Source organism: Ursus americanus, chromosome 21 (genome assembly GCF_024610735.1).
Source record: "Ursus americanus isolate L20-20 chromosome 21, mUrsAme1.1.p, whole genome shotgun sequence".
Taxonomy (NCBI): Eukaryota; Metazoa; Chordata; class Mammalia; order Carnivora; family Ursidae; genus Ursus; species Ursus americanus.
The window spans coordinates 36037986-36098933 of record NC_142147.1 but is presented as its reverse complement, the minus strand read 5'-3'; the positions used below and the strand labels follow the sequence as shown (position 1 = coordinate 36098933).

Genomic DNA, 60948 nt, shown 5'->3' with positions numbered 1-60948 from the left:
TCTGTATGGTATTTATTAAGGATTAAGAGTACGTTTTGATGTTGTTACTGTAAGTATCAGTCGACCCTGGTTGTCCTTGATTATTTAAGGGGCAGCACGGTGCTTGGAGGGGCCCCTGACTCAGAGCCCCAGTGCAGCAGGCCATGTGCTCAAGGCTTGGCAGCTGCTGGGCGAGTATCACCCCTGCCTGAATGGCTTCCTCTCCAGGCAGCCCGTGGTCATCTCGTAGGGGTGAAACGCGTGCGTCTCCTCATTTAGCTCTGGTGTCACTAGCCGGGGGGTGGGGGGAGGGACGATAGTGACCCCAGGCCATGCATCTTCCTTCCAAGGAATCTGAACTTCGCCTGGGAGCGGCAGGGGTTCACGTGGATGCCCCTCCCCCTGGTCTGGCCCAGGTGTCACCACCCCAGGCAGCCGGTTTGGGGCGAGAGGGTTACTTTTCCGTGTCAGTTTGGCCAGGCTGTGGTGGCCGGCTCTTTGGTCACATACCACTCCAGCCATTGCCGTGAGATATTTTTAGGTGTGCTTAACATTTCATAGTCATTGGCTTTGGATCGTGCAGTTTGCCTTGGTAACGTGGGTGAGCCTCAGCCAATCAGTTGAAGGCTCGAGAGACAGCCCTGGGATGCCTGGGAAGGAAGGAGTTCCAGGTCGGCGCACTCCGGAGCCGCCAGCCCCTGCAGTCGCGTGAGCCGGCCTCTTAGAACAAGGCTGTGTCCCTCCCTCCGCTCATAACTGGGGGCGGGGGTGGTGGTTACAGCTGCAGCCTCATTTCACGGACGCGGGGCCTCCACTGCTGCTCCTCTGCGACTGCCGCCGTCCCTGCTTCGCGGTCTCTACGAACAGTCCTGGGGCTCCTCCTCGGGCAGCTGGGAAATGCTCCGGGTCCCGGGGCGGGAAGGGAAGGCCCTTTACTGTTCACCTTGGCAGATGGGGTCTTGGTTCAGGCTGCCCAGGGTGGGACCGTTGTCGCCCAGGACGTGGTCGTGAACAACAGGCTGTGTGGGTTTCCAGAAGTGGCCTAAGGCTTCGCACCTGGCCACGCGGGGGGAGCACGCTACCAGGCGCAGCACGCCACAAAACGCCGCAAAGCCCCCTCCTGACGACTGCGGAGACGGGGCCTCCGAGTGACCAGGAGCCCCCGTCTTCCTCACCCGTGGGCTGGGGCACAACTATGGAGGCAGCCACGGTTCATACAAATCACTGCGATTTAATAAATAGCGAGGTGTTTCAGCGCGGTCTGCTCCCAGCCCGTCGCAGAGCCCGGGGGAGAGACGGGGACGGACGCAGGCCCGGGCTTTCCAAGCAGCAGAGCCCAGTGAGGGGCCGGCCGCACGGTGTCCTAAAAGCACCCCTCTGCCGCGGGGCTGGGGGAAGGGCCACGGTCACGTAAAAATATAGATTTACGGATTTTACACAGGTGGGGTCCACTAGATGTCTTCTGGGGGAGTCTGGGCTTTCTTGGCTCTGGCAAAGAATCTTTCACATAGTTTGAGGAGCTCTGAGAAAATGAACACGGAGGAGGCCAATCCAGTTAAAAGCAACAAATCTGCAAGAAGGTCAAAGGAAGAAAGGAGTCAGCACAGGTTGAACCCCACTGGCCTCCCGCTGGACTCCGCCCGGCACGGGGGCTGTGCCCGGCCGGGCCCCTGGGGGGCTGCCAGCCAGCGTGCGGGAACCTCGGCCCGGAGCTGCCTTCCCCCCGTTTGTCTTCAGTCACTGAGACCCCAGAGGTGAGTGGGGAGGACCCAGGGATTGAGGGCCAGACCCTTCCCTTCCCGGGAGCAGATCTCCTCAACCCAGCGTCCTAAATGCTGCCGAGCCAGCCCCACCAGGCCGCCCGCTCTTTCCGGGTGGTTCCGGGCTGGGGCGGGGGGGTGTTAACCACCTCAGCTAGAACAGGACCCTCACCCTCCTCCCACCCGTCCTGAGGGCAGATGCCCCGACCCCTGCATCGGGCGCCCGGGGCGGCCCACCCTGACTCATACCCTGGGGTCAGGGGAAGCTCTGGGGATTGACCCACTGGAATCTTACTGTCAGAACCTTCCCTGGCACCCTGTTGCCAACATTTCAGTACAAACATGGTGCCCAACCAACCATAGGCAGGGCATTGCCTTTAGATCTGGGAAAGCTGCCTGGATCCCCTGTAGAGAGGAACAGCCATTAACGTTTTTACTTCTTGTCTGTGGCTGTAGGGCATGCAGCGGGGACCCACGTGGACCCTGCCACTAGATGTGGGGGAGGAAAGAGTGGACAGTCCCATCTGGCTCAGACCTGTGCCCTGACCTGGGGATGTGCCCCATCCCTGGCCTCCCCACCCCACGCTCACCCTGGGGGGCTCCCACCCCACAAGGGGCCCGGGTCCCTGGTGCTCTTCAGGAGACCTCCTCCCCCTGGCCTTCCCTTCTTCCCACTTCCGCTGACGGTCATCTCAGCCTGAGGCAAAGGAGGCCCGGATTCTACACAGGGCAGGTGTGCTCTGTGTTCAGGACAGCCGTGGGCATTGTCATGTCTCTCTCAGCGAGAACTACTAGGTGGCTTGCTCCCTGTCCTGAGGTAAGTGGGTGTCCACGGCCACTGGGGGCAGACTGAGGCCAGACTGTTCCCCACCACGGTGCAGCCCCGGGCCTTGCTGGACGTGCTGTGTGTGCCCTGAGCCGCCGGCCTTGGGACAAAGAGGCCAGGAGGCCGTGTCCCCTCCTGCCCTTGGTGGCCCTCCTGACGGAGGTGTGGCTTCCTCTGGTTCCCCGTGTGCTCATGCCCCAACACCTCGCCCTCCCCCCCAGTGCCCACCATAGTGTGCAGGCAGAAGGGGGGGCAGGTGCCGGCCCCCACTGCCCCTCCTCACGTCCCCTCCCACTCACCGAGCGCGCCCAGGTTCTCCGTCTGGAAGACCTTCTGCAGGGGTGGGACGTAGATCACAGCCAGCTGCCCCAGAATTGACCCCAGCACCGAGTACAGGAACATGGGGTTCCGGAGAAAACCGATCTCAAATATCAACTTTGTCTGCAGGAGGAGAACACGTGTCAGCTGCGGCACGTCCCCGGCTCAGCGCTGCTTCCAGAGGCACCGAGGGCCTCGGGCCCTGGCCACAGCCCTTCTCGCTGAGAACAGGATGGGGTCCCGCAGGGAGAGGCGGAGAAGGCAGCCCGGGGCTCACCTGAGAGCGGCAGGTCAAGGCGTTGAAAAGGTCGAAGAACACAAAGCAGGTGAAGGTCATGGTCGTGGTGCGTGGGGTGCTGGCCTTGTCCGCGGGGATCTGGAACAACGGGCACGGGCTGAGCGGGTACCTAGAACTCGCCCTGCACCTAGAGCCGCAGGGAGCAGGAACTCCAGCCGGGGCCGGAATCGCCCGCGGACAGCAGCCTTACTGGGAACCGACCAGAACCTTCCCTCGGTCCGGAGGAGCTGGTCTAACAGGGAACACGTGGCTGATGACCACCTCCGCCCCAACCGCAGCTGGAGAGGCCAGCAGCCCTTCCTCAGGAATTTCGGCTGCCCCCCCCCCACACCCGAGCAGAAACCTTGCACAGCTAAAGGGACTGTCCCTTCCTCCAGCAGGTGACATTGCCTCCTGGAAGGTGACGGTGCTACAGCCGCGTCCACTGAGCAGAACATCCTTGCCTCCAGGAAGGCAGGGGACGGAGACCCACCGCGGCTCCGGCAGAGGCCACCCCCTCCCCCGCTGCGGCGCTGGGCTTGGGCCTGGAGCCACAGGGGAGACGGACTCACATCCTCACCTGAGCTTCCCCCTGCCTGGGGAGCTGGAGGTGAACCCTTCCTGCCTGGGCTTGTCTGCCGGACCAGGGTTCTCCCCAGACTCCCCTGGGGGGGCAGGAGTTAGAGCCCGACTCTGGAGTCCTGGGGGGGGGTGTCCAAGAATCTGGATTTCGTATAAGGTCCCGGAGGGGCGGAGGCTGGGGTGGAGACCCTGCGCTGAGGGCCGCTGTGTGAGCCCAGGAGGGCCTGGGTCCCCTTCCCCACCAGGTGGAGCACACAGGCTGGATGGAGGGAGGGATCCTCACCTTCCCTGGCACGTGAGAATCTGGGAAAGAGCAAGGCTGCTCCTCTGGGGGTGAGGCTAGAGAAAAACTGAGACGCTGTGGGGCCCAGTGTCCCACCCCCTTTGCTGCACATGGCGCCTGCCTGGTCCTCCAGCCTGAGCACTGCATGTGGACACAGGGGCCACCAAAAGGGGACCCAGAAGTTTCTGCAAATAATCCCCTCCAGGGAATAAGAACTTCCTTTCAGTAGATTTCAGACTGTTCCCCGGTGACAACAGCCAGCAGCGTCAGGCCCCCTTTAGAATAAAATCTCATTTCTTTTCCACACCTAGGAGGCTTCCTGTCCTTCCGCCCCATTCCCCCTCTGCCACGTCAGCTCCTGGCCCCCCGTACGTGTACACGTGTCTCCCCGTCCGAGCCTGAGCACCAGGACCCTGACCGTCCACACCCGCGGCCCCGAGTCTCCCACCCCCGGCTGAGTGAATACCGGCTGAGCGAGCGCGCGCGGACCAGGCTCACCTCTTTCCAGAAGATAAACAGGGTCCCGCTGATGATGACGGCCGCCGACAGGAGGATCTTCAGGATGAGGGCTCTACCGAGGATGGTGTCCTTGACGTTCCGCGGTGGCTGCTGGAGGGTGTCTCTGTCCACCGGTTCTACGCCCAAGCTGCTCGGAACACGACATGGGGCACCCTGACGTAAGCCCCTGGGAAGGGTCACTTCAGACAGCCGGGCAGCGGTGGGACAAGCACCTCTGACGCGGGTGCTGACCTGCCAGGCTCAGGTCAGCTCCGCGGGCACCACCAGGGGAGGACAAGCACCCCCAGGCTTTCCCCGCGAGCTGGGGCTTACGGGGACTTCTCTGTCTGCGCTGGAAGCCTCCCCTCCCATCCCCTGCCCCCTCCCTAACCGCCCAGCGCCTTCCACGGTGCACCCCCCCCCCCCAGCCTGAGCCTCACGGGCAGCCATGCCCTCCCCCATCCCTGAGCACAGTGAAGGAAGACCTCCCCCAGGGCCGGGCCCACCACCGTCCTGGAACCACCCCGGGTCCCCCCTCATGCTCAGGTAACTTCCCTCACAAGGGGACCCCCAGCGGGCTGGAGAAATGGGATCCACGCCCTGCCCACCACAGAGCCCCCCATTGACTGAGGGACACCGGCCTCCGGCAGACTGTGAAGCAGCAGGACTGGGGCTAGACGAGCAGAAGGCAGTATGGGGGGCACTGAGGAAACGGGCTGGGGGGGCCCACTTCACTCCTGGCCCCACTCCCAGCATATTAAATAGGTACCCTCCCGCTGGGCAAAGTAGGACTCTGGCCCCTGGCAGCTGTAACTGGTGATACTGAAGTAATAACACGTACTATGTACCAAATACGTAACGATCAGATGGAACAGTATGTGCTGTGTGCCCGAACACACCGGGACGCCTCCCCTGCTCACGGGGGTCTGTCTCCCCGACTCCAAAGGCCATTCTTTCTCCTGCACCGTTCAGCTAGCCTAACACTCCCTTCTCACCCATCCATCCAGCAAGTAACTCACTGACCAGCTACTGTGTGTCAAGCACCGTGCTAGGAGCTGGGGTTGCTACAGGGAACAGAACCACAAACCTTGCCCAAGGGGAGATGGAGCATAATCAGATAAACAGGGACATGTGCGTGTATTTTCTCCTCTGGGGAAAAATAAAGCAGGGTAAGGTGAATGAGCGCCAAGAGGCTGCTGTTAGAGTCATCAGGGAGGACTTCTTGGAGGTGGTGACCTGAAGAGAGGGACTGAGCCATGAAAGCTGCCCAGGGAGAGCATCCCTCACCGACCCTGGCTGCCCACGCGGGCGCTTCCTCCCCTGCCCGGGGCATGCCGCGGGCTGTCTTCCTCCCCACGCACCACTCTCAGGCTTTCTCGGACTCCTGGGGACAGTGACTGTTTGCACCCGCCCTCTGTGCCGGGGCCCGAGGCTGCGGCGGGGGGCAGCCCGCGGAGTCTGGTGGAAGTGGCGCAGTCCCCAGCCAGCCCGGCGCCTCACCTCTGTGCCGGCGGCCCGTCCATGATGATGTTGACCCACAGGATCTGCATGGCGTTGAGGGGGCTGGGCAGGTTGCACACGGTGGACAGAGTGATGAGGCTCAAGGCGGAGATGCTCCTGCGGGGCACACACACGGCACGGTCGGCGGTGCCCGCCGGACGCACGCGCAGCCCGACGGCGCTGGGAGCCGCTGGCCGTGACTTACGTGCTCAGCTGAAACCGGACAAAGTTTTTGATGTTATGAAAAATCCCCTTGCCTTCCTCCACCGCGTTCCTGCAAGACAGGGGAAAGTGTTCATGCACAAAGAGGGGCCGCTGGAAAGGTGCGGGCACCTCCGTTAGCCGCTAAAGGAAGCGATGGTGTCACCAGAGATGGCCTCGTGCTGGGGCGCCCCCTCCTGTTTCCCCTCGCGGCTCAAGGACACGCGTGCGGAGGAGGATATGTCCTGACCGGCACCCTCAGGTGCGGGGGACTGGACCGCAAGCCACCATCCCCCTTCTGCCCCAAACCTGAAGATGACTCTCCCGCCCGAGCCCGGGACTCCAGCAGCACCCGCCTCGGTGATTCACCCACCGGAGGCACAGCGAAGCCAATCGAACCTGCTAGTTAGACCCTGGGGCACGGCCAGCAGGGGGAGTGAGGAAGCTGAGATCATCATCTGTGGTATTTTTAGAAAACTCTGCAGAAGTCCTTTAAAAAACCTGATCTAGAGTCACGAATGCAGAAAACTGCCTCATCCTTTTTTCTACTAAAATTTTTTGCAAAAGAACTGAAATTACAGAATTACTTATTAACTGCATCTTATGGCCTCCCCCCCCCCCCAAGGAAAAGCGCCAGGCATTTCTGCCATTAAAACACCACCTACGGAGCAACTTACATGATGGCGGAGAAGTCATCGTCCACCAGGATCATGTTGGCAGCCTCTTTGCTAACGTCTGTCCCCGTCTGCCCCATGGCGATCCCGATGTCCGCCGACTTCAGGGCGACCGCGTCATTCACCCCGTCCCCTGTCATGGCCACGATCGCCCCCCATTCCTGCAAAGCCTTGGGAAAGAAGAGGCAAGTGAAGGCTGCAGCCCCTCCAGAACCTTCCTTCGCCCTGGATGCTCTGCCTCTCCCACCACATGGCCAACAGCAGAGGTCCCTCTCTGGAGTCAGCTGGCTGGAGTCTGAATCCCAGCCCCCCGCCTGCACCAGCTGTGGGAACTGGGCAAGCCCGAACCTCTCAGCCTCAGCTTCTCCATCTGCAAAGTGGGGGCAGCTGTCCCCCCGTGAGAGCTACACCAGGACCGCAGGTGTGAGGCTCATATGTGTTGTCCATCTCCATTAGCAAATACAAGTCAACAACTTACCCCTGAAACCACACGGTGCCCAGTAAGTGTTAACGTTTTCTCTTAGGAACAACATGCATGGAGATTTGCTCCCTAGAACTAACCGCCCCCCGCAAATAGCATAGAGGATAAAGCAGCCCAGAGCTGCAGAGCACATCTTCAAAGCGCACACGTGGGAGGCCAAGCAGAGCAGCAGGGCCCTCCTCCCCGCACGCGCAGAAAACCACACCCACTCTCTCCTGGGCACGTGCTGTGCGGCAGGCGCTCCACCGCCTGGCCTCCTCTAATCCCCTGACGTCACGCATACTACCGCCCGTTTACAGATGGGGAAACTGAGGCCTGGAGAGAAGTAACAAGAATGATGGCAAAGAGCCCTTGGCTAACAGAGGCTAACTGCTTCCTATCTTCCCTCTGCACCACCCAGTTCCCGCTCCTGTTTTGATGTGCAGGGCAAAGGTCACCCCGTTCTCCTCCCCCCAGTCTGAGGATGGCCCACGCTCCCAGCTTGGGCCCTGGACCAACCCCCCGGAGCAGAGTCCCGCCATCGTCCTGGCCCTAACGGACAAATGAGGCGCACCGCGTACCTTTATGATTTTGAGCTTGTGCTTTGGGCTGGTCCTGAAGAAGAGAGACACCTGGATACAGAGGCACCGAAGAGCAGATTCCGTGAGCTTGGAGCTGAAACTCTCCCCCCTGCCCCCCCCACGAGACCCCCTGGGAGGACCCCACCTTCCCGATGCAGTCAGCCAGTTCTTCCTGCTCCATACCGTCCACCTCCTCCCCGGACATGGCTTTCAGCTTCCCGTTGCACAGGCCGATGCTCCTGCCTGCGGGGTGCGGAGAACCCTCACTGCCCGCTGGCTCCCAGGCCCGAGACGCGCCCGCCTCTCGCTCCACCTGCCCGACGCCACCCCCTGCCTGGGCCACACACAGTGACAAGAAGAAAAGCACGATGGCCACCATCCACTGAGCACCGGCCACATCACATGATCTCAACGCCATCCACGGAATTTAATGGCAACAGAGGCCTTGTTATCCCTGCTTTAAAGGTGAGGAAGGGAGGGAAGGGACCTCCCCGAGGTCACAGAGCTGGTGAGGAATGATGCTGGAGCCAGATGTGGTTTTGTCTGATTCTGGAGTCTCTGATCTTCTCTCGGGGCCGGTGTCTTGCGACAGAGCGAGGAGCAAACCAAGGTGTGACACCCTCCTACAGCAGTAAGTGCAGTGACACCAGGAGGGCCGCTGGCCCTCTGTGGGCGAAGAGCCGAGAGGTCCAAGTGGCTCAATGACTTGCCAAGGGCACAAGGCTTGGCAGAAGCCAGCCCGGAAGTGAACACGGGGAATGACGCTGCCCTGGAAGGGAATTAGCTCAGGGTGAAAGCCCCCGGGGCCGTGGGAGGTTGGCGGCGGACACGAAGGCTCTGACCCCTCCAGAGGACCTGCCGACATTTTAGGGCCAACCGTGTGAAGGCGGAGCGCCGGTCGTGGGAGCTCACGGTCACTGTGCGCGGCCCTGCCGAGGCTGGTGGCGGCCCCACCCCGGCCCCGCGTCCCACCGGCTGCCCGCCCCCCGCTTACCTATGGCGGAGGCGGTCTCCAGGCCATCGCCCGTTACCATCTTCACCGACACGCCCGACTGACTGAGCACCCGCACCGCCTCCTTCACGCCAGCCCTCGGGGGGTCGATGATCCCGACGAGCCCCAGGAAAGTCAGCCTCCCCAGCTCGGGCCCAGAAGCCAGGGCCAGCACTGAGGAGAGACCAAGAGCCACAGGGGGCCCACCAGGGGCCATGAGTCCCCAGACAGCAGGGCCCCTCCGCGTCCCGGTCCTCATCTGCCTGCGCGGGCCAGCAGCTCGGCCGGCCGGCCCCGGGACAGGCACGCAGACACAGCCTGACCAGTGGCAAGTAAGACTCCAGTCCGCTGGTGGCATACATCCCCACCGCACCCCAACCAGAGGGGCCAGCTGGAAGTCTGCGAGCTGGCTCTTCCGGCCTCCGCTATGGCCACCTGCCCTCTTAGGGGAGCAGCTACCGGGGAAGAAAACATGCAGGAGGGCACTACGGGTGACAGGCGCTGTCTGCTGGCTTGTCCTGGACTTGACTCCTGGGGACCAGTGCTCCCAGGGGGGGTGTCGTGAGAACTGAGCTTACTTTGTCACCTTCCCGATACTGGAGGGGCCGTGGCCCCGAGCGGCGGTGCAGGTGCCTTCCTCCCTGCCCCAGCGCTACTCTCCCCGCCCTGCTAGCTCCGGCTCCGTGGATCGGGACGCCGTCACCTTGCACGCTTGTCAGCAAGCCGCTAGCAATCTACCACATCTGTTTCCCGACGGGGAAAACCAAGGCAACTGGCACCCAGCCCAAAGCGTCTCACTTTCCCCACAGAGAGAAGACAAGGGTTCCAGAGTGTTTTTAAATACTTTCTCTGCCTGTACAGGCTGACACATGGCGCTCTGGGAAACGTGAGCTTTCATGTTCAGCTCGTCAGGGAAGGCGCTGTCCCTTGTGCAGAGAATTAGAAATGGCCAAGGAATGAAATGCCTGCCTTGATTTCAAAGAGCTTTGGGTTTTCCTGACAATAAGCACTGAGCAAGAAGACCAGTCAGGAAAATCCGTGTTTCTGGCACACCTCATTCATCTGTCTTAGAAACGTCAGGAGGGAGGCGCCAGCTTTTCTCACACACACGAGCTGCGTCTGGACTAACGGGTGTCATGTGGTGGCTGGGCTGGGGGGCTGCCTGTCTTTCATCTGCCCATTCATTCCACACTTGCTTTACTTTCATTGCACACCGCCCGACTGCCGTTGTGATCGATCCCCTTACCAAGAACCCTGCATTAACGCACTCGAAAAGTCAGTGTTATGCTCGAACTTAAAGCTCGGGGCTGGGGACCAAAGGTACTGACCACGCAGGCCAAGCGAGCCCATCCTCTTCTCCTCCTGCTGGCAGAAGGACCTCTGTTGGGGTGTCAGTGGCAGGGGGATGCCTCCGTTGTTGTACATGGTGCAGTAATTAATCACTTCTTCAAAGGCCCCCTTCATGAAGTAAATGTCTTCCTGGTCCTTGGAAAAGAGAAGAAAGTCCACTGTCAGTGGAGGCTTCGGCTTCTGGTGACCGTCACCCTGTGCACACAGAGATGCTCGCGGCGGGGCTATTTCTAGTGGACCGCTATTGCTTACCAACACGGGACAGGGTGAATTACAGGAGAGCCTCATGACAGAGTACCACATGGGCCACAGAAGGATTGAGGCTGATCTTTGATCCGCACCCGACTCTGTGAAGTCCCCTTGCTCATGTCAGTGAGAGCATCCCGTGCATTTCGTGAACCGGTCATACCCCAGGCACTGGTCGCCTTTTTGTGCAGGATCCCGCGCTAGATGTCTATTTCACGGGCAGGTACCTTTCTGTTTGGTTCACCCCTGCACGTGGCTCATAACAGGGCACCCAAACAAGCCCCTAACCGTTTTCCTGCGTATTTAAGCTCTGTCTCCTGTAGACGGTAAGCTCCGTGCAGAAGGTGCTATGCCCGTGTGGGGCACACTCTGTCCCCGGAATTAGCAGAGAGCCTGAATGCTCCTGGCGGGCAGGGAATGAGCTTGTGTGAACTGATACGGAAAGATGTCTAAGACACCACTGTAAGGGGAAAAAAGCAAATTACAAACACTATACAGCATGACCTAGTTTTAAAACTACCACTCCATGTGTTGCTATGTGCATATTTAGAACCTGGAATATTCCATCCCAGACTGTTGGGGGGGGGGTGAGGGGTCAGGAGAGAAGAGGGGCAGAATTATAAGGAGCTCCCATTTTAAAAGTCACATTTCTATAATTTATTTCAATGAGAATATATTACCATTGTCTTTGGGGAGAAAAAAAAGATTTGAAGGTATAAAAGCATATTAAATATGTGTAACCCTTTTAAGCAGAGACGATTCATACACCCATCCACTCGTGGCAAAGGCCTGGAATGAGCTGGCCAAGGCACCCACCGCCCGGAACAACAGAGAAGGAATCTTAGCACGAGCAAGATGTGACAGGTTCCAGGGAGAGTGGGAGAGAAGTAAACGGCTGGAGGAAAAAAGGTGGAAAGCAATACAAAAACCTTAAAACAAAAACAAAAACCCTTTGATTGTAGAGAATCTGAAAAGCTACAGCAGGGTAAAAAAGAAGAGGGGAAAAAGAAGTCGGCTGTCATCGCCAGCCAGGGACAGCCATGAGGAGTTCAGTGTGTGTTCCGCTGGTCCCTCAAAGGAGGCGCGCACACACATGCGTGTGTATGTGCACACGTGTGATGCGTGAGCTCACCGTTCACACCACCTGTGCTGGGTGCTGGGATGCTGCACCCCCCAACCCCCCTCAGGAGGGAAGGACTGTCCCCACCTGAAGATCTCGGCGCCAGGATGTGAAGGAAGGACCCCAAGTTAGCAAGGGGGTCGCTGTTAACGGTGGGAGCGTGCATCAAAATTCCCAGCACACACGGGTTACTGGCTCTACTCCTGATTTTCTTTTAAAAGATTTTATTTATTTGAGAGAGAGAGAGAGATTGCAAGCTGGGGGGAGGAGCAGAGGGGGACGGAAGGGGAGAGGAAAGAATCTCCAGCAGACTCCGTGCTCAGCATGGAGCCCGACACAGGACTCGATCTCATGACCCTGAGATCACGCTCTGGGCCACAACCAGGAGTCAGACACTTGACCTACCGACCCACCAGGCGCCCCGCACTCCTGATATTTCTGACTCTGAGGTTCTGAGTGCAGCCGGAGAATCTGCATTTTAAACAAATTCCCAGGCGATGCCGCTAGTCCAGGAAACCCTCTTTGAGAACTACTGTTTCAGACAAAAATCTCAGGAAAGAACCCAAGATAATCAAACATCTCATTGCTATCAACTGTATTTTCATGTATTTGAAACTTCGTAGAAGCAGCCAGGAGCTCTAAACTCTTGATGCCTGCGTTTTCCTCTCTTTGGGGTGTAGGGAGAGGGTAGGAGGGGCGGAGGGGCTCACCTCATTCTTGCGGCTACATTTTACTGCCATCCACTTCTGCTCCGAACTGAACGGAATCTCTTTTTTTCTCACGTACGCATCTTTAATATCACTTAAGTCCATCTAGGATAGTAACATGCAGGCTCCCAGTGAGTCACCTAAACCAATCTCCGTGCACAGCTCAGTCCACTTAAATTATTCATTATTCAAACCATTTCCGGCAGATGAGAAATCCAAGCACTGAGCTCACAGAGAAAGGCCTTTTGCTTTCAAATGAATGTCCCGCCCGGGAAAAAAAGGTATCGATTCTTTTGTTCAGGGACAGAACCCCTCGCCACCCCACCGCCCACCCCTTCGGTACCCGGGGGTAGCCGTTCTGCGCGTGGCACTGGGCACAGGGTGGGGCATTTCTGCCGAGTCGCAGACTCGGTCTGACCTCAGAGCCCTGCAATCAGTCGAATGCACGAAAAGGAAGGGGTCTTTCCTGGAAGGGGCTCGGGGGCCGCCAGGAAGGTGGCATTCCTGTCTCCCCAGCACCTCCATAGGGTCTGAGCCACAGGGTACCCGAGGATTCATACGGGATTGCTAGGAAGGCTGGCATGGAGAATGTTCCAGAGCCACATGGCATGTCAGTGACGGCCTGAGGACGTTTGGGGCCACTCTTTCCTGTATTACTAAGCTTCCCCATTCCTCATCTGCTCAGACACGAGCTCGAATTCTGCCACTCAGTCAGCCCCCAGGGCAAGAACTCCCAGCGCAGGGTCCCTACCTTCATGGCCAGGGCGATCAGCGCCCCTTCTGTGGGCTGTCCCATCACAGCGTTCTTTCGGATGACGGCGTTGTTGGCCACACAGCCTGCCTGGAAGGGAGGCATTTCCGAATGTCTGTCGTTAATGTTCGAAGCTGGCACCCCTTGGAGTCCTGCTGAAGACTTGACCCATTTTAGGGGCGGGGGCTAGGGTGGGGGTGAGGAACAAAATCCAGCGGAGTCCCGCTCTTCCGAAGAAACACCGGAAATACTTGCCGGCTGCTGAGTGCCAGCTGTCACAAGGCCCTCGTGAGGTGGCATCATGGGGGGCGGGGAGGCTGGGGTGATGGGGCGACCGCTAATGGGTATGGGTTTCCGCTTGGGGTGATGAAGTGTCCTGACATTAGGTGCAGCGGGGGCTGCACAACTTGGCGAATGTTCTAAAACCACTGAACTATACACTTTAAGGGGGTGAACTCCATGCTATAGGACTTAATGTCTCAATTACAAATGATAACTAAAAAAGACAGAAACAAACACACACAAAGAGTGTGGGGGTGAATCCCGGCTCCCTCCCTCACTGGCGGGGCGATCCCGGGCACTCTGGTCTCCTCTGTGAGCCCGTTAGATGACCTGTGGATGCGGACCTCGAGGGCTCCGGCGTGTGGGAGGCACGAATACGGCGAATATCTCGCCGGATCAACAACGAAAGCAGGTGCACTGTCCCACATTCGATGAGCACTTTCTCTAGGCAGGCGTCCCTTTAAAGCCTCTCCAGCGGGCAGGGAGGAGGACAGAGGCTCCAGCTCTTCTCACCTCCTATGTTTCCACCTGTTTCGGGGCCACTGGGACACCTGACCCCTGGGGCATGGCCCAGGTGTCACCGAGAACCAGCTGGCCCTTTCTTCAGAGAGGATCCCACCAGCTCCTCTTAAATGCGTATTTCCACAGTGGGGCTTTGACACTCACCTCTACTAATTTCCCCACCGAGACGTTGCTGAACTCCTTTATCACTTCCTTTGAGGGTAACAGACAGACAGTCCCTTTGCCGTTATACCCCACTCCGCTGACCTGCAGGGTGAAGCCAGAGACGTTGTCACCACATGTCAATAATACACTCCCCCCGTTGTCCCATCATCTCTTTTCTGGGGGACCCAGCCCAGGGGCAGAATCCTGCCCACGAACAAGGCTTCAAGCATGAGGATGTTCCCTGCACGTGGTGCATTCATCAGAAAACCTCACTAAGCGCCAAGCGCTAGACATTGCAGAAACCTTCCTCAATGGGACATTCAGCAACCAGGGAAAATTATGGTTAAGAAAACGAAGTGATAGCACAGAAGAGAGCTTATGTTCTAGAACGGAGGGAGGCAAACCTTCCCTTAGGGAGCCAGATAGCAGATAATATAAGCCTTGGCAGCCCACGCGATCTGCCACGACCACAGAGCTGTGTGCCTGGGGCATGAAGGGAGCCATTGCCAGACAACACGTAAACCACAGGGGGTGGCACCTTCCAGCAAAATTCTATTTACAAAACAGGCGCTAGCCCGTGGGATGTCACTGTTGACCCCTTCGTCTGGAAGTTTTGTGAAAAACCTCGAAGGATAGAAAATGGCATGTTCAGGGAGCTTACAGCTATGCCAGAGGCACGGGGGAGAGACTGAAAGACCAAAGGGACCGTCATGGTTAGTTCATCCCAGGCAGTTACGGGCGACTGTTGTTTCGGTTCTGTAGTATGTAATGAGCTTATCATTAAAAGATAACCGCAAAGAAATAAGGTTGGCTCCCTTAACTCGGTCATGCTCCTTGCTGCAAACTGTACGATAACCCATTTTTCTTTCTTCCTTATTGCTTTCTAGAAGATTCCGTGTACTTTTAGGAAGGAAAAGGGCTGTCTGGCACCGTGTACTGCAGTGTGGGGCTCACCTCAGCATGGAGCCCATCAGACGTCACCAGCTGGGTGACGGTCATCTCATTGGCAGTCAGAGTCCCTGTCTTATCCGAACAGATGACATTGCAGCAGCCTGCCACGAGACAACCCCAGTGCAGAGGGAAGAGAAACCATCACCATTCATTCTCAGGCTAATGAAATACCACAGCCGAACCACCACCCCTTCAATCCCATTTACAAGACTCCAACCCCAGAGTCCTTTACCTAAGGTCTCCACGATTGGTAACTTCTTCACGATGACGCGCTTCTTGGCCATCCGCAGCACTCCCAGGACCAGCGTCACCGTGACGACAATGGGCAGACCCTCGGGAATGGCAGCCACAGCCAGGCTGGATCAAAAGGCCAGACAGGTCACCTTGAACATATGCACTGAAGGATGACATGAATCCCAACTGGGTCGTCAACACTTTGACCCAGTGAGGCATGTCTCTGGTGTCCCCAACGTCCCTGGTCTAGTCTCTTGTTCCCAATCCCATGATGCACCTGTCTCCTTCAGCATCCATGGCTCTGAGTTCTCTTGCTGCAAAACCCTGCTCTTGGGAATGGACCTCCCCTATCAGACATCCACACTTTAGCATAAATTAGTCTCTCCGTTGCTTTGCCTCTTTAAACACTTTCGCACTTAAATTACTGTTATTTATTAAAGAGAAAGGTCTTTGGTTTCTATGAAAGGAATTTCCAGAATTAGGCAGTAAGTAGAAAATGGAATTTTTTGGTTCCGAGGGTCCTCCCTGAGTAAGGAAGGTAAGGAAGCCAGACAAGGAAATTAAGGTTGAAAAAGGTAGAGTGGCAAAGCTGTGCCTTTGACTATTGCAGCAGAGCTGTTTGGGTGTCTGTTCATTTCATCATTATCCCTCCAACTTTCTGTACCATGTGACCCCACCCTCCCACAGCCACAGCTGATTGGATCAGAAGAGAACATGTGACCCCAGCTGACCCAATGAGCTTCTCTCTCAGGAATCTGAATTGGGATAAAGTGTGTGGATCCCCTCTTGTGGGCAGTGTGCCAACATGGGATGGGATGGTAAGGAGGGGCTCTTTCTGCCTCAAATTTGGCTCCATAACATCATGGCGGACGGATTCCCTATTCCACACCCCTGAGCAGGCATGGATGAGGTAATGGGCTGGTGTGGGGCTTCCCTCTGACCTCCAGCCAGTGGGGGATGCTGAAGAGTTTTGGGGCCAGACTGGAGAGGGTGCCTCTCTGCAGTGGGTGAGCACCGCCAGCCACGCCCCCCCCACGGCTCACCCTCTGCACCAGGACATCCAGCAAAGCCCGTAGGCATTCAGCAAATATTTGCTGGACAAACAGATAGGAATGAGTGAATACAGGCACACCTCAGAGGTACTGCGGGCTTAGCTCCAGACCACCGCAATAAAGCCACCGTCCCAATAAAGCGGGTCAAATGAACCTTTTGGTCCCCAGCGCACATAAACGTTATGTTTACGCTGCACCGTCATCTATTAAGGGCACAAGAGCATCATGTCTAAAAACCCAAAGTATATCATTTAATTTAAAAATACTTCATTACTAAAAAATGCTGACAATCATCTGAGCTTTTAGCACACCGTGTCACTGATCACAGAGCACCACGAAAAATAACAATGAAAAAGTTTCAGATCTTGCGAGAATTACCAAAATATGACCGATGTGAAATGACCTAAAACTATTGGGAAAAAATGGCCCCAATGGACTCGCTCGACACAGGGGTGCTACAGACCTTGACGTTGTGAAAAACGCAGGATCTGCAAAGCACAATACAACGAGGGTCGCCTGCACACATACGGCACCGGCCCAGCGCACAGCGAGCCTCCGACGGGCCTCCATCATCAGGAAGCCCGGCTGCGTCACACACGCCTATCCTAGTTCATCAAAGCCAAGACATGGCTGACGGTGAAGGGCGCGTTATCTGTACCGCCAGAAAGAAAAAATACTGCCAATTAACCGTATGGTGCAGTCTGACCTCAAAGAAGTTAAAGTGTGAAAAAAGAAAGTGTGTCTCAGAATCAAAGAAACATGGTCCGTGAATGCTGGCCTCTTCTCTGGAAACAATGGAGCATTCAGAGGCAAGTTACATGAACCAAGATTACTGAATTTGGTCAGGCGACTGTGCCTGGTTTCCATGGTGACAGCAAGAAGGCTTCCTTGGTTTTATGGCACCGTCTGACAAGACGAGCTGAGCAAACATTTGCGGAGGGCTAGGGCGAGGACTTTCCCCATAGGGTGTGGGAAGGGCGTGTCTGCATGTACTTGGATGCTTGCATAATAATAAAAAATTAACCCACAAACTAATAAAGATTAGCGTAGACCAGGAAAAGCGAGTATATTTTGGATCATGAATGTTCCTTGAGGCAGAGGGCATTAGGATGAAGTGTTTAAAAGAACAATTCTCCTGTTACTTCTTTTGGAGACTCTCCCTTACTAGCTGTCCTGCTATATCTACCTTCTGATTCAGTGATTTCGAGCAGGTGACTCCGCTTAAAATCATCTTTTCAAAGTCACAAGTGAAACGGACAGAGTAAATTTTCTCTGGCAAGTGTACCACGGACTAGTGGGAGAAGTGAGAGGGAAGGGACGTGGAGACCGGGGACCGGAAGGAACCAACAGGGATGGACATGGGGCCTTTTCTGTCATTTCCTTGGGAATACTGAATAGTCGTCTTGGCTCATGGAACTTTCTGTGGTTTATAAGATGGGAATGGAATGTGCCATTATTTCGGGGAGGTTCTCAGGCGTCACAGCCCCTGAGCGCGCTGCCGGGGCCCGGGCTCCTCTGCCCCTCCACCACCACCCCTGCGTCTGATGGCTTCATCACCTGAGCACTCCTGCCGGGGGCTCAGCCTTCTTCCCTGGCCCTGCCTCTTGCAGGAGCCCCAGCGGGGCCCCCCTTAAAGCAGCATTAGCACCCCAGGGAGCTTGTCAGGAATGCAGAGTCTCAGGCGCCCCCAAGAGCCACCGAGTCAGGGCACCGGTGATGGGTGCTGAGCAAGCTTTCCCCAGGACCTTCCGTCCTCGGGCTCATGTCGGAGACCCTTACTCTACAATGACCCACTCTTCCAGGATGCCCATCCTGGCCTCAAACCCCACATTCCACAGCCAGCTGCCCACGCCCCCGGAGCCCCCTCTGGGCTGCAGCCAGCTGGGGCTCACAGCCCTGTCACCTCCTGTGCCTATGTCAAGAATGGCCAACACGTTTCCGAAAGAATAGTAGCGACAGCCCAGCATGCCATGTGGAGGACTCTGATGACATTATTTAAAATCAGGAGGAAAGGGGCCCATAAGTGGTTAGCGATATGTCCCCTGACTCCACTGTGTGGTTCTGCTCACGGAGCCCAGCCAGTCCCTCCTGGGGTCCCCAGATGCCCACAGCTCAGTCCCACCTCCCCACTGAACCCCTTCCCGCCTTCTCCAGCAGGCTCCTCCTCGTCTCCGCTCCCACCCCTCAGAGCACCTTCCCCGGCCACCTTCCCAGGACAGGTCTTTTCCCACCTCCCTTTACTCTCTCTGCAGTTGTTCCCTTTGTAGCCTTCATTGTAAGTTGCGATTATCTCATCAACGTTCACTTGACTTGTTCACACTTACTTTCCCCGCCAGCCCGCAAACTCTGATCTGGCTCCGTCACCCTGGGTGACGCAGACAAACAGTGAACGGGCGCTCCACTAGTATCTGCAGGGACAAGGCCAGTGGCCGGGGGCCGGTGAGGGGTGGCGGCACGCAGGAGAATTCCTGTCCTGCCCCAGAGGCTGCGAGGGCACCGCCACGCGGAGTAGGCTGGCCTCCACTCGGTTTAGGCCAATACATTTGTCAGAGCCACAGGACCAGGGAGTGGAAGAGACAGGCTTCAGACAAACCCGCTGCATTCTCGCCCAGGGCCAGGGTCCTGCTCCCCCATCGGCCCACCTTCCCTGCCACCCTGGTGAGGGGAGGTCGGCGCCGTGCCCTTACCTGACCCCGATCGTGAACATGCTGAGAAGCTGCTTCCCTTGCAGCCAGCCAGTGAGCATGATCAAGCCTGGGAAAGAGACCAGAAGTGTGCGTGTGCACGCACGTGTGTACACACACACACACACACGCACACGCACACACACGTACGTCCTCAGACATGCAAATGTGTTTCAAACGCATTCCCTTAAAAGACTTTCAGGAATAGATGCGTAAGGCGACGAGTAAGAACCCCAAGTATTGTAACTATTCTCCTGTTTCTTCTTAAGACCTTCCGCACCTGCAAAAAGGGATGGTTTCACTTCCTCAGGCAAGGACCAAGCCAGTTTAAGAAGGAAGTGATCAGCCAGTTAGTTAATCTCCGGCTGTTTACAAATATTTACAGATAATTCCCACACTCTCCCCAGGTGCCCCATGTGCAGGGACGCCCCCCGAGGTCCGGGATGTGGCAGATGCCAGTTGCTCCTGCGATGTGCAGATGGGCCCGTTTCTTACAGGATTGATTGCCGCGTCCACCATTAAACACATTCCCTTTTTCCCTTCCCTCCCTCATCGTTCACCCAGTGTTTCCTAACAGCAGGCACGGTGCGAGGCCCAGGACACGCGGACCCTGCCAGAGAGGGACCCTCGGGTCAGAGAAGGAGCACGAGTCACGCTGGGACCCGTGAAAATGCACACGATGTTCTGGCAATGGGGAAAAGCTCTGGGGTCCCAGTGCCCGTATCTGTAAGGTGGGGATAAGGACCATGACTTCCTCGAGGACTTGTTTCAGGACATAAGATGCAACAGTCTGCTCGAAGTGCTCGGCACAGCTCCTGCCCACGGCAAACGCCTGGAGGCTTGCTGCTGTTGCCTTTGGCGTCAGAAGAGGCAGGAAGGTGAGCAGAGTCGCCCGGTGGGCCTCGGAGGACTTGCCAAGGAACAGCAGCTTTCTGTCGCAGGGGACGGGGAGCCAGGGCAGGTTCTGTGCTGGGTAGTAGTGGTGTGTGCATGTGTGTAGGGGGTGTGTGTGTGTGTTGGGGGGGTGGTGTCACAAGATCTGATTTGTTAGGGTTTTTTCATACAGTAATCAGTGGCAGTAGGCAAATGAAACCTCAGCTGGAACCCAAATGAATCCAGATGCAGAGACTGGAGGGGCAACTCTATTAGAAATAGGGGGTGGGGTGCTGAGCCTGCAGCCCCAGGCCCTGGGCTCCGACCCCACCGTGGGGGTCCCTGCCAGAAGCTGGAGCGTGCCCACGGGCCCCCCAGGGGTAGCAGTGCCCATCACTTCCCAAACCCACACTCAGTGACTTCAATACGTGGGTGGTTTGAAAGTGGCCACGTGGAGGGTATTTACACCACAGAGCCTGGCAGACGTTTCTCTCCCGGGAAAGCTGGTTCTTAAGCACTGCCCAGCCCACCACAGCTTCCCCGCATCTCCCCCGTGGGCCCTGCAGGGATGGACACAACCCAGTTCCAAAATGCCCACTCTGCTGGAGCAGCTCTCAAATATTTATTAAGGGCGCCTGGGGGGCTCAGTCAGTGAAGAGTCTGCCTTCGGCTCAGGTCATGATCCCAGGATCCTAGGACTGAGCCCCACGTCGGGCTCCCTGCTCAGCGGGGAGTCTGCTTCTCCCTCCCTCTGCCCTTCCCTCTGCTCGTGCTCTCTCTCAAATAAATAAAATCTTAAAAAAAAAGAAAAAAAGAATATTCTTTGCTTGTGGGCCATACAAAAAACATGTGGCAGACTCAATTTGGTCCAGGAGTCATAGTTTGCAGTCCCCGCACTAGAGAGCACAAGCGGCTTCCAGGCAGAAAGGACTGTGTGGGCATTCCACTCTCCCAGAGAGGCCCAGTCAATATGCAACCCCAAGCATGGTCAAGGAAAGGCAACGCACTGGCCTCTTTCCCCACCTGTCCCCATGACGGCCATCAGGAATCTGTCACAGTCCTCCTTGCCACCAAGCAGAAGCATGACCTCAAAATGCTGTCACAGCTCAGACCCCAACTAATCGAGATCAGACTTGGCAGGTTAAGATAAAACCCATCTTCCATTATGATTTCAGGACAAAATAGGGTGGGAAGGAAGGAAGAAGGCATAGAGCTACGTCCAAACAGTAAGGCTAGCGATTTAGCCAACTCTGAGCACTGAAATCCAAAGGTGAAATCTGGAAAGGTGACTAGACGCTGGAATTTTGGGAAGGGATGCCCAGTGAAGGGCGAGCAGGTCTGTTCCCAGCACAACAGAATTGAAAGCCCAGACTCCAGACCACATCCCCTTAACCTCTCTGCTAAATTCACTACCTTTTAGAAGTTGCAAAGGAGTGCAGGTCCCCTCCATGCCTTCGAATATACCCTTTGCTCTGCCTGGAATTCTGGATTCCCTCTTTTTTCACTTGGCAAACTCCTACTTATCCCGCAAGACCCAGTTTAATGTCACCTTCCCCTTGGAGCTTTCCCAACTCTCCCCCTCAAGATTAACTGCTACCTTCACATTTCATGTTTGTTCATGTGTCTGTCTCTTACTGGCCTGGGGTCCTTCAGAGGGGAGAAGCTGTGTTTGACCCATCTTGGTAGCCCCTGACCTGATCCCAGTGAGCAGCGTGTCATAAGACACTCGGTAAATGAATTCATGCATCTGCGTGGCCCAAGGACAACAAGTGTTTCTAGGAGGGAGAGCTCTTTCACGAACTGTCTCTGGCTCCACGGTTTTAGGGAGAATCACTGGTCCCACCTCTCATCACTGCCTGTGCTATGGGCAGTGGTTTGTTGGCTGGTTCCCTTATTAACTCGTTGACTCAGCAAGTGTTGATCGAGAATGTGCCATGGGCCAGGAGCCCATGGATCCTTAAAGCTGGGCGTGAAGAACAGAGAATCAAAGCCAGAGCTGGAGATGGCAGGAAGGAGCCGGTGAAGGGGCCAGGGCGGCCCCATGGGGATACGCAGGCTTAAGACCTACATTTGGGTCCGCAGCGTCATGTTGACGCTGTTCGGTGTGTTGCCGACGGCCTAGAGGCATAAGCCCAGGCACAGCCTGCTCGGTGGCGCAGAAATATGGCTGGGTGCACCGCTGAACCACACCTCCCAGTCTCCTTTGCGGTTAGGTAGGCCATGTGACTCCATTCTGGCCAATCAAGAATGGGCCAAGGTGATGACCTCACTTGCGGGCCCGTGCCTTAAACATTTCCCACACAAGCCTCTGCGTTCCTGCATTGCGCACTTGCTGGATGAACAAGTGAGGAGAACGGCCTGTCTCTGAGGACCTGGAGGCTGAGAGAGCAATCATACGGTAGGGGCCCGAGACCCTGAGCTGGTGTTTGGAGGGGACCTACCCAGGAAAGCCACTCAATCAGGAACGTGCCCACAGACTGTGGTGTGAGCAAGAAACACACCCTGACCGTGGGAAGCCATTACAATGTCAGGCTGCGTGTCACAGTTAGCCTGGGCTAACACAGAAACCTCTTGGTGCCATTAGAGTCTCCAGTCCCATCCCTCGGTCCTCACCCAAGGGAGCAGCAAGATATTTGAGAAACAGCCATGGCTGCTCAGGACAGCTCCCCTCCGTCCCCCGGATCCAGCGCGGATGCTCCACTCACCAATGACGCCAAAGGAGAAAAGCGTCAACTGCTTCCCCAGCTTGTCCATGCTTTTCTGTAGTGGGGTTTTAGGCGTCTGAAAGGACGAGAACAACGGGTTTGTGAGAGGAGACCCCAGTAGCTTCTGCCTGGCTTTTTTGTATCTTGAGTAGAGTGATGATTCTACAAGGGGGCACGTATATAAAAACTCACTGACCTCTACACTAAGGTCTGTGCATGTTACTGGCTATAAGTTATATCTTGGCAACAAACTCCTAGTAGATGCTGTTCGATAAATTTTTAAAAGCGTGAAAAGTGTGCACTCGTATTAACCACATCATCCTCGTTCCTAAGGAGGGGGCAGGGCTGGTATCAGTAGCCGAGAGCGATCTCAAACCCCAGCCTACAAGAAAACCAAAGCCCCCACTGGCCCTTACCTCTTCAGCCTGCATCATCTTGAACACTTCTCCGAACTGGGACCTTTCCCCTGTTCCAATCACGACTCCCTGCGTTCGGGAGAGAGGAGCGTGAGGTCTGAGGCTGGAAGCCCGCTGGTGAGGGCGGCCAAGGTCCCCGGGGCTTACCTGCCCCTTCCCGTACTGCACCAGCGTCCCCATGAAGACGATGTTGCTCAGAGCGGTGAGGTCCCCTCCGCCCGTCAGCGGGCCGTCCGTCTTACTGCACGGCTCGGCTTCTCCTGTGAAGCTGGACTCGTCTACCAGGAGGTCTGTGACCTAGAAGGGGAAAAGACAATGGACTCTGCCCCTTCAGCCTGAGAATGGATTTTAAAAGCACAGAACGGATCATTGTTCCCCTGTAAAACTTCTCAACTGGGAAGAGTGTCCTGTGCATAAGAGATCGTGCCCCTGACTGCCAAGAATGAGTCCTGAGCATTGGGCATCTACACGGCGGGCATGCAGCTCCAAGCAGAAGACGTCCCTCTGCTAGGACCTGGAGTCGGGTTGTAAAGGATTTTTTGCCTGGATTACCTGTACTGACCTGGCAGGATACTCAAATGAAGTCTTTCCTGAACCAACTCCTAAGACTGTATTGGCAGGGAAAAAAAATTAGATTCCTGGGGACCATCCCTGATATTAAGGGTCACTTCTAAAATCACAAACGAGAAGCCCCTGAGTTTGATACGGAATTCAGGAACTTCAGATAGTTTCCTTAGGCACATTGAAGAAAGCCTGCATGCTTAAATTTGAACGTGATCTTTAGGCTCTGAGAAGTCACTTTCATCTTGCCAACAGATCAAAATGACTGGTCTGGCATTGACCATGTCGAACAGACGGGTGGCCCGGGAGATGCCTTGGGAGACAGCTGGAGCTGCTGGTCCCCAGCGACTCCAAGCACAGGTGTGCTTGCCTTTCCTGAACCGCTGTCTTCCAGAGACGTTGGCTCTGATGACTGGTTTGGAAAGTATTCAAAGCACCTGTGCCTTTCTCCAGACATTCCACGTCCTGCCCACCTCGGAGGCCCCCACAATCCACGTGCTTTGAGCATCACTGAGCCAGGTTATTCAGTGACAGCCTAAGGTTACGTTAACACCAGGAATCACACATGGGCACAGTGCATGTGCACGTGCGCACACACACACACACACATACACACACACACACACACACACACCAGGAAAGGAGGGAGGTGATGACATTTCCAGAACTTCTATGATGTGCTGGGCCCTGCGCCAAGCACTTCACAAGGCCTATCTCTTAGTCTCTACACCCTCCACGAAAGATGCTATTGGTTTCTCCATTTTACATATGGGGAAACTGAGACATGGAGCAATTAGGTAACTCGCTCAAGTAACTTGCTCAAGGTTATACAGCTGCTTCGTTGCAGAGCAGAAGTGTGAACCAAGGCTCTGGTTCCAGCAACTGCACTCTCAACCATCTTGCAAAACTGACACAGACCCAGTAGGTATCACTCAAGAGGTGAGTCCCCTGCAGCCAGAACTGTGCCAGATACCATGGAGGATATAAGGGTCCAGGGTGAGCTCTGCCCCTAAGGCCTTGTCATTTCAGCAGAGAAGACCAACTTCGAGAAGCCATCTTCCTACAAGCTCACGAGAGAACAGTTAGATCGGCACTATTCAAACAGGGGCTGGTGAGTTCTCTACATTCTCAAATTTAAAAAATTCATAACTACCTTTTACAAATACGCACCCTGTCATGGGATCCCAGGCCCCATGGATGATAAGAGCTGCCCCTTGAATGTATAATACCCATCCCCCCCTTCCTAACAGAACCCCCACTGGGAATCGTATTGGGAGTTGCGGGTGGCCATGTCCCCCCGCCCCAGTGTTATTTCCCAGCCTCCCTTGCAGCTCAGTGTCTCTACCTTCTGGACAACGGGACATAAGAAGTCACTGACGGTCCTGGGTAGGATCTGTGGAGGTGGCTGAGCTGACAGGCCCTCTTCACCCTTCTAGCTCCTCCTCCTCCCTACCTGGGCCTTCGTTATAGTGGCTCCAGAGCCACGTTACAAGCATGGAACGGCAGAGTGAGGGGCTGGGAAAAGCCCTGGCCCTTTGTCCCACGGTGGAGCCACCATATTGGCTCCGGACCCTCCACTTCTGGTCTCTCATGAGAGAGAGGAGGGAATCCCTGGCTCATTGAAGCCTATGTATTTCTTACTCTATTAACCACAGACACAACTACCAACGGAGTTTGTGTTGTTTTTTATACCTTTAGGACATCAAGGGCAAGTCAAAGGACTTCCTGGAGTGGCTCCTAACACAACGAAGGAAGAAATGGGAAGACGGAGTCACCCGCCACCACCGGCTGCCGACACCACAGACCGCAGGCAGCAGAAATCGGCACATACCCATGGAAAGCAGGGATTTGGTTTCCAGAAAACACTGTCTCATGGGACATGATGATAATTTGAGTAAGTTGTGCTTACTTGGAAATTTTGACTTAGGTTTACAGTTGCATAAAGTTTGAAGCACATGGAATTTGTACCTAACTTTATGTCTGTTCACATTTAAGTAACTCCACAATAAAAACAGGAAGTCAACAGTGGGAAGGGAACCCCTCCATTGACCGAAGCCGGGAGCTGTAATTATTAAAATCTGATGCTCTTGTCAGATCTGATCTGCAGCTTGGGAGTGGGGAACAGGAGGGTGGAGCACTTGGGTTGGGGGGATAAGCTGAAAGAGGAGAGTTCCTGGGGAATCGGGGACTTGAAATGGCTCTTGAAGGATGAGCAGACGTTTGGTGAGTGAATCAGGCAGGGAAGGGAAAGAAGGCAAGGTGGGGGGTTGATGATGCCTGAACTTGGTAATAACACGCTTGGCCAAAGCAACTGAGAGGAGGGTGAGGCAAAGAAAAGACCTCTCTTCTCCCAGTACCCCACCAGCATTAACAGGACAGCAGCCCAGTGTGCTGAGCATGGGCACCAATTCACCCTCTTTGGGGTAAGATTCTTGGGGGCCGGGGTGGAGGGCTGCATAATGGGTACTGTCCCTGGTGCTGAAGCCACGGCAGGATGGAGAGCTGTCCGGGGCCACGAGCAGCACTGAATGGAGGGGACACAGGCAAGAAGACAGGAGGTTTGGTCCACGTGGAGCAGAGCACTTGTGGAAGGTGTGGTTGAACTCAACTGCATCTGGCATTGGTTAAAGAAATTTGGATAGTACCTTATAAGTAATGAGGAGCCAGGAAAAGTCTTGAGCAGGGAAGAGAGGTGAGTGAGATCACAAAATCATGTTAGATGTTGGAAGAGGTAGCCAGCTGCATTGGGATGGGAAGCCTACAGTCCAAGAAATACAGCTCGAGCATGACAGAGGAAGGCTGTCGATGAGGGGTGGCAGTGGGCATGGGCAGTGCAGCCAGCCCGGAGGAACAAGAGAACTGGCAGTAAGCGGAACTAAGCAGGCATGTGGAAACAGGCAAAGGTCACTAAGACTCAGAGCTTATTCTGGTCTACAGAACATCCTTCAATTCAGCGTATTTAATCCTGAATATATTTCATTAAATTAAGTTGGGATTGGCAGGAATCTTACAGGTCGAGGCTCAGTCAACACCGAACCTTCCAAACCAAGATATGAGCTTTAACTCTTCCTCGGGTTTATTTGTTCTGTTTTTAAATTCCAACACCTTGATTTCTTTTCCCCACCTAGTGAAACCGGTTTTCATTCTGACCACCAGAACTGTAAGAGAGCACATCTGTGTAGTCTTCCACCACCCCGTATGTGGCCATTTGTTACAGGAGCCCTAGGAGACACATACAGGGAGGAAACCCGGATGGAGAGAAAGGGAGCTGGAAAAAGTCAGAACAGGTGATCGCAGGAAGAGAGCACACAATGTGGGTGGTGACAGACGTGGGCTCTGCAGCCCAAAGACCTGAGCTCAGATCCTTCTCCCCCACTTAGGGCTGCATGACCTCAGGTGGGCTGTTCAGTCTCTCCAGGCTTCTGTGTCCTTGTGCTAAAGTCAGAAAATTGAGTGGTGTTCCCTTAAGGTTGTTGGGAGATGGAAGGAGGCAGTTTCTACCCAGCGGTTAGCACACACCTGACTTTATATATATATGCATTAGTTCTCTCCAGAGGAGAGAAACAGAGGGCGGCAGGGAGTAAGGGGGAGTGTCTGGACCAAGAAGAACAAAGCTGGCTATGTGCATGTGTGTGTGCACGGGCATGTGTATGTGTAGTTTCTGGTGACCTCCCAGGCACCATGTCAGCCGAGGGGGCGAGTGGAAAACAGTCTAGGCACAGAACCCACACGATACCAGTGGCCACCCAGAGGAGGCTGAGCCTAAAGACAATTGAGGGCTCTGGTCACTTCCTGCTCATGTGCAGACAAGACTCCTCCTGTCCCTCACACCCAGCCAACCTCCCACCTCGGAGACAAAGCATTACTTGGAGCCCTGACAGATGCCATTCAATACCCTTTTCATGCCAGAAGTGGGAGAGGAAAAAGAGTGAGCAGTGACCCTGCTCCACTGGCTGGTTCAGGTCAGCCTTCCCCCAGGCCATGACCTTTCTTAATTATGGGAACACAGAATGTTTTGTGACCCCCACACACAATGCAAAAAGTGCTAGTATTTGGTTGACTTATTTTAAGAACGTTCTTGAACCTACTGTTTCCTGGACTTAAATAGCTTTACAGTATATATAAAGCTCTCCTGAGTCTCAGAATTTAATAGCTGACACAAATACCCCGCTGTGAATAAACAAAGCTACTGACTGTTCAATGGAGTTGTGCAAAACACCAAAAGGGAAATCTGCTGTGTTTGGCCTGTGGCCTGGTGAAGAGGGCATCCTGGGGTGTCAAGAGCAGATCCGACTGAATTTAACATAAGCAGGGCAGGAAGAAAACGTGTTGAAATAGAGAGTTACCTGGGGGTTGAGAGCTGTTTCAGGGACTGCTGGAGAGCTGGGCAAGGGAGCACAGTGCAGCCACTGCTGATACGCAGTGACCGCTCACGTCACCCCGGGCACGGGGCTGACTGTGTTGTGGGTCTAACTTCCTCAAGGTGGAACCAATGCTATCCCCTTTCATAGATGTGCAAACCAAGGCCCAGAGCGGCCAATCCGTACCCAAAGTCCTACGATGGGAGGTGCAGGGCAGGGATGTGAAACCCAGGGCGGCCCCTGATCTCCAACATGTGCCCGTCGCTCACCTGTGTCGGGCACTGCTCTGAGCACTCTCCGTCTATGACGTCATGTAATGCTTAGTCACCCTACGGGCACGGTCATCCCCCATCTTACAGATTGGGAAACTGGGGCACAGACAGGTTAAGGAACTTGCTCCAGGTCACCCAGCTTGTGAATGACAGGCCCATGGTTCAAACTCAGGCCAATGCCCAGCCCCAGGGCACTAACCACCTCGAGGCACAGCCTCTGGGTAGCACCTGTGTCAGACACATGTCCTCCATGTCGGCTACCCAGCATCTGGAATGCACCCCACAGCTGGGGACTCCTCACATCGGGAGGCAGAGCCCACTGCTCTGTGAAGCCAACAACATCAGAACTTCCTTGTGGGTGTGGGCTGGCCCCTGGAGAAGGGCTCCTCTAAGGGGACCCATGTGCCCTGGACTTGGAGTCAGACCCTGAATGCTCGTGCAGGGGTGTGGGGCGTAGAGGACGGTGAGGAACCCATTCTGCTGAGGGCAGGGGAATGGCACGAACCTGAGAGAGAGCTCCCCAGCCCACTCACCCCGGGCCCCTGCCCTGTCGGGAGATCTGAGAGTCAGGGGCAGAGGGCTATGGAAGCCCACACGTCTCTCTTTGCCCTTCCCCACCTGCCCTTCCAGGCCAGCGTTTTCACAGCATGCCAACAATCCTACAGTTCCTTCCTGAAAACACATTCTCTGGAAAGAAATAAACCCGGGAGATAACCTGCGCCTAATCCTTTATCACGGAAAGCCTTAACTCTTTAGTATTCTTGGAAGCTTTCATAAAACAGATTACTCCAGCAACAGATCCCTCTGACCTGGACTTAACCTTTTCTCAGGAATCCGGGATTATCTCCGACAGCCTCGGGGATTGTCCTGTGAGCCTGTGATGCCCAGACACCCACAAAGGTCAGGGAAACAGCTTGCCCCCCACCCAATGTCCCCAGACCACACAACTGTAAAAGCTTGGGCTACTAGTGACGTCTTCCTGGCTCTGCTTCCCTCCTCGTCATTCAGCAATCTGGTATCTCCTCTTTCTGGCATCAGAATAGCTGTTTCCAGAAGCACCTCTTGCCTCATTTCTCAGCCCCAGCCTGGTTTAATTTGCTACTGCAGCCTGCTGTAAAACCAGAAACTCATGTCGCCAAACTTGGTTAGGGTTTTACTGAAAATGGGAATAAATAACTTATGAAATACAATTTGTGTGTACAATGAGCTTGCTTGCTAACTTCATGCCTTGCGTACGTGCATGTATGTGTGTGAGCACGTGTGTGTGTGTGTGTGCGTGTGTGACAGAGAATGCCTGCCTCGGATAAGCTGAGTGTCTGCATATCACACAAACCAGGGTGCGGGACCCCTCACCTCAGTGAGACGGATGTCTGCAGGGATCCGGTCTCCAATCGAGAGAGACACAATGTCTCCGGGAACCAGGTCTCGTGCAAGCAGATGCTGGAGTTTTCCTTCTCTTATGCTGCATTTGAAATGGAAAAAAGCGAAAGCACGTTGATCACAACCCATTTTTGCATACTTAACAAACTTGAGCAAAGAATAGAGAATCACACCTTCTCTTTCAGTTATGGACAAACCCTTGTGCCTTTATGGTTTTATTATATTTTGGGGCGCCTGCGTGGCACAGCGGTTAAGCGTCTGCCTTTGGCTCAGGGCGTGATCCCGGCGTTATGGGATCGAGCCCCGCATCGGGCTGTTCCGCTGTGAGCCTGCTTCTTCCTCTCCCACTCCCCCTGCTTGTGTTCCCTCTCTCACTGGCTGTCTCTATCTCTGTCGAATAAATGAATAAAATCTTTATTATATTTTAAATTCACATACCCTAAAAGAATTGGAAAAATGTGTGGCTTCTGGGAGACCCTGGGCCTCATCTGAAAAATGGGGCTACTAGGACTATTTACCCTGCCTGGAAACAAGGCGGAGCCACATGGCCTCCAGAAGCTTCTGCAGGTGTAGGTCAGCAGCTCTAAAGCTTCCTTAATGGAACCAGTGGCTAGCAGCACTTCTGTCCTCAGAGAAGACAGGACGCTGGCAAGGGAGAGCCGTCTCCAGTCATCAGCACGGAAGAGCCTCATCAGAGCTGGGGCGGGGTTGGGAGGGCATTCTGAACGACCAAGAAGCCTGGGACCTCCTTTCCTACCGGGCCCTGACCCCTCCTCCCGGCTGTGCCGGGAACAATGCGTGTGCTTCTGTGCACAGACTCCAATGGCAGCCCGCCCCCCGCCACCCTCCCCCCCCGCCACCCTCCCCCCCGCCCGGCGCTGCAGCCCCCGATGGACTCCCGCCCCACCTCTGGCCCTCTTCGCTTTGTCCCCTACCTGGTGGCCAAAGAGCTCTTAAAACACAAAAAATCAGGTCACAACTCCATCCTGCTCCAAATCTCCAGTGGCTTTCGATGACCTTGGACTCAAACCCAGAGGCCCTGCTAAGGCCCCCTTGACCGGGACCTGTCTCCTCCCCCGCTCCTGCTGCTCCCCCCTCAGGCTATCTCTTTCCTGTCTCAGTCTCTGCCAACCTTGCACGTTGAAGAGGACATTCTCCTCTTCTTTGTTAACAGAATTCTCTCTTGTTCAGATAGCCACCCTTTCCCCCAGAGCTGTCTGTTCTAGGGAGGGGGTCCTGACCAACTAAGACCATCGGGGTGATCCCACCCCCTCCCACAACTGGCTTAGACCCAGGCACGGTCCATAGCGCTGGGTTTTGAGGCATGAGTGGACATTTGCCGGGGGCTCGAGAGAAAGGTTTCCTCGTTCTGTAGACAGACACACGCACACACGCACGCACACGACCTCTTCTTCTGTTGGAAGAAGTCTGCCTCTGATGCCTGGAAATGCGGCAGGGGTCTTGGGAGCACTAGGGGAGCCAGCCAGAGAACAGAGCCGACAAGCTGAGGACGGCAGAGTGACGAAATCAAAGGACCCGGTCCTCGGTGCCTCCTCAAACTAACCAACCACACTGGCCCTCCCACCTCACGTCCCTTGCCAGGAGATGACACGATTTCTCCAGTCTGGGTGGCTGAGCTGTCCCTGCAGCCAAGAGCACCCATCAGACATGCTGTTCCCTCAGCTCTTTCCCCGGCTGGCTCCTTCTAGTCCTCAGGTCTCCTGTGCAACTGTCAGATAGCACAGCCTGCTCGGCAGCTCTTCGGAGCCATTCCCGCTCTTCCACCGCGTGCCATTACATCTCTGGGAGGGTTTTCTGTGCTTCGGGTTTGGGGGGCCATTTTGGCTTTAACGCACCTGCCAAGTCCAAAGGCACCTTGCTCCTTCCCTTTATTATCTGCCTCCCCTGGGGGGAGTGTGAGCGCCCCCTTGCCTTCTGGTTCACCCACATCCCCCTGGCACTCTCTCTCCTGGCACACAGTAGGCGCTCACTAAAGATGCACTCAGTGCCACAGGACACAGGGAACCAGGAGGGGCCTGCATGACAGCGGTCTCTTCCGGCTGCTACGACAGGCCTCCGATGCCGAGCCAGAGGCTGCTCGCCTTCAGCGCCCTGCCCGCCTGCCGGCCACCGCCGTCCTTGAACATGAAATCGTCCTTCGGCAGTGACTTCCGGGGACAATAATGCCTACTATTCACCCGAAAGGCCAAGACTTGATATTTAAACTCAGGATCAGATCCTCAAATCAGGTAAATCATTTATGCTTCTCTTTGTTCGTGTGAGGACGTCACACATTCCACATCTGGATTTCTGACCGCCTTGTTCGCCTACTTAGTAAGCCCAGACATTTGTAGTGTCCCCAGGGAACCTTCTAGAATCGACTCACCTTCTCTCACGCTTTCACATCATCCTCTTTTTGTCTCTGTTACTCATTATTCTCTGCCTTGTGTTACACACACACACACACCCCTCGCTTGCTGGCTCCGTGAGAGGTGGGACTCATTCCACTAGATCTTTCTATCCCCAGCTGTGGGGCGCACCTGTGTCATTTATATCTAAATATACGTGAAGGTTCTTCTCCAAACATCGTCTTTCAGGAAAGAGAGTTACCGTATGTTTAAACCCTTCCGAAGCCCTAGGATCGTGAGATACTTTCCTACTGTCTTTTGAGCAACACGTGCATATCTGGGAAAGACATGTGGCCCCCCAGCAGCCTCAGCAGAGCCGGTCGGGGGAGAGGGCGCGTGGAGCTTTTCTGACATCAGTCTGTTTCTACAAGGAGAGTAAGCATGCGGAGTACTGGCTTACTAGACACTAAATGCAGAAAAAGCCGGGCCCCAAACACTTTCTCCTCTGTGTGTGCGGTTCCTCTTCCCGGGAGCGGCCGCCCCAGGCGCTGCTCTAAGCCTCCACCGTCCACGAAGGCAGCCACGAGCCCCCGCTGGCAATTTACACTGAGGGAGATGAAGCACTCACTCCCCCAGTCACCCCAGCGACACCAAGTCCTCAGTGGTCGTAGTAATGGTGCCACAGTGGACAGTGGGGATTATAGAACATCCCAGAAAGTTCTAGCACACAGCATTGTAGTTTGGTCCTTCCTTTCTCCTTTGTAAACCTTTTTGGGGAGGGCTGTGTGGTAACAGGAGGTGCTGTGGAAATGTCTAGGCAGGAACGAGGCCAGTGGGGCTGCGGGGCGAGGCACGTGGCCGGCTGGAGGTCACCCTTGCGCCGTCTCGCCCCACAGCCCAGCGGCCTGAAGCCTTGGCCTGTTCCACACCTGCATCGCCAGCTCCTCATCCCCTTTTGGAGAATCTAATGCAACCTCTGAATGCTCTCTGCAGGAAAAATGGGCACAGCTTTACACATCATACCACCCTCTTCCCAAAGCCATTCCCGCCATGTGTGGCCCCAGCCCAGGCACCCCGATTAGACCCTGATGAGAGACTCAAGGCCCAGAGAGGTGGAATGACATGACCAAGGACACACAGTGATCTGCTGCAGGGCAGATGCCAGGTCTCTCGCCCCCTGGAAAGACATGGTCCTCCTCCATCACGCTGCAAGGGACACAAACTTTGCCAAACTTTTGCCAAACTCACCAGCCCACTGGCTCCTCTGATGAACCAGAAAGTTCCAGGGAAACTGACTTACCAGTTACATTCAGGAGGAACCAGCTTGGTCAGCTCTTCTAGTGATTTCTCGGACCTGTATTCCTGGCAGGTGAACATGGTAATCAAGGGTGGGAAGTCCACACCGTCACATCCGGGTTACCCCAACCAAGACCTCAGGAACTAATTACACACCTGGATGAAGGCGACAGTGACCACGATGAGCACGGCCTAGGGAGCAAATGGGGAGGGTGGAGTCAGCACCCAGCTGTCGGGTGAGTGAGTGATGAGCCACGGAAGGTGGGGTGCAGCACCTCACCTTTCCATATAAATTTCCTTTCTTCTTGCAAAACAAGCACACGTAGATTTATAAAACAGATGAGCACCCCCCCCCAAAAAAACAGAACAAAAAAATCATCCCAAATTCTGGCATCCGAAGGTTCACATTTTAGGGTACCCTTCTAGATTTTTCCACAGAGACATAAAACACAGGATCCTATGGTACAGACATATTCTTTTATAAACCGCCTTTTCACACAATATATTGTAAACGTCATTCCATATCAGAAGGTATGGACGTAGCTTCGGCCTTTTAAACAGAAGAACAAATACCATTGCTTGGAAGGAGCCTGCTTTTGTATTTTAAAAGAGCACATGACAGATGGAGGGAAGCAGGAATGACGGTCATCAAAAGGTATTCAGTAGGAGCCAGATATAAAAGGTCATATACTGTATGATTCCATTATATAAAATACCCACAGAGGTCGTAGAGACAGAGAGCAGACTGGGGGTTGCCAGGGCCTGGGAGGGGTGGGGAGGGGGAGGGGCCCCCTCTAGGGCAATGAAGTATTTTGGCCCTCGGAAGAGCTGTGGGTTGCACAACGTTGTGAACGCGCTAAATGCTACTGGATTGTACACTTTAAAATGGTTAATTTTTTAATCATGTGACTTTCACCTAAATTAAGAAAAAATTATTTTTAGAAGGGTGCTCAGTGGTTACGTCTGTGGAACGGCTTACAAACCACAGCTCTTTCTACTGCATGCACAGCGGGGTCACGAAGAGGAGTTCACTGCCACGTTGTTCCCAACAGCAAGGAACTAGAAGCCCCCCAGGTATCCGCCAAGGCAGTGATGGCAAAATGACCGAGGACACCTCCATGGGGGGCAGAGAAGGACAGGGATTTGCTTTCTTTCTGCTGTATTTCCTGTTTTTTTTCCTCTACAGCCACACTCTATTTCTTTGCATAATAAAACAGGCGAAGACTCTGCAAGGCCCTTGGCCGTGGGGTCTGGGAGCCGGCGCTGCCCCCCACACTCACCACGGCGATACTGACGGCGTCCTCGTACTCCTTCGTGAGGACGCTCACCAGGGCGGAGGCCAGGAGCAGCAGGATCAGGGGGTTCTTAAACTGCAGAGAGAACACAGGGCAGCGGGGTGGTGGGGGTGGGTTCTTTTGTTTTTGCTCAGGGCCGGGCTTCCAGGCCAGCACTACAGGGACCCCAGGGCTCGGGAGGAAGACCGCCCCCTCCAAAGGTTCTCCACCTGAAATCCCACTGTGCAGTTTCACGGACACTGGCTCCCGGGACTCATCCAACATTGTGCCTGTCCAGAGAGCAGCCCTGGCCCTGCATTGGAGTTCTTGGTCTCACCCTGCCACGTCTCCACGACACTCCAGGTCAGGACCCAGCCCCTCTGGTGGCTTGCCAGCTCTGGTCCAGTGTGGCCAAGGGGTCCCCTTTGCTACGCCAGCTCCCAATGCCATGTATTCCAATCACACCAACCTGCTCCCATAACTGCCTCTTGGGGCTCCGATGATGTCCTTCCTGTGAATGGGTGCCACAGACACTTCCCAAAAGGATTTTTACCTTATTGCTTTATGTATCTACTCCCACATTTCACACATCTATTACATGGTATAGTAGCTCATGTTACAGACGAATGAAAGGAAACGTAAAACGAACACACAAAAGCAGGAAGAGGGAGAGTGGGCCAAAGATCAGGATCAAAGTAAGAATTAAATTATCGATATGCAAGTCCTATTTTCAGGGTTTCACATGGGGCTGCACACTTGGCCTTGAGCTTCCCAGCAGCCAAGGCAGAAAGAGAAACATGATCAGATGTGTGATTCATGCTACTCACGAACAGAAGCACGTCAATATCATGCCAGTGTGGTGCATGAAGGGATTTAATGCCCCTTACTCCCCACCCCAGACTTGCTGTGCTTCATCTCCTCTGAAAGAGGGACAGGACACTTTGTGGTCAGCTCACCAGCAGCCCCGAGTCAGCCACGGCATCTGTTTTGAATCGTCAAGACTGAGCAACCTGAAGACATTCCACTTTCTTAGCTACGATTTTTCTATGATTGTATCAAGATCTTGAAATGTGCATCAACGTTTCTGAGAAGGACCTTATTCAATCAGCTACAGGCTTCTCCTGAAGGGTGAAGACTTCTATGTACGAGTAAACTGTCAGTTAAGTTTGTGGGCTTCGTAAACCACTCCGTGGGCATGAAGTTACAGATTAGAAAAAGGCCTTAGATTAAAACAGTTTAAGGGACACGTCACCCAAAAGCAAAGGGTAGGATCTGTTCACACTCTACTTGGAACAAATCAACTGTAAAGAGGCATCTCTGAGGCATGTGGGGAACACGGACTGTGGACCCGCCACCTGAAGTGGACCAGGCCAATGAAGTGATAACGTACTAGCGGGACAAGAGCATTGCTGCTATGGTTTTAAAAAAAAAAAAAGCAAGAAAAAGGAAATGTCCTCTGATGATAGAGATACATAACAAAGGACAGATGGCAAAAGGATTCCATATCCAGAATTTGTTTTAAAATGCTGCAGAGAAAAAGGGAGGGATAAAAGTGGGCCATATGAATGGGTAATTATTGAAGGCAGATAATGGGTATGTGGGGGTCATTATATCGTTCTCTCTACTTAGGCATAGTTCTGAAATTTTCCCTAATGAAAGACTGAAAGAAAGGTTTTGGCCAGTGACGTTCTCACAGCATCTGACAGCGCTGGATGTGGGCGGGTCTGGGGGAGCTGGCAGAGGGAGGGGTGCACTCGGCACTGCCTGGCAGAGCTCCCGGCCAAGGCCACACACTCGCCGGTGGAGGCGGACACACCCTTTCCCCAGAAATCCAGGGAGGCTGAAGCGCAAGAGCAGAGGGAACATGAGCTCGGGAAAGCCCAGCGGACGGTGCATTACGTCGGGGCTGCTGCGATGAATGACCGCACCCTGGGGCTTGAAACAACGTAGGCGGCGTCCCTCTCACTCCCAGAGGCCAGAACTCCACATGAAGGTGTGGGTAGGGCCGAAGTCTCTCTGGAGGTTCTGGGAGAGAATCCTTCCTGCCTCTTCCAGCCTCTGGGGGTGGCCAGCCGTCCGTGGTGTTCTTGGCTTGTAGACACAGCCCTCCAGTCTCTGTTCTGTGGTCACATGGCCTTCTCTTGCCTGTGGGTGTCTCCATGTATCTCCCCTCTTCTTATCAACAACACCAGGCATTGGATTTAGGGCCACCCCAACCCAGTAGGACCTCATCTGAACTAGTCACATCTGCAAAGACCTTATTTCCAAATAAGGTGCTATTCTGAGGCTCCAGGTAGATGTGAGTTTGAGGGGGACACTATTCAACCTAGTACAGAGAGGAATGCCTCAGTCCAGGAGAGCTTCGAGTAAGATGTCATTTCAGCCCTGAGCCCATCACAGGCTTGCCATCCGGTTGGATAGAAGTGAGGTGAGAGACGTGCAAACAGGGGCCGAACACCCAGCACACATCAGCACCCAAATTCTCCAGGCCACCTTCTGAAGCTCAGTTAGCCTCACAGGAGCCTGGCCTCTCCTGCCTCAGGGCCTTTGCAGTCCCCCCCTCCTGCACATCCTTCCTCCAGACCCTTACATGGCTCCCTTCTTCACTTCTTTCAGGTCTCTGCTCAAAGATCAGCCCCTCCGGGCACCAGTCAAACGGCTCCGCTGTGATCACTTTCTAGCACCTGTCCTGTCTCATTTCCCCCCACCACCACTCACTGGCTGATGTATTATGTATGCAGCTGTCTGTCCGTCTTCCCAAAAGCAGAAAGTTGGTCTGGCTGCTGTTCTATGCGCAGTGCCTAGCCCATAGCCAGGAACATAAAAAGCATTTACCTAGAATGAATGAGTGAATGAAGCAGCGAGCACCCATTTTTAGGTGAGGAAACTCGAGGCTTGGTGGTGTGGGAACTCCTGCTCAAGGTCACATAGCAGAGCAGAGATCAGCACTAGGTCCGTCCTCCCTCAGGTGCAAGTCTTCCTGTCCAGGTCACTTCCATAATGCCACCTGGCTCCCTGCCCTCCCCTCCCCTCAGACTACACCCACCTGGGACTTTGGGAGCAGCGGGACTATCTCTGGACAACAGGTCCCTCCAGCCATGGGCTCAGGGCTAGCGCAGGGGTGTGCAGTTCTGGCTGGGGCCACTGAGTGCTGGGACCAGGTGCTGGTCTCTAGCCAGACCTGGACCAGGTGCCACTTTGAACCCCAATTCTGATCCCACGGGCTCAGCCCTCTCCTGAGCTGGACCTGGGCAGTTCTTCAACACTGACATCACCAGTCCCCTTCCTTCCCCACCTTCACACCATCCCCAGCCCCTGCCCAGTCTCATCCAACACAAACGAGTCACCGTGAGTCCCAGCAAACAGGTGCCCGACCCAAGGCGAAGGTCCTACCACATGTGCTGCTCTGGCCGAGGATGGCTGGACTCTTCCTGGCTCGGGGCCCTTTGAAGCCCACACATAAAGGGAGACAGGCAGAAAGCGGGTCTGCTGAAGCCTTCCTGGGTGGGGGATGGGCAATACACTGGATCCACAGTAACAATAAAGCCAACCGACATTTATGCACCTCCCACGTGCCCTGCTCTGTGCTAAAGGCTTCAGCGGCACCATTGCTTAGCCTCTTCCTAACCCGACCACACAGGTACTGTTCGGTATCCCTGCTGGAAAAATGAGGGACCTGAGACTCTGAAAGAAACTGAACTGTCCCAAGGATTCTTGTAGGTTAGCCTGATCCAAAAACCTGTGCTCTTAACCGCTATGCTTCAATTAGGGCCAACTGGTAGACATGGCATGGGGGGCACAACGTGTATTAAGTCCTTAACATGCGCTAAGCTGTGCTCGTCTCTTGTAACACTCAGAACGGTAGGTATTTATTAGACCCATTTTCTAGACAGGGACAACTGGGGCTCAGGGAGGTTCAATAACTTCCTCAAAGTCACAAGGCTAGAAACTGGGATTTGAACCCTGGTGGCCTGATTCGAATCTACCTCTGCCTTATGATTCTGGGGCAACAGGTCTTGGGTCACGCTCAGGTAGGATTCCTAATGGTGATTCTCTTGAGACAGAGAAGTAGGGCTGCCTTGTGGGGAGCTCCCTGTCACTGGAGGACGTGGGCAGGATAATCCTAACATCTGGCACAGAGCAAGTGCTCAACCAACGTAAAGAATTCATAGGTGTGCACAGACAATTTTCCATACTCGTTGAGGATGGAAAAACACGGCCATCGGGAGCAGCCTTCCAATCCTGTGAAGATGCCCACAGACGCACCCCTGAACTGACAAGGCTAAGATGAATAAGCAGGTTCCCTGCTCTAAGAAACTGAAGAGATCTTATTTCTGGAAAGGCCCGGGCTGGAGTCTGTAGGAGTTTTAACAGGGTAAGAGGCAGAAAGGAGGATGGCTGCAGAAACGGGAGAGCGGACCTGGCAGAAGAGGCTGCCAGAGCAGGGCTGACCGAGGCCCAAGGGCAGAAGGGAGACTGTCCATCCCCACCGCCTGGGTCAGCTTGCTTCCCTGAACTGCAGCTTCCAGGAGCCGCCGCAGCTGCCTTCCAACCCTGGGGTTCCGGGAAGCTTTTGGGCTGGCTGGAGCCACCTGTGCACCCAGAAGCTGATTTTGGTGCCAAATGCGTCAAGGAATCATAGCCCCTGCGTGCAGAGACCTGACCAATGAGTGGCGTGGGGACTAGAGTAGAGGAGATCTTGAGGATGCTGCAAGGAGGGCTGTGATTGGTCCCTCACCAACCAATCATGAAGCTTTAAACGCTGAGCCAATAGGAAGGCAGCTGAAGCCTGGGGGCAGCCCAGGAACCACAGACTGGAGGGACAAGAGTCAGGGATGCGAGGGAGTTCAGGAGACCAGGAGGGGAAACCGAGGCAGTCTGAATGCCCTCGGGTATCTGGGGTAGTCAACCTGCTAACTGAGGTTTCTGAACGGATACTGGGTAGGTGGTGGGTGTGCTAACTTCTAGACCACAACTTGCAGCCATGTATATTTCACCTTTTTCTTTCCTCCTCCCAGTGGCTTCTAGGCATCCGACTCGTGTGCAAGCCATTCGGCACAGTGCCAGCACCGAGGGCAGAGGCGAGGAAGGGCAGGAGCTCTGCAGCCAGCTGGCTGGCCTTACCCCCTAGCATGCCACTTACTGCCGTCGGACATCGGGCTCCAGATGCCAGACTATAGGACAGCCAGTTAACTTTGCATTTCAGACAAACAAGGGACATTTTTTGGTTATAATTATATTCCATGCAACATTTGGGACATACTTATACTAAAAAAAAAAAAAAAAAAAGTACTTATCTGAAATTCAAATTTAACAAGGCATTCTGTATCTTTATTTGCTAAACCTACCAACCCTACACAGCCTGGGGGAAATATTTCAACTTCTCTGTTCATCTTCCTCACCTCAAAATGAAGATTAAGAGGAAGATGAAGTGAGTTAATGCTTACTTATTTACTCACTCAGCATGGTGCCCAGCATTTGAAAAACCCCCAATGAAGGAAACAACTATTACTCAAGCTCATGGCTGCCCGGGTACTTACTGATCTACTCGTGGCCACCCCTCCTGCTGGCTAAAACCAGCCTGAATGAGCAGGGAGCCTTCTTTATCTTTGTACCCCTGCACACCAAGACTGGTCCAAGGACACCCCCAATCAGTATTTAAAGAATGAATGATTATCCCGCCCTCTCCGGCTTGCACGGGTTAATGCAAGGGATGACACCTACCTGATCGAGATACTTCTTCCACACCGGTTCGGTGTGATCGGCGACAAACTCATTCCAGCCGTGGACCTGCCTCCGTTGCGACACGGAGAACTCGGACAGCCCATTTTGTAAGTCCACCTGGAAGGACACAGTTAAGCACAGGCTCACTGATGGGCCCTAAAGGACCAGGGAGCCCACCTCACAGAACTCCCACTTCGGAAGCCAGCCACTTCGAACACGGACCAGGAAATCGGGCTGTCCACAAAGGAGAAGGAACTTGTTCAAAGACCCCGAGCAAATAGGAACAGAGAGAGAAGGAACACCCACAGTCCAGTTCTTTCTCAACTAGACTGCACTTCTGCCCCCCAGCAGAAAAGACCACCTTGAGCCTAAATTTCAAGAAGTGGGGTTGTAGTAGGAAATTCCAGAAACATAGAAATGCTTATATCTTCTTCTTTAAAAAAAAAAAAAAATAGGCCTAGGGAACCCAAAATGGTACAGCCGCTATACATCACAGTATAGGGATTCCTCAAAAAATTAAAAATAGAATCCCCACATGATGCAGGAGTTACCCTTCTGGGCGTATAGATACCAAAAGAAGTGGGTCTTGACGGGATGTATGTGTACCCATGTTCACAGCAGCGCTATTCTTTTTTTTCCCCAAAGATTTTTATCTGTTTATTTATTTGAGAGGGGGGGGGGAGGATGTGAGTTGGGGGGGTCAAAGGGGGAGGGAAAAGAGGGGGAAAGAATCTCAAGCAGACTGCCTGCTGAGCGTGGAGTCCAACGACACAGGGCTCCATCCCATGACCCTGAGACCATGACCTGAACTGAAACCAAGAGTCGAGTCGGAGGCTTCACCTACTGAGCCACCCAGGCGCCCGTAGTAGCTTTACTCTCCATAGCCAAGCGGTGGGAGCAGCTCAGGTGCCCGTCGGTGGCTCGTACACCAGTCCGGAGAAGGCGGGCTCTACGATCCCACTTACCTGAGGCGGCTTCAGTAGTCAGATTCCCGGAGGTGAAGAGGAGGAGGTGGGTGCCAGGGGCTGCGTAGCGTGCAGTGGGGAGTTACTGTTTCATGGGGACGGAGCCTCCGTTGTGCGAGATGCAAAGAGTTCTGGAGGCTGGTTGCACCAAATGGGCTCAATACTCCTGAACTGTACCCTCAACAACGGCTAAGATGGCAAATTTCATGTTGTACATTTTACCATAATTAAAAATTAAAAAACACAATAGGAAAAAGGCCCCTCCTTAGAAACTATTAGAAATTATTGTATCGTACGTACATCGCGCCAGATACAATTTCAAGCCCTTTACACAAACTAATATTAAATCGATAATTATGTAAGCCAACCTTGTTATTCTGCCTGCAGCAAAGGTATCCTCGTTTTTAAAAAGTCAGCAACAAGAAGGCTGTACGGGGTGAAAGAGGTGACAGGGAAAGCTGAACTGATTTCTAGATTCATTTCAAAAGAGAAAGAAAACCAAGCTCATTTGCTGGACAGGGAAGACATCTAGGACAGGCAGGGCTATTTCCTTCCCTTAATACTAACAAGAAGGACTTGAATTTAAACAGATGTTTGAATTATTCTCAAGAAAAGGTTGGCATGATGGGGCACCTGGCTGGCTCAGTCAGTTAAGGGTCTGACTCTTGGTTTCGGCTCAGGTCATGATCTCAGGGTCATGAGATTGAGCCCTGCATTGGACTCTGTGCTGAGTGTGGAGCCTGCTTGGGACTCTCTCTCTCCCTCTGCCCCCCCCCACTCTCACTCTCTCTCTCTAGAAAGGAAGGAAGGAAGGAAGGAAGGAAGGAAGGAAGGAAGGAAGGAAGGGAAAGAAAGAAAGAAAGAAAGAAAGAAAGAAAGAAAGAAAGAAAGAAAGAAAGAAAGAAAGAAAGAAAGAGAGAGAGAGAGAAAGAAAGAAAGAAAGAGAAAAGGCTGGCATGAAACTGATTTCCACCTGTCTTGAGATTGTGGCATATGGATTTTTACTTGCTTTCCCAAAGTGTGGTGGGTTATGAGTACACGTACACACACACGCACATATCACTATGTTTGCACAGTTTTCTAAGTAAATTAAAAACAGACGGCAAGCAACGTTCTTTAGCCTCAAAGAAGAGCTTCATTGAGGGAAGGTGTTGCTTGGTGGTGTGTGTGTGTGTGTGTGTGTGTTGTCTTGCACTGGCCAGGAAGTCAAATTCACTTGAGAAACATGTAAGGATTTGGTTTCAGTAATTGCAAACACCTCGGATTATAAAAGAGGAAGTGTGTGAACAGGGGGTGATTAAAAGTTTGAACTTTCAGGCCAGACCACGTGGATTCAGGTCTCACTCCGCTCCTTTGGAACCGCATGGGTTCCCCTGTTCTCTGAAACAGAAATAAGCACACAGAGATTCGGGAGGGTGCCTGTCCTCTGGCAAGGGCCCCATGAGTGTTGGTTCCATTGACAACAATGATGCTGACAGTCCATGTGGGATATCAGAACAGTTCAACGTCAGCAGCATTTTCTAGCAATGATGATAAAACGGTCTAATTTGTGTTGCTTTCTTCTGAAGCTAAAAGCCTTACCACACTGGCATCAAAGGCAAATTCAATTCTTACATAAAATGCTTTGGCCAAATCCTCTTTGTGGCATTTGCTTGCCTCCTTGGGTGACAGAGCTACAACTGTTTTCTCTTTCTCGATGGCTTTCAATTCACACTGTCCACCAATCTGTGAAAGAAGCAGGATTGAAGTTAAGTGAATTGCAATTTTGTACTGATATGCTGTTTTCAAAGTATAACAGACACAGAGAAAATGCACATATCTTAAGCGTACAGCTCAAATTCCCACAAACTGACCCATATAGCCAGGCTCCAAATCATGAAACAGACATTACCAGCCCCTAGAAGCAACTCATGCTCCCCTCCTACCAGAGGAAGGGTGATGGCTGTCATGGTCTCTCTGTCACCATAGGTGAGTTTGGCCGGGTTTGAAATTTATATATAAAAAGTAACCTGCAATGGCTACTCTCCCATGTCTGCTTCCTTCCACTCAGAGGTGTTAGTGAGATTCATGTATGAGGTGCATGCAGGGATGGTTGCTAATTTTCATGGCTGTTTAGTATTCCATGGACTGAGTCTATCACAATTTATTTATCTGTTCTACTCTTGATGGACCTTTGGGTTGTTTCCAGTTGTTGCTTATTACTGATGCATCTATTTTGAAGCAAACTTATTTAACAGAATAGGAATGCACCAAGCTGACAGAGCAGGGCAATAACGAACAGTTAGAATCCTGATTCCTGAACTTCTGGGATCTCGGTCAAATATGTGGTACATTGTAGAGGAAGCTCCCCAATCATGATAGCTGATATCACAGCCCGTTCTGTGTGTCACTTGCAATAACCCAAGGGAAGGGGGGGGAACCCAGCTGAATTCTGGGTATCTGGCAGGCCTGGGAAGCAGCCATATGAAATACCTGAAGGGCACAGGAAGACATGATAGCACAGGAGATCTCAATCAGGAAAATGCTAAGTATTTTTGCAAAGTGATTCCTAGTATTCCGATCCCTCAGGACATGATAATCATCTTTTCCTTTTCCAGCAGGTTCTCAGGCACTGGGAAGGAGGAAGGGGAGTGAGGCAGTGGCCAACTTCTTCCTTCAGCTAGAATAGAGATGGCAAACTCCCCCTTTTCCTTCTTGCCAGCCACCCCCCACCCCGTCCCCAACAGGGTCTCCCAAATGCCTTGTTGCTTAGAAATGCTCTGCCAACCACATCCACTTCCTGGGATTGTTCTCGCTTGTGCCATGACCAGGAAGCATAGCCACGATTACATTCAATAGGCACCCCCAATTTTCACGAGCTCTCCTTAAATCAGTGTTTAAGAGAAATGTGCATCACAAAATGAGACTGATTTTTTTTTTTTTTTCTGTTCACAAGCTCTGGTTCCATCACCCCAATGCAGACACTCCATTCTTGTTCACACCACACATGGACTTAGTCTTGCCCGGCTGGCTGGCTGTTCCTGGTCTTGCTGTTTCTTTCTGGCTGGGACCACACCCAATTCATTTTTTATATAGCATCTGAATGACCCGGAAAATCGTAAACCCAGTCCCCCTGCCCCGCCAGCACCCCACACACATGCATCATGCTTGAAACACTGGATAGATTCTAGTTGCTGTCAGGATAAAACCCACGGTTTTCCATACGGCTGCAGCAGACCCCACCTCATGCCCCCCACCCCAGCTAAAACTAACTCTTAGACCCAGGAAACACAATGCTGCCAGTTGGAGGAGTCCTGTGTCTTCCAGGAATAGGTCACTCCAGGGCTCCTGCGGGGGTCCTGGTGGCACATTCATGGCCACGACACTGTGCTTTAAATCAGGGGTTCTCAACCAGGGGCAACTTTGCCCCCAAGAGACTCTGGCAAGAGACCTGTTTGGTCATTACTGGGGACAGGGGTGCTACTGGTATCTGGTGGGTAGAGGCCAGACATGCTGCCAAGCATTCTACATGCATCGGGCATGCAAGGAATGGTATGGCACAAAACCTCAGTAGTGCAGAGGGTGAGAAACCCCGTGGCAGACAAGGAAGGGTCATTCTGTCTTGATGTCTTCCCAGGCCAGATCGGTCAGCCCACTCTCCCCTCTCAGCATCCTGACCTTGCCCTGATGGCACCTATACAAGTGCCAGCAAGAGATTATCACTGAAATGCCTCTATCCACGGACAGTGCAGCCACTCTGCAGGGTGGGGACCAGTGCCTGGGACTCGGGGAGTGTTCCACAAGCATTTCTCAGTCAGACTGCAGGACGCCAGTCGAAAGGCATGTGCCCTCAGCTCCACTGAATGGACGACTAGATGCATGCTGTCAGCCACAAGCCTCAGCTTACCCTCACCATCGTGCTGCCCAGGACACAGCCCAGCTCCACTTCCTAGCATGTCACCTCAGGCAAGTGACAACCTCTCTGATCACAATTTCTGCATGTGCACAAAGGCGACGATGATGCTTCCCTCATCGTGCTTTTGTAGAATCAGGCAAGCACGCGTGCGTGATGGGCTTGATGCAGCCAGACCCACCTCCTTTCTGGGCTACGCATCGGAGACGTAGGCTCTCACTTCTCTCATTCACCACAGTGGAGCTTAGGAAGGAGTTGTCTACACTCGCCATCACTACCTTCTGGCCTCCCATCTCCTTCCCCACCCACTTCCACCAGCCCCCTCCTGGTTCCGGCGCTGTTGGGGCTTGGCTAGGACTTGAACACCATCCATCAGGGCTCACTCTGTCTCGCTACGGGGCTGTCAGTTTTGGAGAGTGGAGCCTGTGGATCCAGGGCTGAGCGCGTGCCCCCCAAGCCCCACCTGCGTGCGGGGGACCCTTGCCTGGGACGCTCACACGTGGCCAGCTCATTCCCTCCGAACACACACTCGTATGCATCCATCCGGTGAGAATCCCAGCGCATCCCACTGCCACTAGAGTGGCTCATCCTGACTGAGGTCAGGCGCTCTCTCTGGGGCGCCCCCGGTCCTCGCTTCCCATAAACCTGATGGGGGGGGAGGCACCTCTTCCTTCTCCTTTATTCTCTCTTTTTAAATTAAGATGAAATTCACGTAACATGAAATTAACCATCCGTGGTTAGAACAATTCTGTGGCATTTAGTATATTTCCAATGTTACACAGCCACCACATCCATCTGGTTCCAAGACTTTCTCATTCCCGCAAAAGGAGAGCTGGGGTGCACGATCAGTCACTCCCCTCTGCCTCCCCCAGCCCCTCGCTGCTGCCACCCATCTGCTCTCTGTCCCCAGGGATTTACCTATTCTGCATATTTCATGTAGATAGAATCACACAATATGTGATCTTCTGTGCCCCGTGGGTGATCTCCAAAGTGTTGTTTGCCCACGGCAAACAGACCCACGCGGGCCTGCCAGGGCTGGTGACAATGTGGGGCCTCCCCAAGCCCTAAGGAAATGGTCTGGAACCTAATGACTTAGAGTGTTCTTAGGGTGTTTTCTCTAAGCAAAGATGGTTCAGAGCTGACATTTAACCTAGCAGTGGCTTCCAGAGGAGCCACCAAGAGCAAATATGACATCTGCTGAAAGATGAGTTGGCTGACAGAGTGAGCTGGGAGCTCACTGCAGGACAGGTGCACACGTGGCACCTTGCAGGGCAGCCAGCCTCCCCTGAGCCAGAAGCCAGGCTTTCTCTGCCTTCCCGTCCAGCTCGGGGGATTCAGTTCACTGCAAACACTTACAGAGTTAGACCCCAGTGATTGCTTCCCTGTTGAAAGGGCTTAGACATTTATTTCTTCAAAATATTTGTCCAGGGGTGCCTGGGTGGCGCAGTCGTTAAGCGTCTGCCTTCGGCTGAGGGCGTGATCCCAGCGTTCTGGGATCAAGCCCCACATCAGGCTTCTCCGCTAGGAGCCTGCTTCTTCTTCCTCTCCCATTCCCCCTGCTTGTGTTCCCTCTCTCACTGGCTGTCTCTGTCAAATAAATAAATAAAATCTTAAAAAAAAAAAAAGATATTTGTCCAAAACCTTCCCCGTGCCTCCATTTCCCCCTCTGGAAAGTGAGGGTTTTAATAGCAGAGACTCATAAGCTTCCGGGGGGCCAAAAGAAAATCAGACAGAGAGCCTGAGCGCAGCATCTGGTCCCTGAGAAGCATAAGTGAACAGAAACCATGCGAGCGTGCCAAACATTGCACGGGACACACGTACAGAAAACATTACTCTTTATCAGAAATGCAAATGCAACTGGGTATCTGTGCAAATCTGGCAGCACTGGGAAGGAAGAAGTCAAGAGACACTCATGCCCCAGGTGGCAGAGTCGTGATGGGGACACTTCACTCTAGAAAGGAGACAGGCAGGGGTGCAATTCGGAGTTGGAGGGGGGAGCTCAGGAGCTGTGAGAAAACCAGCCTTGAAGAAGGTACAGGAGTGAGTTCCCCGGGAGCGGAGAGGGGACCGCCTGGGCTCTGGAAGAAAAGGCGGGAAGGTGCCAAGCAGAGGAAATGGTCCAGTTGGGGAACCCCAAGTGCTGTGAAATAGTGACAGGGTGGGGCTCTGACGGGTTTCAGAGGGAAGGATGGAGCCAGAGAGGAAGTCAAGGGCCCAGGGAGCCACACGTTCCTGACTCTTCAAGAATTTCACAGTATGGGTGGATGCAGTCACTGGGCTCAAGGCGCTTGGAGAGGAAGAATGTAAGGGTCACAGTAACCCAAGAACAATCAGGCAGCCAGGGTCATTTGGGGGTGACATTTGAGATGAGGGGCAAATGACCCAACTCCATGCAAATGCTTCCTTCTTTCTCAGACTTCTGCAACGGCCTCTCCTAAGGCATGTATCTGTGAATTACTGGGTTATACATTAGCCTGTGGTCCTTAACACATTGTCCTCAGGCCAGCATCAGCCGGAACGTGTTCGAAAGGCAGATTCTCAGGCCCCACCCTAGATCTAATGGATCAAAAGCTCTGGGCATGGATCCTGCCCTCTGTGCTTTAATGAGTTCTCCAGGGGACTGCAACACACTCCAAAATTGGAGAACCACTGGGATCTTGTAAATACATTGCTGTGGCCTATCCCCAGGCCAACTAAGGAGTGGGGCTCAGCCAGCAGGAGTCCAAAAAGCCCCAGGTGATTCTAATACGCAGCCAGAGCTGAGATGAGGATACATAGCTGGGAGATGCACTCACAGGGCACTCCTATAGAGTCTGGTTTTAAGGGGCTGCCATCTTGGAGATCGAAGGCCATGGCCAATGGACCGAGCACGAGGTTGGGAGAGCTGGGCTGAGAGATGTAGAATCAGTTCAAGCAGGGAGGGTTCCTTCTGCTTCCTGGGGGAGGGGTGAGGATGAAACCTGAGGCAGCAGGTGCCCCCACATCCTTCTAGAAGTTGGGCAGACAAGAGAAAGAGATGCCCAAGGAAAGCGTGGCTGAGAACAGCTAACAGGTCATGAGGATAAAATATCACCCTAGCACAAGACATAACACAATAATGCAGCAGACAGAACAGCTAACAGTCTGATATCAGACATCCTGCCCAGCATTCGACATCCACAATGCCATTAAATCACCCTGCAGCCCTTTGAGGTGGGTCCACTTTTCATCCCCATCCCACAGATGAAGAGATGGCTAAACTGGCCGCCTCCTGGACCAGCAATTTGTCGCTTCATAAAACACGAGGAAACATCTTGGCAGGAATTGTGCTGAGCAGAGGACAGAAGGGAGGAGGCACATAGAGAAACATGACTTTCTGGAACCCCTAAGGGGAGTAGGGGCAGAGGTTGGTGGGAACAGGGGAGAAGCTGAGCCTGAATGACGCCCCCCAAGAGACGCCTCCGTTCTGATCCCTGGAGCCTGTGACCATGTGGCCTCACATAGCAAATGGGACTCTGCAGGTGTCATTAAGGAGGTCTTGAGCTGGGGAGGTGACGGTGGATGATCTGGGTGGGCCCCAGGTGCTCACAGGGTGCTTGTAAGAGGGAGGCAGGGGGTGGAGAGGAGATGTGAGGACAGAAGCAGGGCGTGGGGGCGGGGGGTGACAGGATTCCCAGTGCTGAAGGTGGAGGAAGGTCCACGAGGCAAGGAATGTGAACCACCTTCAGAAGCTGGAAAAAGGCAAGGGAACAGATTCGTCCTGGAACCCCCAGAAGGAATGCAGCCCTGCTGACACCTTGATTTTAACCCAGTGAGACCCGTGTCAGACTTCTGACCTCCAGGACTGCAAGACGATGAACTTGTGCTGTTTAAGCCACCAGGTTTGTGGTCACTTGTTACAGCCGCCCAAAGACCCTGACACACCAGCCACCATGGGCCCGACAACGAAACCATCGTCTGAGCTCCCAGACTCCCTGTTCTCCCCACAGCCAGCACGTCGCGGATCTGCCTGTCCACCTCCCACACCGACCGGCAGCCTCACGGAGGAGCGGCTGCTCATACCCAGCGTACTCCCAACCGACGGCACAGTGCTGCAAACAAAAGGTGCTCAAAAACATTTGTGGGAGGAAGGGAGGCGGGGAGGGAAGAAGGGGCACACAGCAGAGCAGCGTGGAAGGTCTCCATACCCCCAGACGCCGGGAGCCACGCCAGATCCAGGACAGGAGGGAGGGCTGCCAAGGACAAGAGCCTGTGCGGACGGCTAAGGGGGCAGCAGCTGGAAGGTACAGTCACGCGTTACAGAATGCGGGGCTTCGCCTTGGTGGTGGCCGAGCAAATGCCCTGTGCCGTGGCCAGTGCCACCGGCCTGAGCCTGTGCTGAGTCTCCCCTCTTCAAGTGAGCCCTCGTTGGTCCCCTCATCCACTCCCCACCTTCTCATGGTATGCGAGAACCTCAGGAAAGCAGACACAGTCCCTGCCCTAAAACGAGAAACTACACAGCAAGGTGGTTTGAAAGAATAATCAGGACAATTAGGAAGAAGAGAAACCGTAAAAGTATGAGAAGAAATCACGGACTATGTTGTTTTGTTTTGTTTTAAATCTCAGCATGAAAAGGACTTTCTGAGCACCAGACAAAGGCAGATGCCACGAAGGAAAAACCTGATGAATTCACTGCACCACAACAGGGTTGTCTTCTGGGAAGCGCGCTGCAAGGTCCGAGGACAAACGCCACGCTGGGAAAGTGCCGGCAGTTCCTAACGCGGACGATGACTAATTCCGCGCACAAAGAGCTCCGACTCATGAAGCAGCAAAAGACCACCAGCTCATGTTCTTAAAAAATGGACGAAGGTTATTAACTAAGGGTTCCCAGCAAGGAGGCGATAACTTAAATGTAAAAAGAGCATCGAACCCCTGAAAACCCGAGTGCGTCTGAGAACGGCCCGAGCGCGCCAGCCTTCGCCTGTCTCCTGGGGCAGGTGCAAGTCTAGCACGCGGTGCTGGGGGCAGAGCTTTCAGAAGGCAATTTGGCAGCATCAGGGTCTAAAACTGCCCAGTTCTAGCAATCTCTGTTTTGGACTAACTGCAGGGTAGTGCCTGTTCGAAGTCGTCCACGGCAATCCTGTCTACAGCAGCCGACTACTGGAAACCCCCGTGGCCATGAAACACTGTGCTGCCATCAAATCAGACCGTGAAAGCTTTTTATTTACCTGTATGGGAAATCTGAAACACGTACTGAAGTATGAGCTACACACGGTTGCATGCGCAAATATTAAGTGTGCACCTGGGTGCCTTCCTGCATACGTGGGCACCTGAGCGACCCCCACGCCGATGCAGGGGAGAAGCTCTTTGGCACCCGGAAGGCTGCCCCATGCCCACTCTCCGTCAATGGCCCCTTGGAAGATGAGTCTTATCCACGTGGACTTACTCTATTTTGGAACACCAGAGAAATAAATATAAACCATACAAATGTCCTCTTGTGTCTGTCTCCTCGTACCCAGTGTTACCGCAGCGAGATTCACCTGAGTTGCTCCGTGAACGACCGTGATGAAAAACCGTAATCCATCCTCTCTTGTTGCCCTGTCCCATTTCAAGTATCCCACTGATCCAATATGCCACAATTCACTTAACTATCTGCATGTGGTTGGGCATTTCGGTTGTGGCTCGTTTGGTCTATTATCCATAACACTTCCACCAACAGTCGTGTGCAGGTCTGCAAGCAGGCGCAAGCCCTCGTTTCTCCCAGGTGGGATGCTGGGTCATTGGCACACGTGCCTGGAGTGATTCTGGACACTGCCAGGCAATTGTCCCAAGTGGTGGTCCCATTAACAAGAAAAGCAGCAAAGGTGCATGATACCGTGAGTACTAAGTGAGCCTACAGATCATGCAAAGGGAAAGGAAACCAGGGCTGGTTGCCTTTGGGGCTGGGAAGGGGGTGGCTAGAAGACAGGGCAGCCAGAGACTCCGAAGGTACTCCCGTCTGCATCTTCTTGAATCTTGAGTCACCAGTTTGAATGGCTGATTCAAAGGGGGAATGGCGGTGCAGACCAAGCGTGGGGGGCAGAGCCTGTGCAGGAGGGGAGGGGGCTTCCTAGTGGAAGGAGTGCTGGAGAATCCAAGATCACACAGACGCTCAGGCAGGTGGGGAGGACAAGCCCCCTGGGATGCACAGAGTAAAGGCTGGCTCACATGGGGACGCTCACATCGGGGAGAAGGGAGGCAGGCAACCCCACGGGACCTGCCCAGGACTCTTTCATGTTAAGGGGAAACAGCCCTGAATGAGCAAACTGGGTGGAGGGAGTGCTGTCTGCCCAAGGACTCACTGATCTGGGCTCTCTTCTACCTCCCCCAGCTGCCAACTGTGCAACCCTCCGCCAGGCCCTTGACGTCCCTGAGGCTGTCTCCTCTGTAAGACGGGAATCATCACATCCCCACACCCTGGACTGCGGAGGCAGGGCTCTTAAATTCCAGCCTCAGGTCAACCTGGGTTCCAGATGCGTTTTCCAGTCCCTGAAATTCTATCTAGGCAGTGTTTGCGATCTGTGTGTGTGGGATGGCGGTGTGACCCCACCCAATGAAACACTGCCCATAGGACAGAACAAGACACACGGAGCACGCATCTTTTGTGGCCATTGGATGGCCAATGTGGTCAGGGACCCGATGAGGAGATGCCTGAGCGAGGTGGTGGCCAACGTGACCGGGGGCCACCAGGAAGGGGAGGAGACTGGGTACATGCAGGGCAATTGTGCAATAAGTAAACATACCACCACTCTCACTGGGGAAGGGAGTGATGGATCTAGAAAGAGCTGGCACCAACCTTGTGGTAGCCACTGGATTGGATGGAATCGATGCATATATTTATAGTACGTACACACAGAGAGCTATAAACGCGGATCTCACAGTGTGCACACACATACACACACCCCACCCCCTGGGAGGGCCCAGCAGCCACAAACCGCAGGAGCATGAGGACACACTGAGTTGTATCAGAGCTTGATTTGTAACGACCGTTCTTCTACTAAAAAGAGCCAAGACTCCTGGGAGAAATGCCTGCTTCCGGGGTTGGGGCAGGGAAACTATCAAATGAGCCCAGACTTTCTTGTGATGCCAGGAAGCAGGGACATGCTCAGGGACATGCTGGGGGCGCTCATCTCTGGCAAGTGGGAAGAAAATCCAGAAGACACAGTGGAAGCTCCTATTCGCCATTTCTGGGACATCAAAATAAAAAGTTAACAAATGTTGGCACACTTCTTTAAACAGGAACTCATGAGTTCACGGTAAGATGGACGAACAAATGAATGCATGAATGGATGGAGGAATAAGCACACGGAGGGGCAGCTCTCCCTCCTCCCAGAACACCAAGGAAGAAAGGAGCGAGCAACGGAACTAGAAGATGGGCAAGTAATCGATCCGGACGGGGACCATCCACGGACGCTAGAACCACAGAAACAGGGTATTGACACAGCCTTCACATGACTCTCTGTGAAACACTTACTAACTACAACGGGGAGGTTGGTAACTTTACGCAAGAGAAAGCTGAGCGGGAGGAGTTGGGAGAACTCTGGCACCCAGTACACATTGGCTGCCCGGGGTCCCAATTCCCGGGACAGCTGTGTAACCCCGGGCAACCTGCTGCACTCCCCAAACCTCAGATTTCCGCAGGGATTTTTTTTTTTTTTTTAAGGATTCAAAATAACATGGTGCACCCATAGATGTTCGCTGGAACATTCTTCTAAAAATTAAAAAAGAGGAAACCATCTAAATGCCCATCGGTAGGGGCTGGGTTACATAGAAACCCCTATGTAGCCAGTGAAGAAGAATGTTCTCTATCTGTGTATACTGCAGGGGCATGGAGAGGCTGGAGAGGTTGCAGATGGTGTGCACAGTATGATTTTATGTCTGTTTTCTTAAAGAGACACTATGTAATTGTATGTAAACAATAATTACTGAGATCGGGGGCTACCCTAAATGCTTTGCTCATACTGAATCATTCCCTTCCACAATGGATCACTGCAGTGAATACCCCGTTGTACAGAAAACCAAGGAATTTGCTGGGGGGGTGGGGGGGCTCACCGCCGGCAAGTGGCAGAGTAGAATTTGCACGCAGGTAGCCTGGGCTGCCAGTGTCAGTGGTCAGGTGTCAGCCTCTCAGGAACCGCATAGCAAAAGGGGCCAGGAACGCCCAAGCAAACAGTCATCTGATTACTGCAAACTGATTAGACATGAACAGTACTTCCCTCCACCCCCCACCGAGGAGCAAAGTGGGAGCAAACAAGTGCCCAGTGGAGGAGGAATCCCCTCTTGTGCACATTTTTATTGTGGCTTATGAAGAAAAAAAAAGTTTAGAAAGGAAAAAGAGGGAGGGAAGGAAAGAAAAACATGTATAGTTCCTGGTTCATAAAAGACAGTCAAAGAATAGCAACTAATATTAGCATATTTCAATGATCAAGGAAGGCAAAACTATCAGTCACATTGCAACGCTGGAATGTGGGGGAGGGAGGGACAGAGAGAGGGACAGCTGCAGGAAGGGGATTCCTGAAACTGAAGAATGAGACTCTGCAGAATCGCCCTGGTCAGGTACCTCCCAGATCAGAGGAGGGAGGCCAGCTTGGCTTGGAGAAATCTGTAGTAGCTTGAGTACAAGTCTCAGCAACCCAAAGCCCTGCCACCTCCTCCAGGAAGTCTCCCTGGATTACACTTAGCAGTAAAGTCTTTACTGCAGCAGTAAAGTCCCCACCACTCCCCCCCACACAGGCTGTGTCCAGTCCCTGTTCTACATGTGTTTTCCTTCATGGGGCTTATCCCCCTTTGTAATTCTATACATACTACTAAAATTATTTGAGAACTATCTGTCTATCCCACCAGACTATAAGCTCTACTCAGTAGGGTCAGTGTTTTACTCACTACTTCATCTCCAGTGCCTCCAAAAGGGTCTGGCAAACAGGAGGATGGCTGTCCAAGGAATGAAGAAGCTAATTGTTCAGAGCAGTGGTTCTCAAACCCAAGTGAGCATCAGACCCACCCGAGGGCTTGTTAAGACTCAGAATGCTGGTACCAGACTGTGTCTAGAGAAAAGCTAATCTACAGAAAGAATGGACAAAAGCAGGGGACAGCCAGAAGAATAGTCTGTGTGGGGGCTGAAGTGGGGGAGAGCAAACAGGAAGAACTTGTTAGCATATCTGACTACTGACTTTATGCCCAGTGACCCCCAGCAGGGCCAGTCCCACGGGCGTGCTCAGAAGGCCGTGTGCTTCACGCAAGGCCCTGCTGTCGTCCTCTTGAAATTCTTGGTCTTCCTTTTGCACTGGGGCCCGCACATGATGGAGCCGGTCCTGCCCCCACCACTGAGCTCTTCTCTGGGCACAGGGCTGCACGCGCAGCCCAAGTCAGACAACAAGACAGTGACAGATTCTTAATAAAAATTACTGTCACTTTTTGAACTAAGCATCACACCGAGAGTTTTAATAAAAACTATCACTTTTTGGATGAGGCATATGCAAAGGATTTTACACAATTCTCATTTATTCTTTTTTAACGACTACATTCACCGAAGGAAGGCAGACAGTGAGCCAAGAAGTGTGCTGAACACTTGCACTGACTACCTCATCCATCTGCTCTGCAGAAAGCCAGTGACCCCCGCGATCAAGAATCACATGTTCTACCAACTGAGCCAGTCAGGAGCCCCTAGACTCTCTTCTAATCAATAGAACACGGCAGAAGTGATAGGATGTCACTTCCAAGGTCGGGTTATAAGAAGCCTGTGGCTTCTAGGCTTTTATGGATGCCTTCTCAATCTCTCTTGGATCATTCGCTCTTGGGGAAGCCAGCCGCTGAGCCATGAGGCAGCTCTGTAAACGGGCCCATAGAGTCAGGGTCCAAGGCCTGCAAACAACCGTAAGAATGAGTTTGGAAGTGAATCCTTCCCCCCTTCCACACTGTGAGCCTTCAGATGAAACCACAGCCCCAGCCAACAGCTGGACAACAACTTCATGTGAGACCAGAACCAGGAGCTTCCAGCTGAGCTGCACCCAGAGTTCTGACGAAGAGAAACCACGAGATGAGCATTTGTTGTTTCAAGCCACTGCATTTTGGAGTAATTGGTTACACAGCAACAGATAACCAATATAACCATTCGACATCAGTGGCTGAGTTCTAAAAAACATCACTAGTCATGTCAAAATTCAGTTGTGACATTTGTACTTTATGATTTCACTATAAACTTAGTTTGATTTCTTGAGCTGCCTTGTACGCACACAGCTACATTTATTCCAAGTTTTATGTTTATACTTCTTGAAGTCACCTTTTGATACAAACAAGTTAAGACACCACTGGAAGGTTGCCGTATGTTGCCTCAGGAAGAAGTCCTATCTTGCTGTATTTTGAGAAACACGAAGGATATGTGTGTGTCTCAGAAGTCCCTCCTGTGCACTGTCTTCCGGCAACCCAGGTGTGATCTCTTGGAAATGCAAATCTGATTGTGTCTGTTTTGTTTATTGCTTTCCTAATGTTTGGTGCATCTGTGAATGAGTGAATGATTGTCATGACCTGATTTAAACCCTCCAATAGTTCCCCGCTGCTCTAGGGATAAAGCCCAAATTCTTCATGGTGGCCCAGAGGCTTTTCATGGTTCACCTCTGCAACCTCATCCTTCTCACAGCCACCCCTGCCCCTCACCCCCTCTGCCCAGAATGGCCATGACTTCTGTCCCTCTCCCAGCACGCTCCTCCTGGTCTTTGCCACTCTTAGGAATCTTAAACATCCCTCCCCCTCCTGGCTGTTGCAACCTGCCGGTAAACAGTCAGCCGTGCTCTGAAGTTTGGTACCCATCTCTGCCCACCAGCAGAGCGGGGAGTGTGCGCATCTCCTTCTACACCCCACCCCTGCCGTGCAGCATGGGCCTGACACGCAGCAGATGCTCCGTGAATCTGGGCTGAATGAATGGGTGACCACGCCATGAGTCTGCTGGAACCCCGTCTTCCCCTTGGAGAGCCCCAGGAGGATGAATCAGTTCACAACCAGGAAGGCAGCACGGGGTGGAGCCGCACCAGACTCGGTTAAGAGATGGCAGCTCTGAGGGTCAAAGATAACTTCCCTGGAGTTGGCACCGAGTCATCGGGAAGCAGGAATTTCTGGTCCAACATTCTCCTCACCCACCATTCAGGTTAACACAGAGAAGGTTTACTCCAGTAGTTGAATTAAGAGGACCTCTCAAACCCCTTCCTTGTCGTGACACTGGAAATATGGCAAGAACGAGGCATCTTCAGAGCCCTGAGCACTCTGCTTAGATTCAGCCTCTGATGCCGCTAACTGGGTCCTCCCTGGCCCCCGCCTCGACCACGTGTCCCCTGCCTGGCCACTCTGCTTTCTTGTTCCCATGATATCGCAGAGCCCTGGATCTCCGATTCAACATCTCTTGGTTTCTCCATCACGTGGGGGCCTCCCCCACGAACTTTGTTTTGTACACCGCTGTACCCTTACGCCTGGCCCCACCGATGAGCCTCCATGTCCTCATCTGTCATATGATTATAATAAAACTGACCTCGGCACAGAGAGACCCAAAAGAAGACACAGCAAGTTCTCGGTAATAATTAGTATCGTAAGTGAGGTGGCTGGGCAAAGTGGCGGGGGGTTCGGGGGCTGCCCAGAACAACGCATTCAACAAACGCTCCTCAAAGACAGTGACGACTCTTGCAGAAATGACCGCTGTGAGCACATTTGCTTCTTTTTCCATTCTTCTTGGCAAAAAAAGGTTCAAACGGGGGGAAGTAAGTATGAGAACAAAGGAGGATCAGTCTCTGAGTTGAGCTGGTGGGAAACAGGTCGCTCCCCCCCCCATCACACCCCCAGCTCCTTTCATGCAATCTCCTGGGCTTGCCCCAGGAGCCTTCCGAGACAGGACATTTTTTCACCCAGGCTTTGCTGCCTGCGACCTGGGTCCCCCCTCTCCCCTCCACTCCCCATGGCCACGTCATCCACCATGCACCCTTCAGGGTGCTTCCGAGAACATCTAGGTCCACGACCAAGTGGGTGAGCCCCCCACATACCTACAGGCGGGTTGAAGGCCTGTCATTCCCTTGAGGACCCCTCGGAAAAGATCTGGAGGAATGAAGTCCACTTTGGTGCAGAGGTCAAATTCACCCCAGCATCTCTGGTCATGTTACATCACCCTCACACCTGGCACACCTGGACACCTGAACATCTTATTAAATCTAATCATGATCAACTATACATCAGGGGTGCTTGAAAAAGACCCAGCTTGACGAAAAAAACAAAAGTCAGAAAGAAAGACCAACAAAAAGTAACGTAGAAAAGGCAACAGTATTGGCAAACTGACTTCAAACTCCTTTAGCAGAACTCAGGGCATGACATGCAGGTAGAGAAATCAATCTCAGAAAGACAATCAACCTCTACACCCAATCCGTCTTGAACCCACACGTCACTTCAGAAACAGAGGATGTGAGAACTGCTAGTTACACAGCCCTGTGGTCCTATCATCCTGGTCCCAGAATTCTCCTGCTAACCTTCAGATATAAAACTCTATTTTTTTTTAACGCACAAATATTTAGGAATCATACCACCAAACCGTTTTGAGTAATTTTCCTCCCAAAGAATGACAACAAATAGTTTAAATCAAGTTTTTTTCCCATCTGATCTTTTCCATTAAAAAGTAAATTTAACTGGGGGGGGGGGCACCTGGGTGGCTCAGTCGTTAAGCGTCTGCCTTCGGCTTAGGGCATGAGCCCAGGGTCCTGGGATCAAGCCCCGCATCAGGCTCCCTGCTCAGTGGGAAGCCTGCTTCTTCCTCTCCCACTCCCCCTTCTTGTGTTCCCTCTCTAGCTGGCTGTCTGTCTCTCTCTGTCAAATAAATAAATAAAATCTAAAAAAAAAAAAAAAAAAAGTAAATTTAACTGGGAGGTTTCCCTTTCCCAGACGGCCATGGCAAGGCTGTATTCTCCTGGGCTCGCCCAAAGCACTCTTTCGGGAATTTTATTTTTGAATGACTGATTAGGCTGAAAAGAAAAAACGTGCCATGTCCCCGAGATGCTTTTGCAGGAATTCAGTGCTCTCTGCTCTCATATCCTGCAAGATGCAAAGCTTGTACTCTTACAAAGCTACGAAGAAAGTCGCCGGGTCATCCACTGACTGACCCTGGCTTCACCAAGTGGAAGAGCTTTTTTGGACAGCTTTTTCATTTCAGCCGCTGAAAAACTCCTCGCCCCAACCCTCCCACACCTGGGGCCTGATAATCCTGTTGATTTCTCCTAGAGGGTCCCCTGGAAGTTGCAAAGTCAACATACAAACCTAAGTGCTTTCCAAAACTGTTCAAGATGTAGGAAGCAAAGCTGGGAGGCCTGGCTGCTCTTTACCCGATTTCCACCATTATTACTATTATTGCTAAAGCATTTTCCCCAGGCGTTTCTGGTTTTGCGCTTTTTTTTTTTTACATCACTTTAATTTTTTGTTTTTTTCCAATTCAAGTAACTTAAAAAAAAAAAAAAAATCCATACAGCAGCCTGAGTGCGGAGACCTAGGAATTTAAATTCTCTGGGGTCAGAGAAACGTAGGTGAAGTTCCTAGCTGTGTCGTTTGCTAGCTGGGTGCGTCTTAAGGGACACATGAAACCTCTCTCTGCCTCAGTATCAAATCCACAAAATGGGCTGTCCTAAGAGGTTAAATGGCGCGGGCCCGGCTCAGGGCAGAAACGCGAGCTGGCGTTGCTAGGAAGACGGCTTCTTTCTAGAGCCAGGGGCAGGAGGGCGAGTTGCTGGAGTGCAGCCCGCAGCCCGCGGACGGGGTCTTGGGGGAGGGTGGGGTGCGGTGGGGCGGAGGGGCAGGTCGCCCAAACTCACCAAGATTTCCAACTCGCTCCTCTCCAGCGGCTCGTACAGGTGGCCCGCGCCCGAGAAGGCGAGTTTCTGCAGGAACTGAGAGAAGCGTCTTTCGACCATCGTGACCAGGCGGAGCCCCCTAACTCGGCCTCCCGTCCGCCGACAGCCGCTCCTGCCCGCGTCCCTCGGTCCCTAGCGTGGCCGGGACTGGCTGCGCGCGCCCAAACCTCCAGGGCCAGGTCTGGGTTACCAGGTAGCCGCCTACCTGCCCGGCGCAGGTGGGGCCCCGCCCCCGGGGCGGAGCGGAGCGGCCTGCCCGGCTGCACCCGGTGCACCTGGCCCCGCCCCGGGGGCGGGCAACGGGCTTCGCTGCGGAGTCTCAGAGCTCGGGCTGTTTCCCAATCTTGCCCAATCCTAAGAATCACCTGGAGCGAGGGGTGGGGTGGAAGTGGGCGAGCGGACGCTTGTTGAAAATGCGGATTCCCGGACCTCGCCTTACCCGGTGTCACTGGGTCTGGAGCCGGTCGGGGAGCTGGACTGTAACGAACTCGCGGTGGTTCTCAGGAGGGCAGCGGAGTGCGGTCAATCCTAAGGCGCTGGGAGCGCCGCCGACAGGCGCTGAGTCACACTCCTACCGATGCTGTGCGGCTCCGGACGAGCCACGTGGCCCCTCGGAGCCGCGGTTCCTTGCCTGTAATTGAAGACTAAGATCTCACCCCCAGGGAGGGCCCTGGGAGTGCATCTCAGGATGGGGAGGAGAGCTTGAGGCCCCCACCCCCTGTGGGTTCCGTGTGGGTCTTGGATGATCTCTGAGCCCTTCATTCTCCTTTCCAGAATGGACTCCTGCACTTGCTAACCATGGGACCTCGGCCAGGCGTCTTACATTTTCTGGGTCTTAATTTACGGATCTGTAAAATACCCACCCTGATAGCACTTCTTTCCTAGTGAAATGGAGGGTATGTTGGTGGTATCATTATCATCACAGGGAAGTTGCCGGACTCAACTGGCTCCCAGAGTAGATGCGTGAATGTGCCTCCAAGTGGATGTCTGGAAACTGTAAGGGGCTTTGGCTCCACGTGGTACTGGAATCCATAACAAGACCCGCCACTTAGTAAGGAGGTGGCTTTGGGGAAGGCTGTGCCTCGCTGTATCTCAGTTTCCTTACCTATAGAGTGGGCTTCTTAACTATAACAACTATAGGATGTGACATGGGTGTTTGTCCATTAAATTGTGCTGCCCTTTTTGAGCAAATATATGCCACCTACCTCAACTCCCCACTGTGTGTCTACCTCAGCTATGTTCCAACTGACAGGTGGTTCTGCTGGCCCTTCTTGTTTCTCCTGCCTCTGTCCCTTGACTGAAAGAAAATGGGCTACCAGCATCATGCGGCGTGGCTCCACCAGTTTCAACAAAGGCCTAAGAATAGAAAAAGCAAAATTCTGGCACAAGTCAGTCCAGATTTTAATCTCAGGCTTGTTCCTTCCAAATGCATAGCCTTGGGCACCTTTCTTCACTTCTCTCCACCTCAGTTTACTCATCCACAAAATGGGTGGCACTACCTACCCCTGAGTAGGGTGCCAGCAGGAAACAGGTGGCACCTTCAAACTGAGTGATTTGTGGAGAGTTTGGTAACCTACTTACAAAGGTGTGGGCAGGGTGCAGAGAAACATGAAGGGATTGTGCAGCTGCCCAAGATTAGCAACAGTGAGAGATCGCTACCATCCAAAGCCTGGAAGGCAACAGGAGGAAGCAGTTACCCTGAGAAGGTAGCTGTATGGAGCTGAGAACTTCAGTGGAGGGAAACAGAATGGAAGCCACAGATGCAGACTCTTGGGCTGAGAATCCAAAGAAGAAGGCAAGAGGGTGGAGAGAGGGTTTGGGGGAGCAAAGGGGAGACACACGGAACCAACCGCACAGTCCTGTAATGTTTGCATAGGTAGACTGCCTAATAGTACTATCTAGTCCCTGACATAGTAGGTCCTAGGAAATTTTATTACTAATATAAAAGATACATGGGAACTCAGCTCATTTATTTCTCAGGTCCTTTCCAACTGGCATTCCAAGATTTTGAGATACTACTGGATCCAGGGAGGAAAAATACCT

The 60948-nt window shown here is 53.4% G+C and overlaps 1 protein-coding gene across 1 annotated transcript; it reads right to left on the bottom strand.

Annotated features, from left to right (window-relative positions):
* Nucleotides 1-1189: 1189 nt before the first annotated feature.
* Nucleotides 1190-59066, bottom strand: ATP2C2 (ATPase secretory pathway Ca2+ transporting 2). The gene is made up of 27 exons (XM_045796210.2): nt 58867-59066; nt 42763-42873; nt 40184-40300; nt 34466-34555; nt 33342-33377; nt 33190-33251; nt 29515-29623; nt 23115-23264; nt 22968-23036; nt 22552-22627; nt 18977-19043; nt 15236-15360; nt 15007-15104; nt 14053-14154; nt 13105-13194; nt 12357-12458; nt 10259-10415; nt 8934-9104; nt 8085-8182; nt 7940-7990; nt 6902-7068; nt 6229-6297; nt 6024-6140; nt 4524-4671; nt 3161-3259; nt 2865-3006; nt 1190-1549 (listed from the first exon to the last, which is right to left on the bottom strand). The coding sequence occupies exons 1-27, from the start codon at nt 58963-58965 to the stop codon at nt 1431-1433; spliced, it is 2841 nt and encodes a 946-aa protein (XP_045652166.2). The 5' UTR covers nt 58966-59066; the 3' UTR covers nt 1190-1430.
* Between the last annotated feature and the right edge of the window lie 1882 nt (nt 59067-60948).

Coding starts and splice junctions, on each gene's coding strand:
- ATP2C2 (XM_045796210.2), bottom strand. CDS start 58,965: ATGGTCGAAAGACGCTTCTCTCAGTTCCTGCAGAAACTCGCCTTCTCG. Junction 15,105..15,235: donor ACCAATCGTGGAGACCTTAG/GTAAAGGACTCT, acceptor GTCTCGTGGCAG/GCTGCTGCAATGTCATCTGT. Junction 9,105..10,258: donor GGGCTCGCTTGGCCTGCGTG/GTCAGTACCTTT, acceptor GTCTCTCCTCAG/TGCTGGCCCTGGCTTCTGGG.